Here is a 72,089-nt window from a genome sequence, read left to right on the forward strand (position 1 = left end):
CAATGTCCTCAGTACGTGGCCCACACAGAGCAACTGCGTACATATCAGTACGTGGCCCACACAAGCACCTACGTGCTTTTTATCTACACGTGGCCCACACAAGCACCACTACCCACACAAGGTACATAACATGGCCCACACAGGTGCCACCATCCACACAAGATATATAACATGGCCCACACAGGCACCATTATCCACACAGGATATAATGTGGCCCACACAGGCACCACTCCAGCTTCCGCGACACGTGGCCCACACAGGCACACTATTCACTAGTATCCAATCCCCATGACCTACCCGTTGTACATTAGTAGAACAAGCTCCTCGACCTACTAATGTCCTACCCTATATAAATGACAATATGACGAGCTCCTCGACTTGCCAACGTCATATCATAATTTATATCTAGGCAATATAACAACCTCCTCATGCCAACGTTATATTGAGATGCATACGAATAACCACACCAGTTAGTTCACACAGACGCATCAATGCTTTACCACATAAGTATCCAACAGATCAACCCATTCCCACACAGTAATCCAACAGATCAATACATTTCCACACATGAGTCAAACATTACATTCATTCATCATGCCATAATCATTCAAAACATCTCCACATGCAAACCCAAATACCACAGTAATTCATATTCAATTTATTAGGAAAAATTATCCCCATGTCACACTAATTTAATATCATATACAATTGTTCTAAATATAAACCTTAAACAAAATCATCATTTTCTAGTACTCACGCGGTTCTAAAAATCATATAGATAAATAATAAATTTCATATGCTCGTAAATGACCGGTTCACCTTTATTAAATACTGATATAATTTTATTCCCCCTTACCTAATTTCCTGAACCTCGCCTACAGGGTTCCCAAAATTATACCCGCAACGCTCACCCGAACCTTGATTCAATCAAATCATCCCCAATAAAATATTATTTTAACCTTTCCTAATTTACAATAATTAAATAATAGTTAATTTCTAAATAACCCATTTATCCTAGTTTTCGGGCTATTTTTACAACGACCCCACAAGAAATTTGCTCCGCTAGACTTGTAAAGAATCATCCCTAGATTCTCGTGGTGGTGTCTGATCTCCCATTTGGCTTAAAATTTAAGAAAAAATTGAGGTAAGAATGAGAATTTTCCTTACCCCAGGAGATATGCCTACGTTCCTTCTACGACAAATCTACTCTGGTAGAAATGTCGGTGGCGGAGAATGGAGTCTAGTGATATTTTCAAATTTTCAATTGGGAAAGAATCCGCCGCGAAATCGTAGAGAGAGGAGGAGTGGAGAGCGTAAGCTGAGAGAGTTTTTTTTTTTTCCTTCCCTTGCTATTCTGCGCGTGAAGCTTTTATTTTTTTCTTCTTTCCCCTTCTAGCTTGCTCCAGGAAACTTAAGCACCAAGTTTTCAATTTTTTTTTTTCTTTCCTTTATCCTTACTTTATACTTTTTATATAATAACTTTATATATATATATATATATATATATATATATATATCCTTATATGTATTTAAGTATATATATACCGACAATCCTCAAATTTCCTAATTTAATTAATTTTCTTACTAATAATTAATTAATTAATAATAATAACTTTTATAAATTTTTTAATTTTTTTGGTCGTTACAACTTTGAATTAAATTGTGTTTGAAGGGGGGGGGGGTGGTGGTGGAGGGGTATTAAGGATAAATATGCAATTAGATATTGCGAAATTCACATGAATTTAAGACTACAAAGCCAATTTAAAGATTGAAAATGTTTGTGGATCTTTTAGAATTTCATTTGGAATCCAATTAAAAATTCAGTTTATGATCCAAAATCGGACTTGTACCCTCGAAATCGAAAAGCATATTTCGAGTAGGTTAAGAAATAACTGATGACTTTGATGGTGAGTGTGAAATATGAGAAGCTGTATATTAACAAGCCTCAGGAAGAAAATGAAAGAAAACAAGAATCAAAATATTTCTTTTCTTAAAAGATTGAATTCCAATGCTATACATTTGGTTCACTTATATAAGAACAATGACCAATTACATATTTACATTTGGACCACTAATATAATGAACAAATAAACTAGTTTAACTACTCATAACAGCCATAACAGACTTCTTGTAAAACTCTAACACCCCCCCTCAAGATGAGAATGGATATTAATCATTCACATCTTGTGAATAAGACGATGAAAATTTAGTGAACCAAGAGGCTTGGTTAATATGTCAGCTAATTGATGTTTTGAAGGAATATGTATGATTTTAATTAAGTCTTCTTGTAACTTTTCTCGAACCAAATGACAATCCAGTTGAATATGCTTAGTCCTCTCATGATGCACAGGGTTAGAAGCAATTTCAGAGGCTGGTTTACTATCAGTGTATAACAAGGCAGCTTGAGAATGTTGAACATTTAAACTAGCTAGGAGATAGATAAGCCATTGAATTTCACAAGTGGTTGTAGCTAAAGCTCTATATTCAGATTCAGCAAATGATCTGCTGATAGTAGCCTATTTCTTTGATTTCCATGAAATAAGAGTCTCCAATAAAAACTGTGAAGCCAGTTACACTTCTTCTAGTGTCTAAGCAGCCACCCCAATCACTATCTCAATAAGAATTCAGATGAAGATACGATTTTGCAGATAATAAAATTCCCTGATGTAGTGTTGTCTTATTATATTTGAGTATCCTTTCGGCAACTCGAAGATGTATCATGCTTGGACTAGCCATAAACTGGCTTAGTGCTTGAACAGAGTATGCTATGTCTGGCCGAGTGATAGTCAAGTACAACAAGTGACCTATGAGTCGTCTATATAATGCATGATCATTTATAGATGGTGAAGAATCTGGTGCACTGAGTTTCAAATTTGATTCCATAGGAAAGGCTGCTGGTTTACAACTAGAAAACCCACTATCTTGTAAAATATCCAATGCATATTTTCATTGAGAAAAAGTAATACCTTTAGCTGATCTAGCAATTTCCAAACCCAAAATGTATTTTAGCTCACCAAGATCCTTGTTGGTAAAGGAATCATGGAGAAGTTGCTTGACTGAATTAATTTGATCAAGGTTGTCAAATGCAAGGATTACAACATCAACATAAATAAGTAAAACAATAAAAGCTGAGGGGGTTTGTTTGATGAATAGAAGAATATGATTTTCCTTGACTGAAACCAAGTAGCAGCAAAGAATGAGAAAGTTTGGAAAACCATTGTCTTGATGCTTGTTTCATTCCATAGAGACTATTTTGAGCTTGCAGACACGAGGGTCAGTAGCTAAAGAATAGCCTGGTGGCAATTGCATATATACTTCTTCATTAAGATCTCCATGCAAGAAAACATTGTTAACATCTAATTGATGTAAATGCCAATGTTTGATAGCAGCAACAACAAGTAAAACCCTCACAGTTGTCATCTTAGCAACAGGAGAATAAGTATCATAAAAAATCTAAACACTCTTGTTGAGTGTATCCCTTTGCGACTAGTCTTGCTTTATATCTTGCAATTGTGCCATCAACATTAAACTTGACATGATAAAACCATTTACAACCTATTGCAGTCTTGTTTGGAGGTAAAATAACAAGATCCCAAGTTTTGTTTGATTCAAGAGCCTTTATTTCTTCTGCCATGGCATTTTGCCATTGAGGATGAGAAAGGACTTGTTTGAAAGTTTTGGATTCAAAAATTGAAGTAACAATAGCAACAAAGGTTTTATATTTAGGGGATAATTGAGAAGTGGAAAGATAATGAAGAATGGAATGAGGCTTACCATAAGTAGAAATGGGAGATGATTGATAAAGTGAAGTTGTTTTGGTCATATTACCACAATAGAAATTCTGTTAGTATGCAGGAGGGTTTTTGATCCTTTGAGACCTTTTGAGATTGTCAGATAAAGTGGTTGTAATTGTAGTATTTTCTTGTTGAGGAGTTGATGTAAGAGGAAGTAAAGAATTACTGGGTTCTGAAGATTCAAAAAACTGAGGAAAATATGAATTTTATTTGGTATGGAAGGAAATATAGTTTCATGAAAAACTACATTTCTAGAAATAAATGTTTTGAGAGTAACAAGATCCAAAAGTTTATATCCTTTTATATTTGGTGGATATCCTAAAAAAATGCATTTTGAAGCTCTTGGTTGAAATTTATCACTATGAGCTGTAAGGGTGCTAGCAAAACATAAACACCCAAAAATTTTAAGATAATTGTAATCAGGATGTTTCTGGAATAAAAGGAAGTATGGTGTTTGATTATTGAGAATAGAAAAAGGGGTTCGATTTATAAGATGTGTTGCTGACGCACACAATCTGTCCAATAAGAGAGTGGCAGTTTTGACTGAAAAAGCAAGGATCTAGCAACATTAAGAAGGTGTTGATGTTTTCTTTTGACTCTACCATTCTGTTGGGGTGTTTCAACACAAGACAATTGATGTATTATTCCATGGTTATTATAGAAATCAGGCATGTTAAACTCTTGGCCATTATCAGTCCTTAGAATTTTAATAGTTGTTTGGAATTGAGTATGAACATCAGAAACAAATTTTGTGAGAATGGTACAAGTTTCTATTTTGGTTTTCATGAGGTAAAGCCAAGTAAATCTTGAATAGTTATCTATAGTTGTTAAGAAATAATGAAAACTAGAATATGAAACAGTTGAAAAAGGACCCCAAATATCACAATGTACTAATTGAAATGCTTTATCTGAATGACTATTTGATACAGGAAATGCAATCTTCTTTTGTTTTGCTAAAGGATAGATTTCACAGATATGATTCTGAGGTGCTGATACATTGGAATCTATTTCATAATAATTTTTAATCTAGTAGGAGGAATATGTCCTAGTCAATGATGCCAAATATCAGCATTGGTGTTACAATTATTTGCTAAAGGAACAGAAGATGCACAATTGAAATCAGTTTTGCTCCTTGCTGGAACAGAAGGTTGTTGTAGGTGATACAAGCCAGATTTCACTTCAGCAAGACCAATCATCTTCTAGCTGATTAAATTCTACAAAATACATTTGGATTGAAGGAAAAACAAACCAATGGAATTATCTTTTGTAAGTTTTGAAGCAAATATGAGATTAACATTGAATGAAGGAATGTAAAGGGCATTATGTAAGATAATATCAGTTGAAAGATTTACATTTCTAGTAAAGACAACGGGAGCAAAATGGCCATTGGGTAAATAGACCACAGATGATTTGTTTGGTAACTGAATGGAATTGAAAAATTGGGGAGAACAAATCATATGATCTGTTGCTCCTGTATCAATGATCCACGGGGAATTATTTTTGTCAGTAGAGACAATATGACATGATATAATACCTGATGTAGAAGCATCATTTGCTGTGGAATTGGAACTTATGGGTGTATGGGACAAACTATTTCCAAGTGACAGCAAGTTTTGAATTTGCTCGTGAGAAAATATGTTTGAGATGCTTGAATTTGACTCCAAAGAAGAAACAACATTTGCATTGGGTAAATTGGTGTTTTTATTTCCTTGTTAAATAGGAAAAATTTTCTTTCCTCGTGATCCTTTCCATCCAGGTGGGTATCCAATTAAGTGGAAGCACTTGTCTGCAATATGACCATTATATCCACAATGAGAACAAGTGACATTTCCTTTGGTTTTTGGTTTTGTGAAGCAAATACCACTCATGGCGACATGTCTCTGTGTTTGTGCAGCAACCATTGCATGAGAGTCTATGGAAATACCAACAGCATTAGATAGAGACCTTTGACTTTCTTCTTGCAGTAATAAAGAGAACACTTTGCTTATAGAAGGCAAAGGTGATTGAAGAAGTAACTGACTTTGCATCATAGAGTAGGAATCATACAGGCCAATGAGAAACTTCATCACAAAATCTGATTGCTATCTGTCTAAAAAATTCTTTAAAAGATTGCAAGAACACTGATTGAGAATTCTACATCCGCAGCTGGGAATTGGCCTGTAACTGATATATTCATCCTAGAGGGTCTTGAACTCATTAAAATAGTCAGTAACTGATCTTGATCCTTGAGAAATTGAACTAAGGGATTTTGCTAAAATAAAGACTCTTGGACCATCACTTCGAAGATATCTTGTCTTAAGTTCTTCCCAAATATCATATGTAGTTGTGAAGTATAGTAGACTCCCATGAATTTCTTTTGCTATAGAATTCATTAACCAAGATAGAACAAGATTATTGGCTCGCAACCAAGCAATTTGAGTTCGAGAATCACTAAGATTAGATTGAGGCGAAGTACCATCTATGAATGCAATTTTGTTTTTAACTGTAAGAGCAATAGAGGTTGATCTACTCCACTAGGAGAGCTCCAGGATTATCTGATGGATGCAAGTAATAAACACTTGAAGAATCATCTGATGAATTTCTTGAAAAATCATCAACATTTTCCATAGAAATAGAATGTGAAGAAGATTCAGTTTCCACCATAGAAAAAAAAAATGCAAAAAATTTGAAGAAGACAACAGAAATTGAATTAATTAGTCTCTGAGATTTGAAAACCCCGTTGGCTAATCACGTCTGCTCTGTTTGTAATTATTTTTCTCTTCCCTGGTTTTCGATAAGAGAATTGATAAGTTGTGATTACTTTTCTCTTCCCTAGTGTCCGACGAGAGAATTGATGAAGACGACATGCTATTTGATTTGTGTTTTTGTTCTATACAATGATGGAAAAAAATGAGAAACTCTTTCATTCTTTTATGCTCAATCAAAACAAATATGCTCAATCAAAACAAAGATGAGCAATTCGAATTCTATAGGGTTAAATAAAAATTCGATTGACCATTTGATCGAATTGCTATGCTTAGTGTGTGACTCGTTGGTTTTTTAGGATTAGGATTTACAAAAATGGACCAGTCCACGGTATGAACTAATAACTAAAGAAATCGAACTAATAACCAACCCATCGCTTCGTAAGGGCAGTAAGCTCTGATACCATATGAAATATGAGAAGCTGTATATTAACAAGCTTCAGGAGGAAAATGAAAGAAAACAAGAATCAAAATATTTCTTATCTTAAAAGATTTAATTCCCATGCTATACAATTGGTTCACTTATATAGGAACAATGACCAATTACATCTTTACATTTGGACCACTATGATAATGAACAAAAGAACTAATTTAATTACTCATAACAGTCATAACAGACTTTTTGTAAAACTCTAACAGTGAGCGTCTAAAACCAAAATGGAGGGGGTGACGAAGGGAAAGAGTAAAGAATGCGGTTGCTCTCAAATGAGTTATGCCGAGATTATTAGGGGTAACAATGTACTTAAATTTTATAAAATCCACATAAAATTGAAATTGTAGTCCAATCATGCTTTAATTCCTTGTGTGTGTGTGTGTGTGTGTGTGTGTGTGTGTGTGTGTGGGGGGGGGGGGGGGGGGGGGGGATATGAGCTCTTAAAATTTTATTTAAAATCTAAATTATTTTTATGGATCGACTTATATAATATTTTTTTAAAAAAAGAGGAAAATCTAAGAGAAACCTTTCATTAAAAGGGCAAAAAAGCGTAAAGGGCAGGAGGACTAACCCTTAAAAAAGCCACCCTAGGTCTAACCCCCCCCCCCCCCCCCGGGTTCGAGTCAACCCAAACTCCCAAAACGGACCGACTACAACCTACTTCTGCCTTTCAAATACAACGTGTCCTATTATTACTTTATTGGCATTTGACGTCAGGCTTAAAGGCGAAAACCCCAGCTACTGACGTCATTAAGACGACGGGTACAAGTGGTCAGGCGTAGAGGGAGACTGGCGGTTTTTCGTACTCGCGCGACTCTCCCATCCCGAGGCGCCCGGTTTTCTCCTCTAAAAAACGCGGGTGAAAAAAGCAGCAGATGACTGAGTGGGCGGTGTGTGCGAGTGTCTGGTCGATGGTTGGTTTTTATTCCCTCTTCCTCGTTTGTGGAGGGGAGAGAACGAACGCTTCCTCTCCCTCTCTTTCTCTCTCTCTCTAATTTCTCTCTCTAAACCTCTCTGAAGACTCTTTTTCTCTCTTTATTTATATCACACTCCTTCTCTCTCTAAGCCTCTCACTTTTGATAGCTTGGGGATGGGAACTAGGGGGAGGTTTACTGAGGGGACAGCAGAGTGATGGAGGAAGAATTCAGGATATGGAATTCGATTCGGGAATTCCGATGTCCCGCTCGGCCATGACCGAGGGTTCCTCGCTGCGGACGACGCTGAATGATGGTCGTACTTCCTCACGTCCTCACTGTTTTATGTTCATGTTTTTCTTGATTTTCTGTTTCTGTTTCTGTTCCTTTTTTTTTGTTTTGATGCTTTCAAATGTGGACAGGGCTCAGTGTCTGTGCATAAATGCAGTATACTTGTAGGGTCTAGTAGTTCTTTATGCTTTGAATTGCTCCTTTTTGCTGAATTTTGGGTTGATCAATGGTGAACTTTGGGGTTGTTTTCTGTTCAATGTCATGCAATTTAGAATTTTGCCCTTTAGTAGGTAAATTAGAGACAATTGAGACGGGTTTCGTGATTTTGCTGTGTAGGTTTCGTGGAATTAAGCTTTCGTTGGTATTTTGAGCTAAAGTTATTCCCTTTGCTGAATATTTTAAGATTTTAGAGTTTAGAAATGCCTTCTGTAGCAACTTCCCCCACTTTCCCCGTTAATCTTTCTTTCGTTTATTGACTTCTTCTAAATTCTGGGTTCTTAGTATTTTTATCGACTTATATTTTCTGGGTTGCACGGTTTCCACCTGATCACTATTTGTGACGTCAGTATCCTTTTGATTAATTAATTAGCTACTAAACAGATTTCTTTAGTTCACCTCCTTTGATCTCTCGGTTGTTTAAAATTTTTTTAAATTATGCTGTTATTTTAATTTTCTCTTGCACAGAATGTGTGCAGAACCTTCAAATTTTAGTTAGACTGTGCTCATTCGTTGCAAAAGATGAATGAAAATCTTAACCTAAACACGAGGCTTGATTTCTAATCGTTTTCTCACAATCATTCATAACATATTCTTAGTTCCCTTTTTTTAAGAGTTGAACAGTTAAGTAGAATTTTCTTCTTTCTATATGCAATAGGCATAGGTGAATGAGGGCATATTTGATATGCTGTCTATGCCATGTGATCCTTGAAATATTTTATTCTCAGAGGTTGTACTTCAAGATGGGAGCGTGTGCAACCATTTAAAAAAAAGGGGAAAAAAGAATGACATGAATTGCTTTAAAGTTGAAACAATATGTGGATGAACCCGGGGCTTTGGCCCAGTGGTTCGTCTCCTGGCCCCCTTTTGGGGAGGTCCAGGGTTTGAATCCCCTTGTGAGGATCCTTCCTGATTTTAGAAAGGGAGGGCGGGAGTTTGGGGTAGGGCTAGGCAGGAGGGTTGGGGTTTTGGGGGGTGTTGCTGCGGTTTGCCTCAGCCTTGCACCATATCCATACCTTAAAAAAAAAAAAAAAAAAAGGATGTGGATGGAATATATATGCATGTGTGTGTGCGTGAAAGAGAGACTGACGTACACTGCTTCTTGTTTAAGTTTTGACTAGTAATATTTCTAAACTTACCTAATGTTATCTCAGATGCAATGTGGTCAATGAACTTGAGATCTACCGAATCAATGGAATCGGGGCCATATCCTGAGCGTCCTGGAGAGCCAGACTGTTCTTATTATATCAGAACAGGCCTATGTAGGTTTGGAGCAACCTGCCGATTTAACCATCCCCCTAATAGGAAGCTGGTAAATTTTGCTTTTGATTTGGACAATACTATGAATAATTATTTATACATTTAATGGTGGTCTCTGCACATTGTCTTTGCTCGTGTACACCTTGAACTTGAAGCCAAGTTGTAATTCTTTAGCTGATGAGTATTGGATGTGCTTCTTTCTGTCTCATGTAATGAATGTTCTGGTTTCTTTGTTACTTTGTTATATAATAGATATATTTTATTTTATTTTTATATTTCATAGTTTCTGTTGGTGTTATATAAAATCAACATTTTGCTTATTTTTTCTGGTTGGTTATAATTGGTGATAGACTGGCTTGTATCCTTGGTGAACTGTTTTCAAGTTTCTCTTTGTATGTATCTCAGTAGACTTTACACATAAATTGTTGCCTTGTGTATAAGAGTACTCGATTTTCTGGTAACATACATGTGCACACCCATATGCTCACATTCAGATACACACACACACTTGCTTGCTGCTTTTTTATGTCGATATGTTGTTTGATGCCATTTTATTCTAATGGAACTGTGAGTCTCAAGTTTCTGTAAATTTTTACCTTCATGGATCATTATTATTTTTTGGAATGGATTAGTTCTGACAGATGTGATTGTTTTACAGGCTATTGCCGCAGCAAGGATGAAAGGAGAGTTCCCAGAAAGAATGGGACAACCTGAATGTCAGGCATGTATCTTTTTCTCTTTTTTTCTAGCACATATTAATATCAGTGTCACTGGTTTTACATGTGCTATTTGATGTTATGAATGTACCATTGGCATGAACTGTGCTATTTTCCTGTATGGCTGTTCATATGGATTTGAATCTTCTTTCAACATATGATGGAAACTGAAACATATAATTCTTTAGACAATATGTTGTTTTTAACATTGATGCATTGAAGTTGGAGGGTGCTTTTATTAATTAATTTATTGAATTGTTTTTTTTGGGGGGGGGGGGGGGGTGGGCTTATTTCATTTGTGGTTGTGCCTCAAGCTAAGTAACTTTGTTCTTGTGAGTTACTCTTAAGACAATCTTATGCTCAATTGTGATAGTGCTAGGTGTTTTATAATATGCAACACTTTTGTCAGACATGCTAAAAAAAATTATTTTATGGATGTCAGTTGATCTGTAAATGTGTCCATAAACTGCAGATAATATGAAGGCATATTGCTACTAGCATATATGTAACAGGGTTCACAAATGCACCTCTATGCATTTTGGGTAATTTTTATGAATTATTTTGTACAGCCAGAAACAAAGAATCCCATGGGATCATTCTGGGTTATAATGTTGAAGGCTAAATCTATATTGATTTGTTGATAACTTTTTAGATCATCATATTTTGCTAGGATAATAACTGTTATTACCATAGCAGTAATAGCTGCCATTGTCATTGCTTCTATGGTTGATTGGTCAATATTCCTATACAATGAAGGCCCTGAGTACAAAATGACTAAACAAATTTTGGCATTAAAAGTCATGAGTGCCATCACTTAACATATTCTTATGCAATCAAGACACCTAGTAGTCTAAGTTAACAAAAACGATTAAACTAACTTTGCCATTACGAATCATAATTGCCATCTATATTATTTCTGTCTTGTGATGAGTTGAGTTCTCACTGGTGGTACTAATGCACCAATGTTCTAATGGGCCAAAGAAATTCATGCAACATGATTAATCCAATTGTAACTGTTAAGAAGTAAATATCTTCCCTTATGAGCTCATTATCATATGGTTATTACTTAAAAATATTTAATTCATGTGTAAGAAAAATATAAGTTGCTCAAGATAAACTTTGTTAAGCTTGAGGGAAATGAGAAAAATAAAAATTAGATACCATTGATTACAGAGATTGTGAAAGCCGTTCTGTCAAAGCTGCGAAGTAAAAGAAGAAGTGAGTAGAATTAAAATTGTTAAGAAGGATGTAAGCATTAGTAACCCAAGTGGCCGACTCATGGATGGTTTCGTATGACCAATTGTAACACAGCATTTTCATGGGAAGTTGAAATGTATTTCCATTAGTTTTCTATATATATTTTCATGTGGATGACCTTTAACCAAATGCACCCAGCACACATGTTAGCTGCTTTTCTTCCCCACCTTTGGCTAGTGCTTTATATGAATTGGTTCTGGATTCAATACTCTCCCAATATTTTGGATTTGATAAAACATATGCTTGAATTGTTCTTAATTACTTCGTGTAGTGTCTGTACTAATGGCTGTGTCACTTCACTTTGTGTAGATGGTCTATGACAGACTCATAATTTAGAGGGAGAAAAAAAATAGTAATCTCCCTCAAGTTTCTCCAGAATGACACAAACCTCTCCCAACTTTTTACAAAATACAACCTCCTTTGGACAATTTGTTTTAGTGACTCTTAGTCCCCATTTGTGCCATTAACTGCTTGAACAGAAAGTGGTGACATTACCCTTTAGTGTTTAGTTATCCGTCACATCAGAACATATCCACTTCAAAATTAAGCAAGACCTAAAGTAAAAACCTGGAAGGGCAAGACTTGAAGGCTCTCACCCCAATTTGGAAAGTCCTTGACATTGTTCTCTCTCTCTCTCTCTCTCTCTCTCTCTCTCTCTCTCTCCTCTCCCTCTCTCTCTCTCTCTCTCTCTCTCTCTGGAGCTTTCAAACAACAGATTAAATTTTGAAAATGATCACACTACAAATTTCTAGAAAGTTATGAGATTCTGTAGAGTGTACTCAGTTTACAGAAAAGGAGTAAACTTTTACAAGTCTTTGTAGGGCATTTTTCAATGTCAATGGAAATCCTACGGCAAATGTTGTTGTAGAATTGAACTAGAAATCTTGATGATTTAATCCCTTGGCAGTATCAGTTTATCAAACAGTTTGTGTTCTTAGAAGGGGGGGTTTTGTAATGGGAGAAATGCAATCATTGTATTTTGGGTAAAGGTTTTTTGAATCAAACTGGTTCATTCTGTTGGCTGGAAAGCACAAAATGCAGGGGTAATTCAAGGAAGGATTTTAGGTTCAGAAGCTTGGGAAATGTTTTCTGTGTTTGTTTGAAAGAAAAGGAGAATAGGCAAGACTGCAAGTATACAGTGCAGTGCACAGGGAAACAAATACAGATTTCAGCTCTTCTATCCTTAAAAGTAGGTTCTTGTTGTGTTCATACCTTTGTATAGCACAGGGTATTTTAATGGTGGAGCAGCTGCTTTGATTGAAGAGTTGTTGGGTAATTTAGAAATCTAAGTCCGTAGACAAGGATGATAGGTGCTGTGGCTGGGAAGCAATGGAAAACAGAGGACAGCAGAAAAGGGAAATAAGAAAAGAAGGGTTCTGAGAGATAGAATAAGAAGACGAAGAATATGGTGGCTGGCTGAGATGGTGATGCCATGCTAGCTCTCTCTCTTTCTCTCTCACCTTGCCAGATGTGGGTGTACCTTACTTAAATGGCATCATTTTGCTCTCATGTGTGTTATCCTCAAAATGATGTGGCTGGAGTTTTTATTTTGTATAAAGAACGAAAATGTTTTGAAAGGAGGGTAACCCCATTTATTAAGGCCTATAATGGGGGAGGTCTATGGTGTTTTGTGTAAGGGAAATTCGTGTCTTTTGGGAAAAACTTGGGAGGTCACTGTATTTCTGCTTTAATTTGTCAAATTGCACTGGTCATTGCTTGCCCTTGTGTTTGTTGACACGGTGTTGTGATTCTTATGAGATAATGAATCGATACATGATCTTCTTGTTCTTTTTTTTTTTTTTCATTTTAATAGTCTTTTTTATTTTATTTTATGGAATTATGTTGAAGATAAGACATGCAAGTTGGCAACATGCACCCATTTTTGTCTAAATGATGTCATAATACCGTGCACATATTTTAAAATATAAACTCATTGTTTGGATATTTAATAAACTTTTGTCATTAAGAGGGAAGAAATTGTTGACACGACGTTGTACTGCACATGAAGGTATGATACATGACGTGGTCAGGTATTGTACAAAATTTGGTATAGGAACCTATTTGACCTAAGAAAGCAATGAACACCAGCATTAATTTCCATGACTGAGCTTAGTCTTGGAAACTCAATGTACTTGCTGCCATGGTTTTGCATTGTCCTCCTGAAAATTACAAAAGGGAGAAAATGAGAAAATAAATTATTGTTCCAAATTAATGAAGCAAAGACTTCAAATCTATTAAAAAAGCTAGCAAAAGTGCAGTGAAGCAAAATTAGGAAACTTTCCTACTTTACAAGATGTCAGAAGACATTACTTTCCTCTGAGATATTCCAGCATTTTGTTTTGACCAAATTCACCAGACTACACACAAAGAGCACGACACCAAAGAATACTGCTCCTTAGTATCTTCAAACCCTTGGTTTTTTTTGAAGAAATAACTCTACAAAAGGTGAAGGACATGTACGTTGTTTATGAAATCTTGCAGACAAATTATTCCGAATGTGCGAGGAAGCCTGACTGGGTGGCAAAAAAAAAAAAAAAGACTTCCTTTTCCACAAAAGCAAAGAACACGCACATCTGTGGGTAATGCCTTAAAAGACTTCCTTTTCCATAACATATAATAAGTGTTAATTCTGTTAACAACAACTCTTCTATGAAATGCCATCATTTTGGAGGGAACCTTGTTTTCCAAGTAAAGGCACTTAAAGGGTGAAGGTTCAGGTACTATTTTTAGGATGGAAATTGAAAATTTACTGAGAAAGAAGAAAAAAGTGAAGAAGTTGGAGAACGTGGTGTTTAGCTACAAAGAAAAAAGATTGCATAAGAGTTGCCCATAATCCTTTTATCTAGCATTCAAAAGATTCATCCCGAATACCCTAAAAACTAGAGCCCAAAGAGAAGCAAGAAAAACCTCTCTATCGCACAACAAGACGGAAGGTATAACTTAAACCTTAAAAATTCTGCTACCACTTTCCATAAAACCCAAATAATAGAAAATTAAGCACACTGCCTCAGCAGCTTCCCTTTTTGCTCTTTCCAAATCCCCAAAATTTCATTCATGAAATCAACCATATGGCGAAACCATGTCCTCCCAAAATGGATGCTTACACCGATGCTGATTACACGTGTCAACTCTTGACCGTTGACATGGATGTATTATCATTCACAACCTTCATGTCCCATAAATGTTTGATTACTTACCAATTTTGTCTAAATTTATGACCTTAAATTTCCACAAAATGATAGAATTTTTTTTTTTTCAAAATTTTTATTTTCCACCACCCTCAAAATTCAAATGGCTGTTAATTTCTGTTTGATAAAATATTTGTCAAAAGTTCCTTGAATCAACCAAAAATTTATCAAGATCTTGAGATTCAAAATCCAAAATTGAAATTTGTTTCTTTATCAATCTTCTATTTAGTGAAAATAAAACTATTGCAAGAAAGATACATCATATCAATGATAACTTTTAGATTTTTCTAAAATTTATGCAAAATCGAACTTAGCTATTATGTACAACATTTTAGTTGACCTTTTATCTCTAAAATAGTTGTTTTTGCATAATAAAGTTAATGACTAATATTTAACTGTTTACCAGTTTCATTAATATTAAGATATTGCATCTTATACACCAAATACTTGTTATTGATGTAGTTTATTTACAATATTTAATAGTTTGTGGAAGTTTCATAAAAAATTCCATGCTTACTACTAAACAGAAATTTAAAACGATGTGTGCATATGGCGGAAATTTCCATGTGTTGGGAAAATTTCTTGTAACGTGTTGTTTTTAAAAGGTTTGATTTGGCTTTGCAAGGATAATTTAGAGATATTGGAGCTCAAACATCTTTTAGCTTTCAAAGTGAGCCTCTCTAGTTCTTAATTGGTTTGGGTTGGGATGACATTAATCAATGTTTTATTATGGTATCTTAAAACTGGATAAAAGTAGAAGCCGCTGTTGGCCCATGATTTCGGGGTTCTGTTGACCATCCTAATTTTTCTATTAGGTTTATGAATATGACATATATCATCCGTTTACTTAATATGTTAAAACTTGATATACATTGTTGGCCCCACAACCAAACTGCTTAAGCTTTAAGTTGAAACAGTAATCTAACATGGTGTTAAAGCTATTGTTGCCAGGAGGTCCTGGGTTTCAGTCTTGTTGCCCGTGTTTTATCGTGTGGTGTGGTGGTTGTAAATTATCTTATTCCCTAAGTGTTATTTATCATTTTGATTATTTCCACATGTAACGAGATTGCACGTGTGGGGGAGTGCTAAATTTTGATATGCATCGTTGGCCTGCAACCTAACAAATTAAGCATTTAGGTAAAGTGATAATTTAACATAATCAACTTAAAAGGCTGAATTAAGAATAATCTATGTATTTTTATAAGGTTTAACAGATTTACCAGAGGATAGGCATTTTCAAGGGTATTGGTTACAGCTGTTGAGTTGGATTATTTTATATGTAGAATGATAATTTGTTTGAGTAGTTTGGAACCCTTTCCATTGTTAAATCCATATTCATATTCCTTTGGCTTTAGTGATATGCGGTCTCATTTTAATGAGTAACTTTGATGATTTAATGGTTTTCTTTGTTCTGTTCTCCAGTACTACTTGAAGACAGGAACTTGCAAGTTTGGAGCCACATGCAAGTTTCATCATCCCAAGGACAAGGCTGGGGTTGCTGGGAGAGTTTCCTTGAATGTTTTAGGCTATCCACTTCGTCTGGTTTGGGTTTATCGTCTCTTTTTAGTTGTTCCTTTTTGGAATTTATTTTTGTGTCTTCACACAAACAGTTCATCTCTATTTGCTTGGCATAATACATAGATGACTGCATGGAATAATTTTTTTTTTAAAGATAAAAAAAATGCATGGACATAACACTTATGTATGTTTTATTTATTTATTTTATGCATTGAAGTATTTGTGTTAAACATAAACTTTTGATTAAATTTACTGAAGATCTGTTTTGAACATATGGTTATAAGTAATCATACATAAAAGGGCATCCCTGGGTCATAAGGCTCCCCTCTTCACGAGGGAAAGGGGAGGGTTGTTACAGTGTACGCAGCCTTACTCCTACTTTTATGTAGAGAGGATGCTTCCTTGGACTCGAACCCACAATCAACCTGTGACAAAGGAGCAACCTTACCGTTGATCCAAGGCCTGCCTTCTTATCACACATGCAATTTATAATTTATACAAATTGAGACAGGAGGCATATCATGATAAAGCTAGTTAGAAAAAAAGAAAATACTCAATGATATTTTTTTGGTATTATTTAAGAATAACAAATACCTTAACAAATTACATTAGAGTGGTTATATGTGCAATTCATAAATTATACTTTGAAGATAAAAGCCATAGCAGCATAATGGCAAAAAAGGTAAGAATGGAATACAATGTTCATATTGTTCTAAAATGACAGATACCAAAGCATAGATGTTGCCTCCTCTTGTAGGATGGCTATTGGATGGATTAGTTTGGCCCTCTTTGGAGGCCAATTTCAAGTGCCACACTTAGGCCCAATGGTATTGTGTTTAATTAATTAATTTAACTTTATGTTTATTGGAAGTTTGTTTGTAAATATTTGTATTCTAAAGGTAGGTTTGTAATTTTCATCTTTCTAATTTTCCTATAAATTTGAATGTTGTTGTACTGTAAAACAGGTTGATGCCTTTAAATTGAATGGGGAGTCAACGTGTGTTCTGCCCCTCCCCTATCTTCTGTGACCGCCTTCTTTTTCCTTCCTGTCTTCTCTGTCGCCTTCCTCTCTTCTCAATTCTGCATAACCTTCCTATTCCTTTTTGATCCTTTGCTTATCAAAGAAAAACTTGTTCTAACATGAAAAGTAGTGTAAAACTTTTGTAGCATAACATGAAATATGGTAATCAACTCGAGAAGCAATCAGTAGGTACTACGACTTAATTTTGATGTGTCCATGCCATGTTGGACCCATATTGGGTGCAACACATATTTAACATTACTTTTCTTAAAAAATGAAATAAAAGGCTAGACAAGTTTGGGGTGTGTCCAATATGTCTTGGTGATCCGTAATCATGTCCTTGACACGTGTACATTGCAGATAGCATTTTAAAATTATTGGGTCCATAATTGTTTGGTTTGCTAAAATCTTATTTTCTAATTTTGATTTCCTTTTCTTTCTTTCCTGCAGAATGAGATTGAGTGTGCCTATTATTTAAGAACCGGACAGTGCAAGTTTGGAAGCACTTGTAAATTTCACCATCCTCAACCATCCAATATGATGGTTTCTCTACGTGGGTCTCCTGTTTATCCGTCCATCCAATCTCCAACAACTCCTGGTCAGCAGTCATATGCAGGAGGAATCACAAACTGGCCCTTATCTAGGGGATCTTTTATTCCCAGTCCACGGTGGCAAGGTCCTTCAAGCTATACGCCTTTGATAGTACCTCAGGGAGTGGTATCAGTTCCTAGCTGGAATGCATACAGTGTGAGCTTTTCTGTAATTGTTAAATCTGACAAAATGCTGTGATGTACATTGCACTTGCTTGTTTAGTGGTCAGAGTTGGCCTCTTTTAATAAATTTGTTGGGGGTTCTTTGGGGTTCTTTTTGCTTGGTTGCTGCTGTGTGTTTTAAGCAATAGATTCTTACATTCTAATTCATGGAACATTGGGGAATACAATTATCAAAGGACCCACAGACTTATAATCTACATTTAAAGGCAAATGAACTGTATATAAGAGAAATGGAGGAACCTAATTGCAATTGTTTCGTGTGTGTCTATGTGTGCATGCATGTTTGTACAGTAACTGGCAATATAGCACTTTTGAAGGTTTGTATGCCTCTTAGATGTGCTTTATGGAACTTATGAGCACTGCAGATGCCAAAGTTCTTATAGGAAGTTTTTATTTATATTTTTCCAGGGCCAGCTGGGGTCAATTTCATCTTCAGAAGGCCAGCAACAAACGGCGGGAAACAGTCAAATTTATGGGACTTCGCGTGAGACAAATGCAGGATCTGAAGGGACATATCCTCCATACCGTTCTGGCACAATTCCTGTAGGATTTTATGCATTACAGAGAGAGAATGTATTTCCTGAGAGACCTGGTCAACCTGAATGCCAGTTTTACATGAAGACTGGAGATTGTAAGTTTGGTGCAGTTTGTAGGTTCCACCATCCTAGGGAGAGATTGATTCCTCCTCCAGATTGTCTTTTGAGTTCCATTGGCCTTCCTTTACGTCCAGTGAGTTATATCTTTGTGTTCAGTTTTGTTTCTTGATATTTTAATCTTGTCATCCGTATTTTAAACTATGATATGCTGCTTTTATTATTTTACTTCTGAAGATTCTTTAGTCTAGAGCCATTCAGTCTTTTCTACTTTCATGTTCCCTCTCAATGAAAATAATTATTAGGTGATATGATATAAAATAAGTGATCTACCACAAGCTGTTTGTATGTTTTTATTTTTAGAAAAAATATGTCAATCAAAGCTATCCAAGAATGAGTTGACCTAACCTATCTGAGTCTTGGTTGCACCACACTTACATTGGATAGATTATTGCAGCTTATTCAATGGATCTGTAATTGAATTTGAAGTACGATATCATTCTTGCCCTTAATTTCTAGCACATTTAATTTAATAAGATTCTTCATTATTTTATCAGGTCACAAATATTTGTTGAAAATCTTCATATTCAAATAAATGCTTTGTGGTATCTTCTTATATCCTTCTGATAATAATGCGTTATATTCAAACGTTCAAATTTACTAAAACAAGGGAAAGAAGAATTAGAGACTTCAGTAATGTTAGATACATTAAGAGTGAAGATAAAAGAGTTTCTGTATAAGAAGATGAGATTGGAGAAGAGTGGACAAATTGCTTTTATTATTTGTTAATAATGTGAGACATTTCATGTAGAACATAATAATTTACTTTCATGTTAGACTCACAATTAATTGGTACTGATTTAAATCAGGCTGCTGTTGTGGAGGGCAAGTCCTAGCTGATTAGTAAGTTGTGTCCTAATCTGTTGGCCTCATGTTTAAATCATGGAAAAGGTCTTCCAGTAGAGCAATGTTTAGTTTGAACACATCATGCCTTTCTTAAACCCTTGATATGGTGTGAAAGTCTTGTAAAATTGATGACAGTTTTCAGAAGTTATAGTGGCTTTAAGAAAATTGAAAATGGAAAGGGTTTTGAATTGATGATGTCCCTATTAAAAGTTTAAAGCATGTGGGGAATGTTGAGATCTGGTCAACTAGGTTTAATAAAATTTGTAAGAAATAACAATAGTTTGGGTGAGTCTAGACTTTGAAAAAAAAAAACAAAACATATTTTCAGGTAAAAATAAATGTTTCTTTTTAGGCTTTCTTTGACCTATGAAATTTAAATATCAATTTTTTTTTTTTTTAAATTGAAATAAAAAAAAGAAGTTAACATGGACTAATTCGATATTTCCACCTTGTTTTAAAAAATTGTTCTTTGGATTTGAAGGGCTCACATTTCCGCAGAGCACTCACTATGATTTTAAATTGGTAAAATTCTCAGTGAGAAAGAAGGACATGTGTTTTATTATAATTTATTTCAATCTTTAATTTTTGGGAACAAATGAATAAATAGCATTCCTACATACATACATACATACATACATATATATATATATATATATATATATAAAATTCTGAAATCCAAATATCATTTAAAAAAAAATAAAATAAAATTTTGAACTGAAAAAAAAAAAAAAGAATTAAAATAGACTAATTAGATATTTCCACCTTGTTTTTAAAAATTGTTCTTTGGATTTAGAGGGCTTACATTTCCACAGAACACTCACTATGATTTCGAATTGGTATGATTATTTCAATGAGAAATGAGGACATATATTTTATTATTTTTTTATGTCAATCTTTATTTTTTAGGAACAAATGAATAAATATCATTCCTACATACATACATGTATGTATATATATCAACACTATATATCAAATCTTTATATATATATATATATATATATATATATATAATGTTTTGTAGTAAAGTTAGAGATGGAGGATATATATATATATATATAATGTTTTGTAGTAAAGTTAGAGATGGAGGAGATAGAAAAGAAGATGAGAAGAAGAGAAAAAGAGAGGGAAAACTGAGCGGCAGTTTCCTGGAGTCTTATGTACAGCTCTAACTCTGCTCTCTTATATATTTTTAATAATAATAAAGTCTTTAGGACAAAACTAATCCCATTAACACTACCTAATTATTAAAATAGCATATTCTCTTCTAACACTCCCCCTCAAGTTAAGGTATATAAATATCACCTAACCCTAGCTTGTACCTGTACCAAACATTAGACAAGGCAGGGCTTAAATTTAGGCTTTGTAAAAACATCACCTAACTGATTGACAGATTTTACAAAGGGAGTCCTCAAAACCTTCTTCAAAACAGCATCCCTCACAAAATGACAGTCAACTTCTATGTGCTTTGTCCTCTTAGGAAATACTGGATTGCTAGCAATAAAAATGGCAACTTGATTATAACAAAAACACATCTATTGGCTTCGTTACCAAGAATTCCATCTCTAACATAAGAGACTTGCTGCATAAGCTCACTCACAGTATGAGCCAACCCAATCTGCGTTAGAGTATCCCACAATCTCACAATTACTATTACATTTATATATCAAACCTTTGCCAGGAGAGCCTTTGTGATACTACAAAATCCTACAAACAGCATCATGATGTGGTTGTTTGGGATTGTCCATAAATTGGCTCACCACTGCCACTGCAAAAGATATGTCCAAGCCTAGTGACAGTCAAGTAGATCAACTTGCCAAACAACTGCCTATATTGATGTTTGTCTTCAAAATCCGCTCCAAGATCCCTAGACAACTTCACACAGGGATCCATAAGAATGTCAACTGGTTGAGTTCCCAACAAACCAGTCTCACTTTGTAATTCCAACATATATTTTCACTAAGATAGATTCAACTCTTTTTTACACTACAATCTCAATACCAAGAAAGTAACAAAAAATACCCAAGTCCTTGATTTCAAATTTTGCTTGAAGCCACTGCTTAACATCTGGAATCCCACTATGGTTGATGCTAGTGATGATGATTTCATCAACATAAACTACTAGAAGTACCACACCTATCTCCATTTTGCAAACAAAAACTGAATGATCAGAGTAGCACTAGATTAAGCCAGTAAAGACTATAGCACTAAATTTGTCAAACCAAGTTCAAGGAGATTGTTTAAGATCATAAATGGCCTTATCCGGCCTGCATACTTACCATCCTCCTCCTAAGCAACATTCCTAGGAGTTTGCTCCAAATATACCTCTTGCAAAACTACGTACAAGAAGACATCCTTCACATCCAATTGATATATGAGCCAATCAAAATTAACTTCATGAGATCAATGCACGAACAAAATTAATTTGAGCAGTAAGAATGAAGTTCTCAAAATAATCAATACCATATGTTTTGGTGTATCTCTTGGTAACCAGCTGAGCCTTAAGCCATTTGAAAGAGCTGTCAGGAAGATATTTGATGATGTAGATCCAATGACACCTAGCCAACTCTTTACTAGGAGGAAGATCCACCATGTCCCATGTCCCATGTCCCTTGAGTGGTCAAGGTATCCATTTCCACATCTATTTCATGCTTCCACCTAGGGTTAGCAAGTGGTTCAACATGCGAGGAATGGATAGAAACTGAGGAAATAGACAAGGAAAAAGAAATGTATAGAACTAGGAAGGTGAAGAGTTGAAAAATAATGAGCAATAGGATAAGTGGCGAATGATTGCTGAGCTCATGTTTGAGTACTTTTTCGGTGAGCAATGGGCAAATCCGAGTCACATTGGGATGGATCTCCAGAGTCAGAAGTCGAAATAGTAATGGGTAGAGGAGGCACTAGCATAGTGGTAGGGATGTTTGTGCTTTCTTTCTGTCGTTCATAAACCTTCAATTGTTTTTTTGGATAGTAACTAATGGATTTCGAAGAGTAGAGCATTTCTTGAAAGGGATAAGGGTAGGAATAGTATGATCAATGCAAGAGAAGGGGGGGGGGGGGGGGGGGGGGACGATAAATCATTGATGGAATCAAAATAGATTCATCCAAGGACGACCCTACACTGGAAAAATAGGGTGTCCCCTAAAAAAAAGATAACATCAGCACTAACATATTTCCTACAAGTGTGGGGATCATAATCTGAGTTCTTGAGTACCTAACAAAGACATAGTTAACAGCATGAGGAGAGAACTTGTCCTAACCATCATGTGGAATGCATGAATGAAACATGTGCACCCAAGGACTTGAGGCACAACAGAGACCATGGATGTTTGTGGGTACATGATGGGGAAGGGAATTTACTCCACTAGAACACTTGAGGGCATCCTATTGAGCTTAAAACAGGCTGTAAGAAGAGCATCGGTCCAAAAGGTTTCAGGAAAGAGCATCGGTCCAAAAGGTTTCAGGAACATCTATATGAAGGAAAGATTGTGCCATGTCAAGTAAATGTCTATTTTTTGATTCATCTACTCCATTTTGTTGAGGGGTATGTATACATGATGTTTGATGAATAATCCCTTTGGCCAAGCAAAAAGATTGAAGCTCATTTTGAACAAATTCAAGTGCATTATCAGATTGAAAAATTTGAATGAGGATGCCAAATTGAGTTTTTACTTCCTGGTGAAATTGAGTAAATACATTCAAAAATTCAAACCTATCTTTTGACAAATAGATCCAAGTCATACATGAAAAATTATCCACCAAGGACACAAAATATTGATGATTGGTCAAATTCTTGACTCTACATAGACCTCAAATATCTGAATGAATTAGAGAAAACAATGATTTGCTATAAGACTTGACCCTAGACAAAAAAGATGTCATAATATGCTTTCTTAACGGACACGTAGAACACTTAACTGAGAAAAAAACTTGAACATAGGAAAAAACTTCTCGTAGTTTTTGCAGGGATGGATGACTCAAACAAGCATGCCATTGATCAAGAGAAACACCATGAGTAGAAATTGAGGAAGTCTTATGACAAGAATTGGACCCACCATGACCACAATTGAAATAGTATAGGCCAATCTTTTCAAGCCCTACAGTCACACCAATTTTTTTCCTCGACCAAAAATTCGGAACAACACAATTAGAAGGAAATAAGGTCACAAAATAGTTATGAGACATAGTTAATTGACTAATTGATAGCAGGTTCTAGGGAAATTTAGGCACATTTAACACAAATGAAAGAGGAATAGAAGGAATTGAGGGAATATTGCCAAAATCTGAAACCGGGGTAACTAAACCTTCAACAAGAGAAGCCTTAGTGTGTAAAGCAGTGGGGTTCAAAGGCTCAAACAAATTAAGACTATCTGTCACATAAGAGAAGGCAGTAGAATCTATAACCCAAGGTGAGGAGGATGAAGAGGCAAGTAGCTAATGGGCCAAAGTAGCATTAGATGTATAAGGCTGAGTTTGGATTTGTTGAACCATGCAAAAAAGATTGTTAAACTCCTCTTGGGACAGAATGGATGATGTATCCAACTCCCCAATGGATTGTTTAGGTGCGTTTGAATTGTCAATAGTAGACCTTTGCAAGAGACTTATCGGCCAAGTTGGTTTCCCCAGGAGGTCCCAACAGCGATCAATGGTATGATTTTTCTTGCCAAAATGTGTGCAAATGCGAGAATTTCCATGAAGAACTCCTTATATTACTCAACTTCTGCCATGAACAGAGTCTAAACCTCATCCTCATCTTCCAAAACTTCCCTCACTACAATTAGAGGTAGTATCCATGGCTGACTTATCATGGGAAGGAGACTGAGAAGTCATGGCAGCACACGCTAATACAAACAGCACTTTCAGAACTTCAGAAAACCAGAACTTACAATACTTCAAACTCTCCAGAATCCAGAGCTTCAGCATCCAAGTATGACTGCAGAACTGAGCTTACAATATCCTGGGAGGAATTACTTTACCACCAAGAACAGAGCAGACTAGAGCAAAGTACTGCATGCATTTAATAAACAAGCTGGCAGCAGCTTCAGCCGTTACTATTGGAAGCAACTGGAAACAAATGCAGAGAAGAACAGAAAATAAATATTTGAACAACCATTGAAACCAACCAAAAAATGGTACAATATTGCAAGCAATCGATCACGAATACACGTCATCAAAACAGCATCATTAGCCAACCACAAACACAGTGACAGAGGAACAGCAGCAGCAGCAGTGTACTAGAAATAGAGTATATCTAACATAACATCAGCAAATCACCATGAAAACACACAGCTTCTTGCCAAGGATGCTGCACAGCTTAACCCAGAGGAAGGGTGTCCTTAAACAACTCTCAAACCAACCAAAAAATCAGATTTGAGAACTGATTAGGGGAGGAGAAGTAAAAACAGAGTGTCAAAACCAATTCAGATATATCAGATTTGAAGGAGATCAATGCTCTGATACCATGTTGTAAAGTTGGAGATGGATAAGAGAAGAAGAGATGGAGAGAAGAGAAGAGGAGAAGAGAAAAAGAGAAGAAAAAACTGAGCAGCGATTTCCTGGAGTTGACATACAGCTCTTGATCTGCTCTCTTCTATATTATTAATAATAATGAAGTCCTAAGGACAAAAATACCCCCATTACACAACCTAATTATTAAAATAACATATTCTCTTCTAACATGTTTCTTATACAAAGGCAAATATTTTTTAGTTATGTAGCAAGAAAAATGTTTGTTTTTGGATAATGATTTATCAGTGATAAATTGCTCTGTCTTACAATATTTGTGCATAAAGTGCGTGCATACACATGGATGGTTAAAAATTATGCAGTTGTTTGGTGTTGGTGTTTGAGATATCTGAAATAGAATGCTACTATTTGTAGGCCAATATTAGTCATGAATTGTAAAATTGAAATTTGAATATTTTTAAGTTCGAAGCATGCATGAAATGTCCAAACAATTAAGGATGTGTTTGCGGTTTAACATTCATAGTTGACCCTTTTTTTAAAGAAAATTTTGTGAAACAATCGTGTAATTAATAAACATCTTTTTTACTTAAGTTTGATAAAAAAACTCGTGTATAGCATGGGATGTTAATAGTACATAAAAACGAGAAAGCAAAATCTTTCATAACTCAAGCAAAACACCATAAAGAAGCCAACAGACCTTGTGACAAAATGCAATTGGCAAGACTTGGATTTGAGAAGAATTTGATAATTTGATCCTAGCAAACTAGATGTTCACAGACATTGTGCCTCTACCCATTAAATTATCCTCCTTTTTCTTCTCACTGCCCTTATAACTAGTCAAAAAAAAAATTTCTCGAGGATTTCAGCCTTTGTTTCTTTTGACAGAAAAGGAAGAGATATTTTGTATTGAGAAAGAATGTATAAAGAAGAGAACAAGACATCCTCCTAAGAAAAAAGAAAACAAAAATGACTAGCAAACAGTTAAGAGAAAACTGCCTTCCAATCTTGCTGAAGATCCAAAAAGGAATCCCTTTAAAATAGCCTGCCTGCTATAGAAGGCCATAAAGATGCGAAGTACTGAATCCTTTCCCATAGCAAAGAACCAGAATTATTCTTCCCTGAGAAAACACGACCATTCCTTTCCATCCAAATTCCCTATAAATACTACAAAGAACCAACAAGTCCCTGGAACCAAACCATCTCCATTCTTCCAACTCTTATAAAAGAGATACTTAATTCCACATCTAAAAACAAAACCAAATTATCCCCTACAACATCAAACAACTTATTCCAAATCCCTTAAGAGAAAGAGCTGTGCAAAAATAGATGTGATGCAGATTCTGAGCTTTGAAAGTATGAGAAAAAAACATTTGGAGATGATGCCTTTAAAGGCCTTATACTCTGCAACAGATTATTGGTATTCACTCTATTATGAACAACCAACCAAATAAAAACCCTTGCTTGAGAGGGGTCTTTAGCTTTCCAAATAAAACCATGGAGGGGAAAAGACATAAGGTTCTGGTCAAATGCTCAAAGAAAGATTTAGAATAATAGACTCTTGAAGAATCCAAATCCCAAACCCGGCTTTCTCTTTTGCTTGAGAGCTGACAACCCTCCAAGCCTCCAATAATACCAACAAAGAAGAGTCATCCACCTTCCTATTGTTTAGCGTCCTATGAATGTGAAAATCACACCTATTTGAAGAAAAGAAGGATGCAACAATTTGAAGAAAGGAAGGATGCAATCCTTATTTTGCACTAAGGAGAGGCAACATAAGCTAGGAAAAGAAATGAAAAGCATATAATTCTTCAACCAAGAGTCTTCCCAAAGACGGATGAGATCCATTGCCCGCAACATATTTGATATAGGGAATAGACAAAAATAGGTCTCAAATACACTTCCAGGACTCTCTGATCTTAAACCCAAATTGGTATGCCATTCATTTGAAAGCAATCCATGTTTACTATTTATAACTTTATCCAAAGGGAGTTCTTCTCAGATGGAAACTGCCAAAACCATTTTCTCATTGTTTCAAGCTAATAATGTTCTGCAAATATGTCCAGTGAATGGCTCTATATACTCCCTATCCCATTCTGGGCAGAGGGCTGCAATGGTTGAAGATATGTGTGCGTTACAAGATAAATAACACTTGGGAGCTAGTACCTCTTCCTAGTTATAAGTCTATGGTTGGCTGTTGCTGGTTGTATATTGTGAAGGTTAACAATGATGGTTCTGTGGCTTATTTGGAGGCTCATCTTGTTGCTAAAAGATTTGAAAGCCTGTCCTTTAATGTGTTCTTGTTAAAGGGTATACGTGGGTATACAATTTGGATTATTCTAACACATTCTCCGTGGTCACCAAATTCATTTGTTGATCTCCACGCCCATCATTGGTCTTTATGCCACTTATATGTGAAGAATGCCTTTGATCTTTAAGACGTCTATATGGTGCAACCACCTATGCTTGTTGCTTAGGCAGAGTCAAGATTAGTGTGTTGCCTCAAGAAATCCTTGTATGGCTAGAAGTAGTCCCTCAGAGCCCGGTTTGGTCATTTAAGTGTCATATTACCTGAGTTTGATCTTCAACAGTGCATGGTAGGTCACTCTATATTCTACTGCTATATCACTTCTGCTAGGATTCTTACTGTCGTATATGTGCTTATTATTGTGATTTCCAGTGGTGATGATCAAGATATCCAGAGCCTAAAGCATTTTCTACAGACTAAATTTCAGACCAAACATTTAGGGCCATTAAAATACTTCTTGGGTAAATTATCTTGATCTAATATGGGGACTGTTTTGTTATAGATGAAGTATGTTGTAGACCTCTTAGATGAGTCTAGGTTATTGGGATCCAAACATGTCAAACCCATGGATCCTAATAGCAAATTAGTGCTGGATGCATAGTTACCTGGGTCGCAGTCTCTTAGAACCACAATTCAAATTGCAGGTACCGGTTTTTGGGTTAATAGCACCTTGAATTGGTGGGGGTCAGGATCTAAATATCCAAAAATGGTGGCCCAGATTTGTTAACCATTTTCAAATAAAAAATCATATGATGGTATTCACAATTTTAAAAATCATATTTAAGTATTCCCTGCAGCTGCGAAGCCTATCATGGAAAGAAAGAAGATAGCTTCTTGTAAGTGGCTGTGAAGCTTGTCACACGAGATAGAAAGCTTCCTGCTGCTGCAAAGTTTGCAACAAGAGAGTAAAGAAGGCTTCTTGCAGCTGCGAAGCCTGCAACAAGAGAGAGAGAGAAAGAGAGAGAAGAGGGCTTCCATCTGCTGTGTAGCCTCAAAAGGAGAGAGAAAAAGGGCTTCCTACTGTTGCAATGTTGGATGAATTCGAATATGTGGAGAGAGAGAGAGAGAGAGAGAGAGAGAGAGAGAGATGTTTGAGTGACCGAGGCGAAAGGAAGAGTTGTCGGAGTGAGCAAGAGTTTTATTCAGAACTTTGATCCAACATAGCCTATTGACTAATATATCAACCCAAATAGGTGGTTTGTGTGCACCACAATCTAGAATAGTGTACCACTATGCCTACCCCCAAAGAACTGCATACCTCTTGAGTAGCGTACCCCATTCCTGTACCACACACCACGACCCAAACGCACTGCACTATAGGTAACTGTGGCCACATGTGAATCATTTGTTTTGGCTGACCTTGGATGATATGAGAGGCTTGTGGAAAGTTGAACTATCTAACAGTCAACCATACATGTGTTTTCACAACAAGTGTTATGACATGAGCCAATTTCTTGATTCTCCAAGAACAAGTCATGGGATGCAATCATTATGACTCAAGGGTACGCTTGGGAGGGAGTTCTTATAATAGGATTGGGGTCACACTTATGTTCCAGTATATACAAATGTAGATTGGACTAGGTCAACTTACAATTGGGTATTATGTTTTTGTTGGTGGTTACTTGATAATTTAGAAATATAAGAAACAAAACAAAATGTGTTTGCTTGGTTGAGTGCTGAGTGAGAATATAGAGCCCACACTACATGTGAGCTTGTTTGGCTAAAGAGCATGATGAAAGAACTTGGTTTTCCACATTCTCAGATTATGGAGTTGATGTTTGATAATGACTATTCATATTCCTAATCCTAGATATAAAATGAAAATATGGGGAATTTTGAAGGTAAAAGAAAAAAAAGAGAATAGTTAAATCGATGTTGAAGAAATAAGAAATAAATGAAAAATAAATGCAATAAATAAGGGCCATAGAAATAATGAATCGTACATAAATAAAATTCCTCTAAACAAGTCTCCCATAGCAGATGAAGCACATTTAAGTTAACTATCACTTTGTTCGGGAGAAACTCCTGTATAAGCTCATTACAACCACTCATGTGAAGTTAGAATTTGAACTTGCTGCTTTATCACTAAGGCTCAGAGGATGCTTGTGTTAAATACATTTGTAACAAGCTAGGAGCATATGATATCTATGCTTTGGTTTAAGGGGGAGTGTTCTTGTTGCTTAGTTATTTAGCATTATTTCTGTGTTAGTAAAAGGAAATTAGTGCTTGTGTTAGTAAGGGTATTATTTTATGGTTAATATCATTTACTTGACATATATCACAAACAAACGAAAAGACCTATGATTGCGATTAGGTTTCCCAATTTACACGATATTCTTAACATTGACATCCAAGCTTCACTGAAGTTATCGAGGTTGCCTGTGATGCTTTTAGTATAGACATTGAAGGAATGCCGAGTCAAGAGGGTCACCTTGTAGTCTACTTCAGCTAGAAGTTCATTGATCAACGTTGAAGTATATCACTGTATATCATGTATGAAAAGTTCTATCTTAAAAGAATCTTAGTGCCAGGCATGCTAAGTGGGCTAAATTCTTCTAGAAATACTCATTTGTTCCTAGACACCATGCAAGTATTGAGATCAAGCTTGGTAAAGCTCATAGTAGTGTCTGGATGGATGAGCTGCAATCTAAGGTGTAAAAGGAGAAATGGTTGCATACAAAAGAGGTTAAAGGTAGCACATGTTGAAGACAAGAAAAAATATGCTAAAATTGTTTAGACATGCAAAAAGTGCCAATATGTGCATTAGAAAGGAATTGTATAGGGAAAGTAGGAGGCATTATATTCATTTTAGATGCAATTGTTTGGAAATGAAAGGGGACAAACATTTTTTTTGCTCAATAGAGTTTTTCAATACTGGTAGTTGTGAACCCTAATGACTGTGGCTAGAAAATGCTCTAAAACTCTGCACAAGTGGACCTCCCTTGTGAAAGAATGCATGTTCATAGTATCAAACACGTAGTGTGCATATTTAAAAAAAAAAAAATTAGTAGCCAAAAGAACTTCATGCAGTCGTGCAGCTAAAAACATGGCCCCCCCTTTTTTTTTCACCTATTAAGGTATTGTCTCCTGGTTTACAGTATTGTATACTGGACTGTTTTGCTATGAAGCAAGCAAGTCCCTTGTCTGATGGTGCTGGATTTGTGCTCCTCACCAGGTACCTCAACGAAGAAGTTGGCAAGGAGGAAGGTGATCAGGAACAAAGAGGGGCTATGGTCGGGTAGAAGTGTTAAATTGCTAATGCAGTGTTTAGAATTATAGCAATAATTGTTGAGCACATTAGGGAAAATTTATGGCCAAGAGCATAGTGCTAAATGGCAGGCACAGGGCATTAGGAATCTGCTACGCTGCTATAGTAGGATTTCTAGTTTTGGTATATATATAGATGCTTGTTTGCAATATCTCGAGTGTTTTTGGTTTTAATTTCTTCTTGTTTGTTAACAGAAATGATGTACCTAACAAAGAAAACAACAACAAAAACCAATCTGCAGTTCAGAGATATTTTTTTTTTTTGGAAAAAAAAGTAAGAGAGAATTAGGAGACTGTGTCAATACTTCAAATTTTGATAAATTAAAACTAAGGAGTGTTCTCTAGCTATGCCATTATGCATACTTCTGCTGGAGGATTGCTTGCCAATTATTCTAGGAAAATCATGTTTTGTTTGAAATTTAGAAATCAAGGATTTCTTTTTTAATAAAAAATACTAATTTTATTTTTAATATTTTGTAAGTTTAGTTAATTTGGGTTTATTTATGTATTTTAAGTACTTTTGGGTTATTTTGTAATTACATGTTTTAGTTGGGGTTATTTTTTAATTATTTGTTTGTTGTAATTTTGGGTGTATAATAGTGTGTATGTTTAGTGTATGATACAGTTATGTATTGAATCAGATTGCAGATCCAGTTTCCCCATCTTTCTCTCTCTTGCGCCCCCCACCTTCCCCAACCTTCACCCCCTTCTTCCTTCGTCCTTCGTCTTCTTCTTCCATTCTTCTTCTTCCCTTCTTCTCTGTTCTGTCTCTAATTCTCTTTCTGTTTCTCTGTTCTTCATTGCTTGCTGTTCTCTGTTCTGTCCTTGGCTTCAGCCTGCAGCACCATATTTCCCTCTCCTTCCTTATTCCTTCTCTCCCTGCTCTTTATCTCCGATAGTTCTATCAAATTTCCTTCTATTCTGATATTCTGTCTCTGTGCTACATCAAATTGGTGTCACAGCAAAATTTGATTCAGCCCCAGGCTTTTGCAGTTCTTCCATCGAATTTCTAACTCCTACAACAATCTCTATTGAAGGATCAACAAATTTGATGGAGGATTGTTTGTGAATGATTCTAGGCGACCATATTTTGTTAGAAGATTAAGATATTAAGGATTTTGTTTTAAATTAGTAAATTTAAATATTGTATATGTTTAGTTGATTTTGGTCTTTGAGAAATTCAAGTCCTTTTGGGGTATCTTGTAGTCATTTGTTGTGTTGGGTTAATAACAGTGTGTTTATGTTATGTATGAATCAGTAAGATATTGAACCAGATTGCAGTCCCTCTCTCCCTCCTCTCCCTCTCTTTCTTATGAAGCTCTCCACTCTCTTCTACCTTCTTCCTTCTTCCTTCTTCTTCCCTTCTCTGTTCTGTCTCAAATTCTCTCTCTCTCTCTCTCTCTCTTCTTCTTCAGTCTCTTCCTGTTCTCTGTTCTGTTCCTGCCTTCTGCCTGCTGCATCTTATTTGCCTCTTTTCTTATTTCTTCTTCTCTCTTCTCTCTGTTCCTCTCCTATAATTCTCTTAATTCGCTCTCTATTCTTATACTCTATTGCTGTTCTACATCAAATAAGTATCAGAGCAAAATTCAGCTCAGTCCTAGGCTTCCTTATTGCTGTTCTTCCATCAAACTTCTAACCCCTACGATAATCTCCATTGAAGAATCATCCAAAAATTCACACAACTGCAATTTCTTTCTACAACAACTCATTATGAAACCGCAGCATAATCCCAGAAAACTGTCTGCAATTTTTCTGAAAATTTTATTGAAACCTTAATTTCCAGGCATCTATTCACAACACCTCTTTCACCATCACAGACAGTCACCATGGAAAACAGCTCCCCTGAAATTTCACAATTCACATTCATACGACATGGGATGTGGTCCCACACACCACCTGAAGGTATCACAGCAAGCCACTTTCAAATTCCCACACTTCCGAAGGTTCTCTTGACTAACCACCACTACTCGACTCACCAGACCTGATCTGCCGTTAGTCATAGTATCATAGCCAGAGGATCCTTGTGGGCAGCACATGTGCCCCACATGCTGGTGATGTGCGAGTAATAAACTTCCAGTCTTCTCCTGCTTCCTGATTCACAAGAAATTGTTTCCAACTGTCATATTTTTGTTTTCCCCCTGAGATTGTTAAGCTCAATTGAGGAAAATTCAAGTACTAGTGCAAGTTACAAATTTGGAGGATAATTTCAGCACCAACACCGGATTCAGACTTCATTTGCTTCATTTTGTAGGCTTTTATTTTGTGGAGGCTTAAGAAATTGGGAAGTTAGCTTTTGATATTGGATTGCCAATGCAAATTTCAGAGGCTAGCATTCAGATTGAGGCCTAGCTGCAGTATTTTGAGATTTATCGTGGCAAGTTTCCTATCCTTCATGAGATGTTAATGTTGGTTTGAATAAATCTAACTTGAATTGTTTGATACATATATTTAAAGAATAAATTCATCCCTGTCAACATTGAAATTAGGAATAGCTTCTCAAGAGAGGGGGGGGGGGGGTGAATTGGTTTTAAAAAAAAATTTAGAATTAGTTCTTTTAAGAAACAATCACAACAAGATCAAACTCTCAATTTTAAGTAACAATATATGTGAAAATTTGCTATTCTCTATATAAGCCCTGTAGTACTAGTATTCTTCTTCCTAATGTTTAGTTTTTAAATAAACTTTCAGATTAATAGGTCAAGGATAATCAACCAACGTAGTCTCTTTCGGTTTCCGCAATCAATGCTGATTTATCCAAAATGAATTACCTTCCGGTCTATTTAATTACCAAACATTCAGGATTGAAATTTAAAACGACCACGCAAATTATATCCTTGAAAAAATAAAGAGTAGAGTAGAGAAAGAAGAACACAAGGATTTTTACGAGGTTCGGCTTCAACAAAGCCTATGCCTTGCCCTTGGCCAAACCGCCAAAGGATTCACTATTACCGTTCCTTTATCAGCCGGAAGAAAAATGATTACAAGCACTCCTTGGGTAAGGCTAGAGCCCGCCTTCTTCAAACAATCTCCCCTTGTTTGGTCCAACTATTCAATACTTAAATCATAAACAAGCCCTGTTACAATGATAGAGAAACAACACGTACACAAACTTGCTCCTCAAAGAGCTGATTAGTACAAGTTTAAAACACTAATGCACTTCAGTAAATTCAGAATTTGAATTTTTAAAATGAAGCTCTTAGCAATTTATCACCGTGGATATCTCTTAATGAAAGAATCAGCAACTCAATGATCAAACACAGTGAGAGTCAACAGGAACTTCTTATTTTCGAGCAAGGATGAGAGCAATATGAGGTACTTTCAGAATTTCAGAGTGAGAGAGAGTATGACAGCAGATTGTGAGCTCTTAATAATCTTGGTGTATAATTCAATGAGTCTTGGGGGTATTTATAGATGTATAAAACCTCTTTGCTTGTTCCCCAAAGGATACTCAGACTTGTTTCCATAAAATAAACTTATTTGAGTTTGCAAATTTTTTAATTTCAAAAATTATATCCGTTGGAAAATAGAAAATTGCCGTGAGGCAGACGACTATGAAGTCTTGACAGTCGTTTGTCCATTTAATATAATGGTAAGATTCATAGGCAGAAAGGTGGCAGTTGTCTGTCCCTTGAGTGGCAGTCGTCTATCATCAGAATATAAGGTGACAGTCATCTGTCCATATGATGACAGTTGTCTGTCCATGTGAAATTTTGAGCCTTTTAGTAACATATAAGGTAGATAGTTGTCTGGTGAAACTTTCGCAGATTTCTCACCTTTCACTGACAGTCGTCTGTGGGAGCCTTGACAGTCGTCTATCAGGCTTCTGTGTTTCAACTTTAAGTTTTTAATTTAGTCAGTCGTCTGCCTATAACCACATAGTCGTCTGTCAACTGAACAAATTTCTTTCTTAGTCACTTTTTGATTTCTCTTTCATTTTTACTTGGAATATAAATTTGTTTTAACTTTGAAAACATGTTCCAAGTTATTTTCTTATGGTCTCTAAGTCTCTGTGTTTAATGAGCTTCAAAATGAAAACTTCATACTTGAATAAACTTAAAGTACTTATAGAGACTTGTCCTAATTTCTCAAAAATTCTCCTTTGTTATGAACTTTCTTTGTTGCTAATCTCTGATCTCGCAGAATATTCTGAACTTTGAGCTCTCATGTTGTTCTTCTTTAATCATCATGCTCTTATGGTCTTCAAACTTTGATCCATGCTATCAGTTATTGATTCATGCTACATGAGTACCTTCAATATGAATTCCTGAGAAAACACAACACTCAACTAAAGCATGTTAAATCCTACTTGTTTGTTAGCATCAAAATGGAGTATCAAACCTAGTAAGGCCAACAAACATGTAAAGTCACATCTAATTATGAATCTTTTGGAATTTATGCAAGACATCTATTATTGTTGATAAACTAGAGAACCTACAGCTAAGAAGCCAACATTTTTAATATTTCTGAAGATATGAGTTTGAGAAATGTTACATGGGCTTCTATGCTTTGTCTGGAGGATATTCCTTGTTTTAGTGGTAACGCCTCTAAAAATGAATTCATAGGGTGGCTGTTTGTCTTGATATTTATTTTGAATACAATGATGCACCAGAAACAAGAAGGGCAAGATTTGCATCTAATGAGCTTGTTGGTTATGTGACTGCGTGGGGGGATAGGATACAATACTATTGAAGACATCAAGGTAAAACTTGAACCTTCTTTTGGCTTAAAATGAAAAAGTTTGTCAGTATCTGAATTCTTCACTGATCTACAGTGAAAGCAATATCATCTTCCAACCTCAAAATGCCTATGAAGGATGAAACAGGATTGTTGTTGTCATGAACTACACACATAATCACAAAAAAGAGGAAATTGCTTGTAAACTTGGATTCTCAAACAGCCTTTCAAAGATGAAGTGGAAATTGTTGTTATGGACTACACCTATGATCACAAAAACGAGGAAATTTCAAGTGACCCTGAGTTCATGGTTATCCTGGATTATAATGTGAAAATAAAAGCTCCATTTACTGTGTAGACAGCAGATCACATGATGCGATCCTTGAAGGGCAAGAAAAATCAATGGAACGACACATTCAAGTTGTAGAAGAGTCCCAGGAACAGGCAGCAGGCAAAAAAAATTCAATGTTAAGCTGGGTCAGCACAAGTGCTCTTTAAAAGATGAAATCTTGTGAGAAGCTTGTAACACAGACCCCAAGCCTTGAGTGATCGTCCAAGTGCAATACTCCTCATCCTATTGATTTCAACAGGATTGGGAACCTTGAAGAGAATTACAATAATTTGTTGTTGATGTTTGCATGTCAGTTGAAAATGGACAATGTGAAATTACAATTTGAGTGGTTCAGCCATTGTAAAACTCTAGGTTGAGTTTTCTCTAACAAGAGGAGTTTGATAAACGATCACTTGCAAATAATTCTAGGCAACCCTATTTTGTTTTAAGATTTAGAAATCAAGAATTTTTCTTAAATTAATAAATTTAGATATTTTAGAAGTTAGTTAATTTGGATTTATTTATGTGTTTTAAGTACTTTCGATCTATTCTATAATTACATGTTTTAGTTGGGTTTATTTTGTAAATATTTGTTGGTTGTAATGTTGGATTTGTAGTAGTGTTTATGTAATGTATGGATCAGTTAAGTATTGAATCAGATTGCCATTCCTGTTTCTCTCTCTCTCACTCTCTCTCTCTTGTGCAGCTTCCCTCCCTTTTTTTCCTTCTTCCTTCTCCCTTCTTCTTCCTTCTTCTTCCCTTCTCTGTTCCTTCTGTCTCCATTCTTCATTCTCTTCGTAGTTTATAAAGCAGTTGCAACTTGTAGGGTCTGAAAAGCATCATTTGAGCAATAATTAATGGTGCAATATGTAGACTATATTTGGTCAATTTTTATTTTTTATTTTCCAAAGTATAAGAAATAGTGCTGGAAGAAAGAGATCAATTGTTCATTGGCTTTGTTTCTTTATGGAATTTTGCTTTATTTGCAGTGCTACGATGCTTGTGGAAGGAATGTAATCTATGTAGTTTTTCAGGGAGAAGATTCCATATTGGTTGGTGTGGGAGAAAGTGCTTTTTATGTCTTCTTTGTGATGTGTGGGCAATGGAAATTTTAAGGGGATGTGTTTGACAGATGTTCAGCAGGATTGGAAGTCCCTTCTAAGGGTGTGCTGATTTGATTTGCTGTATTTTTTGACTTTTCCTTTTTTGTTTTGTTTTTCTTGGGATTCTCAGATTTCATTTAGGAGATGTCTTCTCTTTTGATTGTACGTTCTTTTTATCTAATGAATTTCTTTTTCTATCAAAAAAAAAAAAAGAAAAAAGAAAAAAGAATCACCTGCTGCCCTCAATCTTCCTGGATATTTCACAAGTTGGCAGGAGTGCTCTCCTCCTTGGGAAATAATCTTCACATACTACTAGCAATTTAGTTTGGGCACCTACAAGCTATCATGTTTGGAGGATTAGAATTGCTAGTTTGTTTAGAATGCTCCTGTCAAACCTGATGAATTCACTGTATTTTCTTTGATGTAGGTAGATATTCTGGTATTAGAAAGTTTACGCCCCTTATGGGCTAGAAAATATTGTTATCTTCTCCTTGTAATTGTTTTCCCCCTTCATGCTAATATATCTCTCTTTCCTTTGTCGAAGAAAGAAATAGCACTGGTAGAAATTGCATCATTGTGGAAAAAAGTGACCAAACACTGTCATTTCTAATGTGATTCTGTTGGAAAAACTAGCTGATCATAGATGTAGAGTGATATTATTTTCTCCTTGGATAGGTGTTTGAGGCGTGTAGAGAACTTCTCTTAAAGGGTAGATTTCACCCCTCTTTGGTGCATAAAGGTTCACGACAACCGCCTTCAAGATTGCAGACCTTCGCACATGCGTGCTCTTCAACATGAGGAAACAGGAACAGTATATGACTTTTGGTGATGACTGAGAGCATGAGAGGATGTTGTGCTTCTGATGATTGAGGAAGGAGAGGGAAAATAATAAATGATTTTCCTCCTTGTGCATAAACAGATTCAATAATGGTGGAAGGCGAGCTCACAAAGAAATTAATATTAAGGAATTAATTAATTGCTAACAAAGAAAGGAAACTATGCCAGGATTTGTTTGGGTAGAAACAAAGTCATTTGGAAGAATCCAAAAATCAATAATAGTAAAATTGGGCGGGTCTTGGGCCCACCCATGAGGTTTGCAATCCCCTTTAGTGCTTGAGGGTGATCCCATGAGGTGGTCTCATACTCCTTTCAGAAAATATGGTTGAAGGAAGGTTAAATGGTTTCATGAAGAGCTTAAAGTATGAGAAAGGAACGCTTAGAGGCATGGAATGTTGAGGTGTTTGGTGACGTGCAAGTTAGGAAGAGAGATTTTATAGAAGATAGATGCTTTAGATAGGACTGACTGAAGCAGATAAGGGAAATTTTAAGAGTGTTTTCATAGGGTGGCTAGTGGCAGGAAGAGGAAAAAAATTATTAAAGAATTGAAAAAAGAAGCTGATGGAGATGAACAGAAATGCTGTCTACTGCAGAGGCCATGACTGACTTTTACTGGGTTTCATATTTGGGGAGGATGAGTCTATGGCTATGATTTCAGGGCTAGGTTGGTGTCAATTTCTGAAGCTGCCTGGCTTGACAAACCTTTTGAGGCAGAGGAGGTGAGACGAGCTGTGTTTGAAACAGAGAAGGAAAAAACCTCTGAATCAGATGGTTTCATGATGGCTTCCTCTTAGGGTTTCTGGTACCTTTGAAGGGTGATATTTAAATGGTGTTTAATGAAATTTTTTGTAGTGATCCCCTAGGTAAAAGTATTAACTGCACTTTTATTGTCCGTTGTGCTTATCACAGTGATTTTTGGCCCATTAGTTTGATGATGGTGGCAAGTGTTCATTCAACCGTGACAAAAGTCCAACCGAACAGATTGGCTGGAGTGTTGGGGGACGCTATTTTCACAAACTCAAGTGCTTTATTGGGGGTCGTTAAAGTATAGGTGCAGCTCTGGGGCAAATAAGGTTATGGAGGATGATAATAGAAGAAGGAGGAGAGGCCTTGGTTTGAAGTTAGATTTTGAGAAGGCATATGATTGTGTTTCTTTGTTTTTGGATTAAATTTTAGAGAGTTAGGTTTTTGGTGGAGTAAGTGGATTAGAGGTTGTCAATCTTTTTCAGTCTCTTATGGGGAATGGACAACTTTTCTTGGCTTGAAGCATCTATAGGTGTGAGAAAATGGGATGCTTATCTCGATTTTTTTGTGCTCGTCTTTGATACTTTGAGTAGGAGATTTATAGTGGTTTGGGTATAGGCTTACTGTAGTGAATTAGGGTGGGGTTTGAGGACCTTTCTATATCTTTGCAGGTTGCAGATGATAACATCCTTTATGCAGGTATTATGGTTAGTTTCACTAATTTGTCTTACCATTTTTCTGATTTTTGAGTGAGTGTTGAGTAGTCATTTTCAGAGAGTGGTAGCGAGCATGGGTGTAGAGAAGTGTTCTTTCTCATTCTTGTAAGGGTGGCAGGTGTAATATCTTCTTCTTGTCCTATTTCTTACCTTGGTCTTCCCTTCTGTGGTAATCCCACAACCATGGTTTTAAAGTTCCACAAAATTGTCAAAATTTCTGCCTTCCACCATCCTTGGAATCAAAATGGTTGTTGATTTCTGTTCAAAATTTGTTGAGTCTTGAAATTTCAGAGAACATTTTTTAAATTTTGAACATGGAACAAAATTTTTCTTGAAACTGAAATTTGAGTTTCAAAACTAAAATTGAAATTTGTCTCGTAATTAATCTTCTATTTTATTGCAATAAATACTAGTAGTGTATTACAAGGAGGATATCAACTATCACTTTCAGATTTTTGAGTTTCTTTTGCAAAACTGAACTTTAGATATTCTGTTCAAATGCCACGACACAAAAAGAACCATTCCAGACCACTGTAGCAATACAGTAGTACTGTAGTGCGAGCTCTGTCAGTGGGGTACTGTAGCAGTATTGTTTGCAATGGTATTTTGGGATCATTTTTTTTTTTTCACCATAGGTCCTATGTGAAGAAGGATGTTTTGAATCTTTATTTTTTTTTTGTAGTTCCAGTAGTCAAGATCAATTGTTGTTATGGTTAAGCTTCAAAGAGACATGCATAATGTCCATATTGATTTTCTTTGGAGATTAATGAAGAATTGTCTATGTTTGTTGCAATACTTTAAAGCCTATTAAGTGAGACTTTCTTCTTTGGGACTCTGGGAGTGGTTCCTAGAACTTAATTGTGTGGTGCTAGTAGTTTTATGCTATCTAATCTTTGCTCCTTCCATCAATTGCCTCTAAACCATATTTCAACCCCGAATTTTCTGGCCTTATTTCACCTATTCCTTATTTTCTTGACAAAACCTACCCTAAATCAGCTTCCTCATTTTCCCCTACTTGTTTTGCTTCACATTGATATGCCATCTTTTCTTCCCATACATTATTTGCAAGGTTGGTAATGGGTAGTACATTACTTTTGGGAGAATCATTGGGTTGGAAAGGCTTCATTGACTTGTGCTTTTCCCTGTCTTTTACATTTGCATAGCTTTCATGATACATTGATTGCTGATTTCTTCATTAAGTAGGGAAGTGTGGAATTGTGGAATTATCACTCATAAGAAGTTTGATTGAGACAGAATCTTCAGCTTGTGTCAAATGTCGAATAATTATTTGGTATTTTTGGTGAGAGTTGAGTCTTGTCTTCCTTCTTTGGATTGCTTTTGTCTTCTTCATTTTAAGGGTTCTAGGAAGGACAAGGAGAGGAAAGCCCATTGGGTGGTGTACGGTTTTTGTCATCTTCATTCAAATTCGTAATCTGATTCTCTTCTAATAAAATGAACCAATTAGGGCCCTAATACAGACTAATTTTGCATGGAAAAAAAACAAAGAAAGCACATACTAATACTTTAATATGTCTTGAAACAGTTTCGATCATTCCATGGTAAAATCCTAAGAAAAAGTTCTAGAAATATTATTCTAATAATATGGCCCTAGAATACCTACGCAAATCTGGGAAAAATAAAAAAAACAAATAAAATTAAAACAATGCATACAAGATCTTAAATTTCCATTTGTCCCCATGATTCATGAACATAGCCTTGCAACTGGGACTTGCTTTCTCCATTCTTCCCCCTTGGATTAGGGGAAAAATGAAGCTTTGAACTTTAAAGTGTGCAAGGATGAGAAGCCTTGACATTGGAACTAGAGGCAATACAAACTCCATGTTCTTGTCAATGAACAAGAAAAGTACCAAACTAGTCCCCTCCATTGGATGACTAATGTAGGAATAATGATTTTTTTAATTAGAAAAAAGATGAAATACTGCTAATAGAGACTAGGGATCAAGGAGATGTTGGTCAAGTACTGCGAAAACAACAAAGAACAATACAATTATCACTGTAGTACATCAAAGAAATCAAGGATTACACAAATGTCCCTCCTAGACATCCCACTATGCCAATTAGTGATCATAAATACCCATTTTTCTATGATAGCCTGCAATGAAGAAATTTCTCCATCCAAAGCCCCTCTATTCCTCTCCTTCCACACCACCCAAAAAATAGCAAAGGGAATTGGGGAAAGAGCCCTCCTTTTGACCTTGTTGGAGCAGATCTCTTTCTAAGCTCAAATCTCTTCCTCAACCGAAGCTACAACGTTCCATTCCTGTTTGACCATGGAAATGGCCAAGCTCCAGTGGTTTCCTGGTCCAGGGGTAGCGAAAAAGGATGTGTTCCACCAATTCTGCTTCCTCAATGCAGAGAAAACACCTATTCACTAAAGACAAGCCTTTTTCTTAAAGATAATCAAAACTGAGGATCCTCCCTCACAGGTGAAAAAAGATAAATTCTATGGTTGCTCAGGGACCACATGTGCCCAGGTGGCCTAGCATTGAATATGTTAAAGGCTACTTTAAAAATTTATTGGAGTATCATTTTCCCAATCAAAAACATTCTTGATCAAGAGAACATTATCCTATGATTAGTGAGTTCCTGTTGTTGGCAAATGAGGGCATCTTAGATAGATGGTATGAAGAGCTGACCTAGGATTCATCACACCAAATGTCATGCCAAAATCACACATCCTGCCCATTTCCGATGCATAAATGAATGTGAGAAGAAATTCTCCCATCCTGTCTTGATGAATATCCAAACACTTAACCATAGCTTTCGGTCACCTCTTAAGAGGCCCAACCGTTATGATGAAGGCCATTTTAGTAGCAATAACTTCCCTTCAAATATAGTTTTTGTCAAACATGAACCTCCAAAGCCACTTCCCCAAGAGTGCCTTAATAAAAGTAAGAAGGGATCTAAGGCCAAGGCCTTTCTTTTGCATAGGTTGTTTGAAAAAACCCCATCTTACAAGGTGGTATTTGAAATCCTCTCCCATGTTCCCTCAAAGTAATATTCTTTGTATGCCTTCCAATCTTTTAGCAACTGCGCTAGAGATGGGAAACAGGGACATCAAATAAATAGGGAGGTTAGCAAAGGTGCTTTTAATGAGCGTGAGTTTGCCACCCTTGGAGTGAGAATTCCTTTCCAACCAGCTAGTTTCTTCTCAAATGTGCTAATTATAGGATCCCAAACTCACTTATCTTTTGCAACCTAAAATGCCTACGAGAAAGGATCCACAATGACTAGGCCCTGTAGGACTGATTTCTTTCTTACCCAAATTCACTATTCAACATGCGACTGCTTTGAACCCAAGTAGGATGCATCTACGGCTAAGAATTTTCTGGGGTTCTTCCTTGCAAAAAATAATAGTATTATTTGCAAAAAGGAGATAGGAGACTACCAAATTTTCATTGTCCTTCCAATGCTAAGCCCATTGAGCAGGCCGCCTTCCTCGGTGTCAATTATCATATGGCTCAAAACTTCCGTAATGGAGATAATAAAAGGGGGGACAGAGGGTCTCCTTGTCTCAAACTGCATGAATATCTAAAGAACTCCATGGGGCAGCCATTAATCAGCACAGAGAACGAGAGTGTAGAAACACATCCAACTGCTCCAGATTTCCCCAAAACCCATCCTTCCATAATTGTAAAGCAGACAATTCCAATTCACATGGTCAAAGGCCTTTTTCATATCCATTTTATGAACCACTCCTCTTTTTTCTGCCCTTTAAGTAGGTGTATGCAACCTCATTTGAAATAAGGGCAGCATCTACGATCTGTCTGCCTACAAAAGACGCATGTTGGTGTTTCCATGTGACTTTTGAAATTGACAATTTGAGCCTGGTTCTTAGAAATTTAGAGAGAAGTTTATACAAGCTAACAAGAAGGCTAACTGGATGGAAATCTCTGATATTTAAAGCCCCCACTCTTTCAGGGATCAAGGAGACAAAGGTTGAATTAATGCTAGACACAAATCTGCCTGAACTGTGGAAGTTTTTGAAGCCTCCAATGATTTGTAGCTTGAGAATGTCCTTGTTCCTTTGGAAGAACACTGTTAAAGCCGTTAAGGCCTGGGGCTTTGTCCCCATTGCAGCTCATGAGAGCTATTACAATTTCCTCTTCCTCAAAAGGCCTCTTGAGCAACTGAGCCATGGAGAAGTTCAGCTTTTTGAAGAAGTACCATTCGTAGTTGGTCTGTGAGATTCCCGCTCAGTATACATATTTAAGTATGAATTGCAAATTCTCCTTTTTATATATCCTTCCTCCACAAGGAGCTCACCCTCCAACTCAACTTTTTTCTACAAGTTGTATCTACGATTGCGCATTACCAGCGTGGTGAAAAAAAAATTGGTGTTTTTGTTTGCTGCCTTCAACTAAGGGCATTTTTAAGAGCAACTCTTTTGGATATGTTCTCCGCATTCATGGCCCCTTTAAGCTCGTCTTCATCCAAGTCCTTTATGTCATTCAGGATCCCATTCTTCCTTATAGTGACATTGCCAAATATTTTTTTCACCTCCACTTCAGTTTCTCTTCCAGAATTTTTTACTCTGAAGTAACCACATAGCTGGCCTTCCCTTCAACCTGCATGTCATACCAAGATTATTAACCATATCACCTTACCGTTCTTGATTAAGTCACATGTTCTCAAAATGGAAAGGGTTGGCCCACCTGATTCCTCCCACATCAAGTAAGACGAAAAAGTGATCTGAAATGGACCAAGCAAGAATGATGAACTTAAATCATTTTTATGTTATAAGAGTCTTGGTTGGCCACTTGCTCATTCTTATGTAGTAGGTCTTTGTTTTTTATGAGTTCGAGTTAGATGCCAATGTTTTCTTCTTTTTTATCCTATTCTCGTATAAATGCTCCCTAAGATTTTTTTTAGATAGTGTGCTTCTTAAGTTCTTTGTGCATGGTTATTAGAACTTCATCATCATTTTATTCCACTTCATTGCTCTTTGAGCAGGGTAGTACTAATAGTGTTGCATGCCTGACTAGAGAGGTTTAGCAGGCTTCTTGTTCAAATCTAGAAATTCAATTCTTAATTTGATGTAGATACCCTTGATATCATCCATTTCTTGTTTTTTGTATCCTTTTAGATAATAATGTAACAGTAGAACGCGACTTTGTTTTGTTGGTTTTAGGCACCATTATTTATTTATTTATTTATTATTTTTTGAAGGGGTGGAACATAGGTTAGATATTGGATTTGGCAAGTTCATTGGGTTATGAGCTTGGACCAAATGAAAATGGTAATGGAATAGGTGTTGTGAAACTTGAGATTGTTCCACCTAACTTTACCACAGTTTACTATTGTACAGGTAAATAGAGAATGAATAATTGTGCAAAATTACACGAGGTAAATTCCCAGGAAAGTGGGGGGTCACAACGGACCGCTTAAATTCCTCTTTCCTAGACAGAATTTTCCTTAGACATGTAATTAACACAATATATTACTACAACTATACCTGACAAAAGTTAACTACTGAATAGATGAAAGGAAGAACACCAGAATTTAACGAGGTTCGGCTAATTGTGCCTACGTCCTCGGACACTATCAATCAATATTTCTCTATTGTAGAAATATTACAAAATGAGAGAGAGAAGAGAGAATATGCCTAAGAGAGAAGTAGGCAAATTTGGGGATGAGATTACAAATGGAGGTGATGGGTTTATATAGGTTAGGAAATACCACTATTACAACCACTAATCACCTACCTTAGAAAAAATAGCCCACCATTGAAGACTTCAATGGCAATAGTAGGCTTCTAGAATAAGCCATAATTCAACAAATCTCCACCTTGGCGAAATTCCATCTCTTAACATCTCTCATAGATTCCATAATGTCTTCAAACGCGCTTGTAGCGCAAATCTTTCTATTTTTAACAATGTTGATCAAGTTCAAGCAATGTTGAAACTTGACCACAGTTACCACTTTTGTCATCATATTAGCAGGATTCTCAGTGGTTCGAATCTTCTGGATTACTACTCCACCTTCTTCCAGAATTTCTCGAACAAAGTGATATCGAACGTCGATGTGCTTTGTCCTTGAATGGTAGACTTGGTTCTTTGCTAGATGGATAGCACTTTGGCTATCACAATGCACCTTGATGTGCTTCTGTTCAATTCCCAAATATTTCATCAATCCTTGAAGCCAAATTGCCTCCTTCGCAGCCTCTGTGACTGCCATATACTCTGCCTCTGTAGTGGACAAAGCAACTGTTGACTGTAAGGTAGACCTCCAACTAACTGGCGCTTTTGCAAGAGTAAAAATATAGCCAGTAGTTGACCGACGCTTATCCAAATCACCAGCGTAGTCGGAATCACAGTATCCAACAATACTATGATCATCTTGCTTATCCTGCTCAAATATTAGTCCAACATCTACCGTATACAAAATGTATCGTAGAATCCATTTCACAGCTTGCTAATGTTCCTTTCCAGGATCATGCATATACTTGCTCACAACTCCAATGGCTTATGAAATATCGGGCCTTGTACACACCATGGCATACATCAAGCTACCAACAACACTTGAATACGGTACTTTTGACATGTATTCTCGTTCTGCTTCAGTTTTTGGAGACATAGATGCATTTAGCTTGAAATGAGGAGCAAGCGGAGTACTAACAGGTTTTGACTTCTCATCCATACCAAAACGCTTCAGTACTTTCCTCAAATATTGTTTTTGAGTCAAACAAAGTCTCCCCAATTTCTTGTCTCTACTTATCTCCATACCGAGAATTTTCTTTGCTTCGCCTAGATCCTTCATCTCAAACTCCCTATTCAATTGAGCCTTCAGTTTGTCAATTTCTATCTGACTTTTGGAGGCTATCAATATATCATCAACATAAAGAAGAAGATATATGAAAGATCTATCTTGTAGCTTGCAAAAATACACACAGTGATCATATTTGCTTCTTCTATACTTTTGCCCCATCATAAACTTGTCAAATCGTTTGTACCACTGCCTTGGGGATTGTTTTAATCCATACAACAATTTTTCAAGTTTGCACACCATATTTTCTTTTCCAGCAACTTTGAAACCTCTTGGCTGAGTCATGTAGATTTCCTCTTCCAAGTCTCCATGTAAAAATGCAGTTTTTACATCTAATTGAACTAGTTCCATATCCAATTTTGCTACCAAAGCCAATAAGATTCTAATGGAGGAATGTTTTACTACTGGAGAAAATACCTCATTGTAATCAATTCCCTCCGTTTGTGCATAGCCTTTAGCCACCAACCTTGCTTTGTAGCGAACACTATTCTTGTCAGGAAATCCATCTTTCTTTGTATATACCCATTTACACCCAATTGCCTTCTTTTCCTTCGGAAGACTAACAAGCTTCCATGTTTGATTCTTATGAAGGGACTGCATTTCTTCATTCATGGCTTCCCTCCACTTTTCTTCTTTCGAACTTTGGATTGCTTCATTGTAAGTAACAGGAGTATCATCGTTTGCAATTGGAGATGCGTAAGCCACCATGTCAACAAAGCGAGTAGGCTTTCTAATTTTTCTCTTTGGCTTACTCAATGCAATAGATTCATGTTGCTGTGGAGGTTCTTGGGTTGAAACCTCTTCTACAGGCAACTCTTCTTCTACCATAGGAGAGTCTTCATTTTCTGGGTAAACAATTCTTCTATCAAACTCCACTTGTTTTGGAGCACCATCTTTTTGCTCAACACTTTCTGTTGTCAACTTTCTTAAAAAAGTAGATTCATTAAAGGTAACATCCCTGCTGAAGATTATTTTCTTTGTCTCTAGACACCAAAGACGATATCCCTTTACTCCAGAGGTGATTCCCATAAAGATTGCTTTTTTAGCCCTCGGATCCAGCTTTGATTCCTTGACATGATAGTAGGCAGTGGAACCGAATACATGTAAGGAATCATAATCTGTAGCAGGCTTTCCAAACCATTTCTCCAATGGTGTTTTACCACAAATAGCAGTAGATGGTAGGCGGTTGATGAGGTGGCAGGCATATGTTACAGCCTCGGCCCAAAATTCTCTACCCAACCCAGCATTGGACAACATACGCTGAACCTTCTCCAACATTGTTCAATTCATACGTTCTGCCACTCCATTCTGTTGTGGTGTACTTCTCACTGTGAAGTGTCGAATAATACCTTTATCTTCGCAGACTTTAAGAAATGGATCACTTCTATATTCTCCACCATTATCTGTACAGAGGCACTTGATCCTTTTGCTTGTTTGAGTTTCCACCATATTTTTCCATCTGAGGAAGACTCCTAACACTTCATCCTTAGTTTTCATAGTATACACCCATACTCTTCGAGAAAAATCGTCAACAAAGGTCACATAGTAGTGTTTTCCTCCCAGTGAAGTTGTCTTGGAGGGTCCCCACACATCAGAGTGAACATAATCCAAAATACCCTTGGTATTATGGATTGCAATACCAAATTTCACTCTTGTTTGCTTCCCTTTGATGCAATGTTCACATAAATCTAGCTTGCAGGTCTTTGCTCCCTTTAATAATCATTGATTTGTAAGAAGTCCCAAGGATTTTTCACCTGCATGCCCCAAGCGTATATGCCATAACCTAGTTGCTTCTATTTCTTTATCATCAGAAGAAACTGTTGCTGTCGTCCCAATAAATGTTCGACCTTGATAGTGATACAAGTTATTGTTCTTACGAATTTCCTTGATTACCACAAGTGCACTAGAGATGATCTTCATGGCTCCGTTTTTTGCTATTACTTTGAATCCCTTTGATTCTAGGGTTCCTACAGAAATAAGATTCTTCATCAAATTTGGTACATATCTAACGTTCGTCAATATTTTGATTGATCCATCTTGATTCCTCAAACAGATTGAACCAATCCCATGTGTGGTAAGAGGGACATCATTTGCTGTGTAGACGACTCCACCTTCTAGTTCTTTAAAATCAAAGAACCAATCCCGATTGGGACACATTTGATGGCTACACCCAGAATCTAGTAGCCATATACTCGAAGAACTAGTTGATGGCGTAGCAGCAAGCGAAATATCTGAGCTTCCATCTTCGTACTCAACCACATTTGAGATGGCCTTTCCTTTATCAAGTTTGCCTTTATTCTTTAGCTTCGGACAGTCTTTCTTCCAGTGCCCCTTTTCCTGACAAAAGGCACATTCATCTTTGTTTGGTCTGGACCTTGACTTGGATCTCTCTTTCTTTCTACTATTCTGGCTTTGTGAACGGCCTCGAACTACTAGAGCCTCGTTGGCTCCACTTGTGCTTTCAAGCTTGCCCTTCTTCCTCAATTCATAGCTGTACAAAGCAGCACAAACCTCGCCAAGAGACACTTTATCCTTTCCATGGAGTAGAGTAGTTTCAAGAAACTCAAACTCCTCAGGAAGGGATCCCAACAACATCAAAGCTAGGTCTTCATCTTTAAAAGTCTCATCTAGATTAACTAGATCAGTAACCAACCTATTAAAGTTGGTGATATGATCATTCATAGTGGTACCCCAGACATAAGTGAAGCGAAATAGTCTCTTCTTCATATGGAGTTTCTTCTGAGAGCTTTTCTTCAAAAACTTTTCCTCCAGTGCCTTCCATAACTTGTTTGTAGAAGTTTCCTTACAGAATGCATACTTCTGCTTTCTTGAAAGACACGATCGAATTGTACCACATGCTAACCGATAAATGGTCCCCCATTCTTTCTTCTTAATATCTTCTGGTTTCTCTTCTTCAATGGCAATGTCTAGACCTTGCTGAAAGAGAGCGTCTAGAACCTCACTTTGCCACATACCAAAATGACCGGTGCCGTCAAAAATCTCCACTGCAAATCTGGCATTTGTCACAGTAGTTCTTGCCAAAATAGACGAGTTTGATGTGGATGCTTTTGCACTATCTGCCATCTCTGCCATAAATGCTATTCAATAGTCGCTGATGCGAAATGCCAATAGCCCAAGGAAAACTTTTCTGATGTGGAAGATTAGACTAAGCTGCAACCACAGAGCATACTAAGAATAACCTTGGCTCTGATACCAATTGTTGTGAAACTTGAGATTGTTCCACCTAATTTTACCATAGTTTACTATTGTACAGGTAAATAGAGAGTGAATAATTGTGCAAAATTACATTAGGTAAATTCCCAGGGAAGTGGGGGGTCACAACGGATCGCTTAAATCCCTCTTTCCTAGACAGAATTTTCCTTAAACATGTAATTAACACAATATATTACTACAACTATACCCGACAAAAGTTAACTACTGAATAGATGAAAGGAAGAACACCAGAATTTAACGAGGTTCGGCTAATTGTGCCTACGTCCTCGGATACTATCAATCAATATTTCTCTATTATAGAAATATTACAAAATGAGAGAGAGAAGAGAGAATGTGCCTAAGAGAGAAGTAGGCAAATTTGGGGATGAGATTACAAATGGAAGTGATGGGTTTATATAAGTTAGGAAATACCACTATTACAACCACTAATCACCTACCTTAGAAAAAATGGCCCACCATTGAAGACTTCAATGGCAATGGTAGGCTTCTAGAATAAGCCATAATTCAACAATAGGTGCATTGGGTTGTGTCCTAAAGTTTCTAGCAATGTTGTCGGAGTTTCTCCACTTATGCTTTAAAAAGTGGATTGGATACTGGGCTGGCTGTGTAGGCCTTTGATTGTTGGACTTGGTGTTGTGGGAATTTCTCCCCTTATGTTTTAAAAAGTGGATTGGAAAGTGGGTTGGCAGTCTAGGCCTTTGATTGTTGGACTTGGTTTAACACTTGGGTTGAGCTAAATGCATATGAGATAATTTGAAAAGGGTTGGATTTGGGGTTTATTGAATGCACTTGGGCTAAAGTTTCGGGTTGAAAGAATTTGAACAGAGGGCTTCCACTCATGTATGCACCTGGGCACATGTGGTCCCTCTCTACTCCATGTATGCACCATCATAGGCCCTTTTCCCCTCCCACTCATTTGCACATAAAACCTCTAATCTCTCTCTCTTGTTAGATGATTTAATAACCCAACCAGGTTCTACGCACAACCCAACCAATTCCATGTCCTACCCTTTCTCTATTTAACCCAAGGATAGGATTCAATGTTACAAAACAAAAATCCATGTCTTTGCTTCATTCAATTCAATCCTATCCTTGTATATTCATATTTTATTATGTATCCCTAAAAGGAAATGGTTTTGACATGTTCGCTACTCAAGTGGTTGACACTCTCAAGAAGTGTTAGGTCCTATGTATCCTTTTGACTTCAATGGATGTTTTCAAATTGGATGGTTGACATGTAGTAGTATGTTAATTGGTATAGGTTAATGGATCACGGGTGTAGGTACTTTTCTAGGTCCGAGCTTTGTAATAGAATTGCAATGCATGGAATAAGACATAAAATACTATAATAAACAACCTCTTACCAGATGGCATCAAATAAAAACAACTTCAGAGAGAAGCCCATTCCACCATCTTCTAGGGGGGAATTCAAGACCAAAAGGTCAAGTTCTTATCAAAAGCCATAACGGGTCACACATTAGTCACTTTTTAGGGTTCCAAAGTGTTGTAGAGTGTTGATGAAAAGACATACAACATTCAAGATTTTGAAGCCAATATTTGGAGTCCTAAATGTTAGTCTAGGTAGGCACCCAAGAGAAGGGGGGGGGGGGGGGTTGTATTGGGTGATAAAAATGTTTCGTTTTCTAACAAAATAAGCTCGGTACTCAATCTTGTTCACTTGATAATTGGATTGCATGCAATATTTAATAAACAATATATCCTTTAAAGGAACAATAGAATAAATGCAATAATAATTAGAGTTGCCAGATTATCAAGTTGATTAAATAAGTTAGTACGAAAGACACAGTTACTACGGATAATACTTAGTGAATAATATGATAGGTGGATGTGTTCAATATGAAGACTCCAACCTTGATTCGATCATTATGTTGATTGATTAGTGATGTGTGCAATATTAATCCACAATTAGGGCTGCTGACAAACCAAACCGCTCATGAGCGACTAAGGAGCTTGGCTCGTTAAGAGCTCGTTCGGGCTTGTTTATTTCCTTATTGAGTGATTCCCAAGCCTATTTTTCAAGCTTGTTTACTAAACGAGTTGATCTTGAACATAGACGAGTTCAGCTCATTTCAGCTCGTGAGCAGCTGGATTACAAGCTCGACAATGGGCTCGAGTTTAGTTTGGTACTCAACAAATATTTATTTATTTAACTTATTATTTTAGCTTGGCTTTATTTATAAATAAATTAATAAAATAATATGAATTTGTTAACACATGGAAACTTATATAAAAAGAGGGAAGACTTAGGAAGACTTCCATCTTCCGATGTTGGAACGAAAGGAGCTCAAATGTGATATTCCACATTTCCACCTAAGACAACGAGTAGAGCAGTTGGTGTTGGCTGACAATGGAGTCACTGTCATGGCACTGGCAGAGCAGCATTTGGAGCAAGGTTGTCGCTGTTCTTCTGCCGGAGAGGTAGCAACGAAGTGGGGTTCTTGCCGCTGTTGAAGTCCAGTGAGGACGAGAGAAGAGCCAATCAGTTTTAGCAATGAAACGAACTCGTGGCTGGAGGCTGGAGCTGTCCGCAAAGATTTATGATCAACGGCGGCAGCAGTGTGGCATTGCTTCCCATCCTCGTGAATATTTCTTCAAAATCGGCACCTGCCAGCTGCCGCACCTCCACTCACCATTTCTGGCGCATCTTACCTATCAAAATTAGCAAACAGCACAACATCCCGATATGCATGCAATACTTATCATGCATTTTTGTATCTCACTGTACATGGCAGCAACTTAATTTCTGCGTAATTGAAATATAATGGGGATTAATTGAATGTGGAATTGGGATTTGGGAATGAGGGGATGAAATTGGCAGTCATGACTCATGAACAAGAGAAGCGAAAGTGGAATTGGGTGTTTCACTTGTCCCACGCCAACTAACAGAAGAAGGGATAATTTCTCCTCCCTTGATAAATACTTGTTCCCCTTCCAGTAGAAAAGCGCCCAGTGTGAGGTTGGGCCTTGGCTTCCTTTTCTGTTGCTGGCCCTTTAAGGCCTATAAAATGAAATATGATGATGGGCCTTAAAAATTTCTTATTCTTGTGGGCTTTCAAAAAGAAATTTGATTAGCTTGCAGAAAGTACAATTGAGCCTGATCTTGTAGATTTATTTTTGAGTCGAGCTCGAGCTTAGGATTTTAAGCTCGTTTTTATTTGAGCCTGAGCCCGAACTGAGTCTTTAGTTTATCGAGCCAAGCCTGAACATGCCAAAGCTCGGCTCGGTTTGGCTTGTTTGCAGCCCTATCCACCATCCAACCATTTAGTTGATTGATTAGGGATAGTTAAAATGAAGTGCACAATTAAATTGTAAAGTAGAGAGAGATAAGAGAGACGTAGATTTTATAGTGGTTCGGTCTTTGGCCAACATCCATTTCCCAAACAGCATGTTTGAGCTTTTCCACCAATACTTGTAGTATTACAAAACTAGAACAACACTCCTACATTGTTGAAAACCTATCAAAAACTGTGCCCAGCATCAGGGATAATGGCCTGTGGGGTCGACAAAACCTTAACATGGCCCGTGACGAAAACATAGTGTTTTGCACTCTAGGAGCACAGTCGCAACGAGGAATACACCTAATACTCAGTGCCCAAGACACATGTCCTAACATGAGATCACACCCATAGAAAAATAGCAACATGACGGTAAACCTTTGAGGTCTTTTTCTAGTTCACAACCAAATTATGAAAATCAGAACCATGAATCTAAAGAACCTTAATGAAGGTCTCGACCTATTAGGTAAGATATACAATAAGAAACACGAAGTTACAACTGCAGCAAAACAACAAATAGCAGAGTGTAAAAGCAGTATTGTGAGTTTGAAGCTTGTGCGCACCATGTCTGCATTTGGTTAGTCTTAAACTAGTACTTATAGGCAAGTGATCGGAATCCAGCAAGCTTCATTTATGTTTTGTAGTTGATGCTTGATTGAGCTGGAAGATATTTTGCACATGTGGTTGACCATTAATGCTAGCGAAAGAAGGAAATTTCTAGTCATTGGATAATCCTTTATTCTCCAATTTTGAATTTCGAACGGTAGAACCTGACAAGGAGGATTTAGAATCTGTCTGAGATATTAATCAGCAATATATGAGATAATGTAATCATATTAATACAGCAAGATGGTCGAACAACATACTAACTCGCATAGCAAGAATTACAGTGCGTCTATTAACAAGTCTGTGACAGAGTCGGTGTATGAGTCTCTGAGTGTGTTTGTTATAGAGTCTGTTTGTGAGTGTGTTCATCAGTCTGCGTGTGTCTATTTATGACTCTATGTGTTCTGTGAGTCTAAAAGTTGAGCACCACTTTTTGTCAATCATCAAAACTAACATCAACATTCCCTCCCTTTTTGATTGATGACAAAACCATGTGTGTGTAATGTGTGCTTCCCTTTACTTAGTGCATAGCTCCCCCTTAATAAAAGCTCCAAGCAATATTTCTCAAGATTCAAAGGGAGGTATATAGCAGCAATATATAAATATATTCATTCATCAACATGCATCAATAGTATATATGGGAGGTAGCAGTTGCCACAGTATCAAAAAGACATAAGTCATACACATGGTAATACACACAGTATCTTCTCCCCCTTTTTTGTCATAATAAAAAAGTATACAGGGAGTACTAGCAGTAACAGAAACAAAAGAAAATATTGTAGCAGCACATATCAAGCAAAGAGTAAAGAAAGATCAAATATCAGGGTGGTGAGACTAGGGGTGTGGTTGAACAAAGCTCAGAATCTTGTAATTCTAGTCATAACAAGCTCTTCCAGGTGCTGCACACAATCAGAGTGTGTGTTAAGAGTGTTTTCTTCTGGTGCAGGGCCAGAATTTTCATGCAAGTGAGTGTTCACTGTAAGGTTTGGTTTGGATCTAGTTGGAAAGCACATCTCCAAAGGGTACATGGAGAGCCTGAAAAGATTTTGTAGAGGTAGTGAGCATAGGGCAGAGAACCAGAGCTTCTTTCCTTAGCAGCCAACATATGGTGTAGGATGAAAATGAGCAAGTTAAGAGGTTTCTTTCCCACATGAAAAGGAGGTCAAGATCAGTCACCAAGGTCATAGAACCAGCTCGGGGCAATGGTAGGTTTGCAATAATGTGGTGAATGATTCTCTTGTCAATCGAAAGAATGTTGGCATCATTTGGAGATTTAGATGAACCAAATACAATTTTTAAAGCTTTCTTTTTCTTGAGGGCATTTAGGGAGTCAATGCCAGCTAAAGGAAGGTCAAACACAAGAGCCAAATGACGTGGTTTAATATCCATGTGCATGGAGTGCACATAGGATCTCAGAATGGGTGTATCAACTGTCCTTTCTGTTCTAGATTAGAATAGAATACACAGACAAAATTTCTCAAGATAGGGCCATTAAAATGACATAGTTTCATCCACCCTTGGGCCTAAAAAAGTTTAGGAAAGCTAAAACTGTAATTGGAAAAATATTCAAAAGGGACGGCATGAGGTGGCAAAAATTTCTTATTGATGAAGGAAGAAAAGAACATGTTTTTGTCGCTCAGGGTGAGATACCAGTCTACGTCATAACCTTTGAGGATTGGAATAGGGAATTGTTCACTTGTCTAGAGGCAATTTGCCAACAAACTAAGAATCTGAACATTCATCCTGCTCCAGTCACTATTTTTTTCTTATTGCTCGTGTGCGTGAGTAAGATGATTCTGTTTACCCTGACTAGTTGAGAATATCTTCACAACCATAGACCATTATTAGTAATTGTGACTCTTTGATTGGCATAGTAATTTGTTTGGCAGTGTTGAAGAAATAAGGAACTTAGTCTCCACGACAAGCCAAAAGGATTTCCAAAAGCGCGCACACAGCCCCAACTAGGATGAAACAAACACCAACATAGCATTTCTACAAACGCTTCAAAGACAGCCCAGAAAACAGATCAGAATAGCCCATAAACACCTCAAACAGTCCACTAAACATAAGAATAGGCAAAAAAAAAAAAAAAAAAACATTTCAAAAACAATCCAAAACAGTCCATAAAGTAACTTGAAACCACAGGAATGCAACAAATACTTGCAGCCAGCCACTTAATACCAGGCAGAACAATAAAGGTATTTTCATTGCACCATACTGACATGAAATATACCAACCAGCGGCACTAGCAGGTGCCAACAGTTGCTTGAACACAGGAAGTTCTAATGCTTTTTCAGAAATACCATGAAAGATACGGTTATGGCACACTGTCCCAGCCTTGGGCTTCAAACCCCAGAAAACCATTTTACAGTACTACTTAAGTGGGAGAGGGCAACCAAGATTTGAGAAGAAATCATCCTGCCTGACAGTACTAATGTCAGCACAGTCCCTGCTAACATCAGCATGTCTTCCCTTGGTTCAACTCAGGACTTTGTTTCAGAAGTTCTTGTGGGGATTTTTAAAAAAATATTTAATTTTTTATAGAAGAGAAATTAGAAAGAACTGAGGAAAGTTCAAGAAAGGGAAGCAAGGAGAAACTCCATTATTGCCAAGATGCCATGTTAATGCCCGAGAGTGAGAGAAACAACTTGTGCTTTTTGTTTTTTGTTTTTTTTAGAAAATAATATGAAGGATATTAAAATTTCCACGAAAGGAAATGTAAATTTATGGATCAAATTACTAAAAAGACTCAAAAGAGGTAAAAAGACTACTGATGGAATTTGCATTTATGACATGCATGGGAGCTCAGGTTGTCATTTGTGTGTGTTGTGTGTGTGTTTGTTGAGTGAGTGAGTTTTCATTCTGCATATAGACTAATTTGATTGAACTGGTTGTAGCCCCAACTTACTGCATAATGCTGTTGAACATTGGTGAACTTAAGAATGATACCTCTCTTTAGTCAATCAATAATGTGTTGGTATTTTTGAACAGGGAGAACCTTTGTGCGTTTTTTATTCCCGTTATGGTATCTGTAAGTTTGGTCCAAGTTGCAAGTTTGACCACCCTATGGGAATCTTCACATACAACCTTTCAGCATCTTCATCTGATGCCCCAGTTGTTCGGCGTTTGTTGGGGTCATCATCAGGCACTTCTCCTTTGAATCTATCAGAAGGACTTGTTGAATCAGGCTCAACAAAGCCCAGGCGACTTTCACTGGCAGAAACAAGACAAATGCCTTCTGGTGACAATAATATTGATGCAGAGTGATAAATGTTTGTTCAAGAAATTTTCCAGTTATTTCCTTGCAGTCTTTTGAAGGATAAAGAAGAGTTATCTGTAAATTCATTTTTCATTGCTGAAGATGGATTCATGTTAAGTCAATCCTGTTCTGAAAATGCATTAAACTCAACAAACTACTCATCGGACTTCATGCTCTGTATAAAACTGCAGTATTTTCCCAATTTGTTGAAATCCAATGTGAACATTCATCTCCCAAAAACCCCATTTTTCTGGTTTATGTGAAGCACTTTTTTCCCCTGAAATCCATGTGAAGCAATTCTTTTTGCAAGTGTTGATGTCATCAGTCTGGCATTCTGCTCAAGGTTTATTGTGTCACTCTGATCCAAAGTTTGTCCCTGACTGCTTGCTTGCCTTTTGGTAATGCTTCATCTTTTTCTGCCTGTCTTGCTTGTTCATGTTCTTGTTTTCTTTTTGTTTTCCTCCTTTTTCCTCTTCTACCACTTCATTATGTACTTTGCATGCACAAATTGATTTTTTGTTGCCATTATTATTATTCTTAAAACTAAACACACTTATTTTGTGTCTCTGTTAATCCTGATTGTAACTTTTTTTGTAGGAAGGTTTTCTTTTTTCCTGTTTGTCTTTTCCTCTGCGTTAGTCTATTGTAATTTCTGTGATGGCCCCTTTTTCCAATCATGATTCCTATTTTATATAGTTTTTATTTGTTTTGGTAGAAAAATTTTACATTGCAGAACTCTATGTGGGCCAAATTTTGTTTCGGATGTGGATGGTGAAGGCAGCAGGACGAAGCACAAGGATTCTGCTCATGTTCTCCCATGATGAATTCTTCAGACAATAAGAATATCAAAGTAGATCTTTATATATTCTCAGATATTTTTTCAGTGCAACCCGGAAGTCACTTGCCATAGTCATGTGCTGATATGTTTGTGTTGCCTCGAGTTTGGTTGTTTCAAAAGCTTTCAGCTCTGAATTTCTCAGGAAGTTTTTAATTTTTTTATTTTTTTTGGAAGTCATAGCAGGCATCTTAGAAACATGAAAAATAAATTGTTTTTCTTTTCTTTTTGATAAATATTAAAACTGTATATGTTTGATATTTCAATACAGCTGTCCTCTGTGGCTGGAAGGTTTGTGGTCTCTTGAAACCCACTTGAAAATGTGGTTTTGAAAATGCCTGTAATTATGTAACAACAGTTTTCCGTGGTTTGTATATGCCTCTGTGCGAGTGTTGGGGAGGGGGAGAATATGAGTTGAACTGTGCAGTATTGCCAACTGGGACACAAGCTTGAAGCATAACAGCGGCAGCTTCAAACTACGGAATTTGAACTTCTCATTAAGGGGTGTGGCTACTTTTCTTCTAAACCTTTACCCTGGCATCATGGATTTTTCAGTTTTCCTGCACAATTGTGGCAAGTGTGGAACTGGGGCCTCTCTTTATCTTTTCATCCTAATTCTGCATATGCCATCATGTCTTAAAAATCTGGATGATATCTACTATCCTCCGGTATTAAATTGTGATGGTATTATTTTTCTTGAATTCTATTCGCTCGGGCCTCGGTGCCTACGATGTACTGATTTATAATGGCCATTTAGATTTTTTATGACTGAATGGTCTCTAATTTTTTTTAAATGCTGTCATGAAACCACAAACGCTAGAACTATAATTTTGTTTCTTTTTTCTTTGGTGATTTGGAATTGCTTCAGGAATTATAGAGCTTTGCTATTTTTTAATTGGTCCAGTTAGTTCTTAGTATCAGTTATTGTTGTCATAAACATATTAAAACGGATCTACCTTGTCAATTTTATAACTTTCTATTGCAGTGGAAGAGACGCAAAACTGATCAAAATTAATGAAAGATACAATCCTTAAAATTTCTAATACAAATAATATGCGTAGACATGGAAGCTTCTACAAAGCCCTACGTGCAGAGGTTTTTTTTTAAAAAAAAATAAAAATAAATAAATAAATACAAGGAATCGCAATTATCACATGTCATGAAATATATTAACATATTTGAGTAGCTGTTGCTCGCTGGATGCCAAGAGTATTTGATCTTTGTCTAAACAAGTCTTAATTTAATGAAAAAATTCTCAGAGAGTGTGCTCTTTTGGGCACATTAGCATCCCACTTGGTAGGCTGTCCTTTCCTACAGTTGGCATTAATGGGCAAGCGGTATAATCAATAGCATAAATTGGAGGGTTTTTTTTTTTATTTTTTTTTATTTTCAGATTTAGTTTTAATTTATTAAAAAATATTTAAGAAAAGTTTGGGAAACTTTATTTGTCTATTTAATCCGTCCTAAAAGACGTCAGACCATCTAGTGTTTTTTAAACAAAAAATGTTAGATGGTCCAGCGTCTTATAATATGAGAAAACTCACAATATGATGACATGTGGTGGCCAAAAAATGCTAGATGGTTCAATGTTTTTTGCTCCGTTATTTTACGTCTTCCTCCTTTCTCTTTCTCTGCGAATCGCAGAGCAGACCGAGAACGGAAGGAGCTACGCACATGGAAGGACGATCTGACGAACTTAGACCTTGCAGACGATCGTTGGTTTGGATTGTACAATCCAAACGTTGTGAGAGGAGGTAGAATTCGAACGTTGTGGGAGGCATTACATAAAGAAGAGAGATGAGGTATGATTTCCTATATTTAAGCATTATTCTTATTTTGTTACGATTTGAAATTTTGAGTGCAAATTTGTGTTAATTCATAGTAGAAATAAGTGTTTTGTACGTTGAATTTGGTTTTATTGAACTAAATTTAGTGATTTGAACTATCCTTTGAGAACCCCCAATTTGAGGTTAGGGTTTTTTTTCATGTTTTGAAATTGTTCATATGAATTTTATTTGAATAAATGATGAATGCATATGTTATCATTTGTTTGATAGCATTTTATATCATACTATGACAACCCATGGCAGTGTAGCATCTTCTAGGTCTTCATTTAAAAATTTGCAACCATGTTCAAACTTGGATCAAATATATTGAAAGATGAAATTGTTCATATTAATTTTATTTGAATAAATGATGAATGCATATGATATTGTGTGTTTGTAGTAGTTTGCATCATACTATGACAACCCATGGCAATGTAGCATCTTCTAGGTCTTCATTTAAAAATGCAACCATGTTCAAACTTGGATCAAATATATTCAAAGATGAAATTGTTCGTATTAATTTTATTTGAATAAATGATGAATGCATATGATATTGTGTGTTTGATAGCATAAAATTATATTACATGATTTGTATTTTTTTTTTTATCTTTTATTTATGTTAGAACACTAGAAGTTTGTCATGTATGCATTTGCTAAATTTATTTTGTTTCCAAATTTTTCATAAGCATGCATTTTAATGTTTCCTAAAGTTCCATTGTAAAATTTCATCATTTACTATTAATTTCCACCGTTCCTGAAAATCAAAATCAATATTTCATCAAAATTTTCTTAAATTGAGACCATCACAATATCCATCAAAATCAAATTTTAAGTCCTTGACCATACCTGGCCCCCGTTCCCCTCTAGCAGACACTTTAGACCTTCACATCCTCGACCTTATTACATCCCTTAACATCCTTGCTACCCACAAATGAATAAACCACCTCCGTACACAATCCACTCCAATAAAAAGCTGTTGCTCCACTTGGGTTCTTCCAACCTTAGCTTATTCCACATAAATCTCTCACATCAACTTGAGAGAGTTAGTGTCAAACCCAGCTAACCTGCTGCTCTTACCCTATTTTAATGCTCATGGCGAGCTGAGGTCCTTGACCAATTACCAAGTAGCTATTTTTCCCCTTATACCCCCCATCCTTGGACCTAAGTGATTTTTAATTATCACGTCGGAAGTGACTTGTGGGTAGCTCGAGTGTCACTCATATATTTTCATATCGTGGAGTGGTATCTCCTTGACCTATTTTTTGCATCAGTTTGGCTATTGGCAGGGCATTCCTGACCCCTTCTTCACATTAGGGCTACATCTTCATGGTACGACCTCCATACAGTTGATGGACGCGATCGAGGGGTGACCGATTGGATGACTTTCCACAGGATGTATGTGGATATATGACAATATTGGAGAGAGCACATCATCCCAGCAGAGTTATAGGACAGTCCTTTGCGTCTAGATGACCCATACTTCAGGTGGTATAGGTCCATCACATGACGCTTCATGAACAGGATCGTAGCTGTATATATGAGCCTCATAAGTAGACATTAACCCACACATTGTACTTCTGTTATGTGGGTTTTATGATATGAATGTACTAACTAAATTTTGTTCTATACTGTAGGCTGACAAACTGAAGGAGGTAGATCTGATCTCTCCAGATCCTGCAGTAAAGGGATTGGTCAGGCCTGGATTAAGGATTGTCCACAAGGATGGACGATGGTACATGTACCTCGACCTCACCCGCCTATACGAGGAGATTGAGCTACTCCAGTACGAGGAGGATATGCTCTGTATGCGGATAATGGTTCACGGAGCCACATTGGTGAATCATTAGTAGAGCCGCCTATTGTTTAGAGTGAGGATGTGTTTTGCCCATCAGAACCATATGCATGTTCGACGGGAGTTGATATTGCCGAGTCGTCCAGTAGCAGACCGTTTGCTAGAGATGTTCCTTCATCCTCCCAACCTTCAGGTTTGAGTACCTTGTACGACTCTCCTACCACCCCATCCATGTCATTCTTGTTGTACAATAGTCTAGATATTGAGGACGTGGATTCATTAGTCATGCCACCTCATTCCCGTTCGACATAATTGTATGAGTCATCTCCCTATTCGCTTCGTATGTATCATGATGCAGTACCTTAGGGCGGAGATGGTAGACCTACAGGACGACGACGTGGTAGGAGATCGGATGGAGATAACCAGCAAGGAGAGGACAGACGCAGACAGCAGCCACCTTGTTAGTAGAGTCCACCTGTGTGTGGCACTTGAGTAGTAATTTTTGTATATATACTTTACGGCCTATATTGTGTTGTACATTAGTATGATTCTTATGTTTTCATGTGTATGGCCTCATTGCATTATTTTTGTATAATTGGGGATGTTTATTTGTTGTTCCCTAATATGTATATGTATTGGAAAATACTGCTTGCATAGTCTCAATGTATGTTGTTGTGTATGGAAGTTATGAAAATACTATTACTGATTGCCGATGAAAATTGCTTTCTTTGAACAGGTGCAAGCATGGATGGTTATACTCGATTTTTAGAGGAGATTTTGTCAAAATTTTTGCTGTGATGTAGTGTGAATGGAGACAGTTGTGTATGAAAATTGAGAAAATACTATTATTGATTGCCAATGAAAATTGTTTTCTTTGAACAATCGAAGTATGGATGGGTATACTTGATTTTAAGAGGATACTCTGTTGAAAGTTTTACAGTAATTCGATGTAGGGTGAATGTAGACAGTTGTGTATGAAAGTTGTGGAAATATTGTTATCGATTGTCAATAAAAATTATTTTCTTTGAACATGTACAAGTATAGATGGGTATACTCAAATTTAAAAAGAGATTGTTGAAATTTTTACAGTAATTCGATGCAGTATGAATGTAGACAGATGTGTATGAAAGTTATGAAAATACTATTACCGATTGCTGATGAAAATTATTTTCTTTGAACAAGTGCAAGCATGGATGGCTATACTCAATTTTAAGAGGAGACCCTACCTAAATTTTTGTAGTAATTCAATGTAGTGTGATGTGCACAGTTCTGTATGAAAGTTGTGAAAAAATTGTTATTGATTGCTGATGACAGTTATATATAATATTTTTTTTTGTTTCCTTCTAAGCCTTGATGAAGTGATATGATATTCTTAGACTAAATTTAATGTCATGAATGTGTTGGATTTCATGAAAATAAAATATTCTTTCAAAGTAGGTACATGATGCTTGGTTTTGATTTTCATGATGATGTATGTGTGAAATATGATGTAAATGAAATGATATATGGAAACACTAATCTTAAACTAAACTAGATGCAAGTGACAATTCTATGCAAATGCAAATGTCACACTTGATGTAAGTGATTTACTTCATGCAGATGAGGTTAAACTTAAACGTTATTCTTGAACTAGACCTCATGTAATGGATGAACTAAGTGTAAAGTGGAAATGCAATTTCAATTTTTTTTTTAAAAAGGAGGTTGGGGGGGGGGGGTTTCAAGGACTTCATAATAAAACCATGCTCATTGAAGTCTGCTATCCCAAGTTGAGCTGTAAAGGCACATGATTTCTTTTATTTATTTATTTTTTGACATTTGGGGCTCTGATTTGCAAAATGAATGCCTACTTGATGCAATGCATCTATGCTAATGTTTGAGGATTGAACGAAAATTCCAAGTAGCATGAGTTTCCTACATCAAAAGACAAAAGGAGGTAACCTAGTAGCATAATCTAAACATGAGGTGCTTTGATTTTCTACCCTAGTGTAAGGGTTGAGCTACAACCGTTTAATCTATCATCTCATGATGACTTGATGTTGGGAACTAACTCTTTTTGCCCCAATGTATATCTTCTTAGGTTATTGTTATAAAAGGATCTTTGTAGCTAGACCCTTGCATCAAAACCTTCATTCCCTTGTCTTGGCAAGACTAGTGCTCTCATGCAGTTAGGGCATCTTCTTACTTCTTCGATGAACTGAACGAAGCAAAGAGCATTCAATCTTTCAAATGAATACTTCCTATCAGAGCTAATTGAACACTTTGAAATAGCTAATTCTTGTTGACTCTTGGCCACCTAACTCTTTGTTGAAATGACAAAAAAACTGTAACCAGTATTAAATATTCATTTTTGAAGATTATTTAAAAGTAAATTGTTTGGAAACTCACCTTTTTTTTGTCTAAGACACCACCAACAACAACAATAATAAAAAACAACCATGCCTTAAATCCTAGTAGGTGGTGTCTGGGGTCAGTTATGTGAATCCTTTTCCACCACTACAACAACTATTTTTTTTTGTTGATTTAAGATTGTTATGTTGTTACATTTTTCCTTTTATGTATGCAATTTAGATTTTTTTTTTAAATAAATGTTTGTGGGCTTTTCTCTATCATCATTTTCTTCCATATTTTTGTGGTTTGAAATGGCAAAATTATTTGTGTAAAGTTTGTTCACTAGATTATCCTACATTAGTTCATGACAATATTTATTGAATGCTATCCGCTATAAACTAAAACTGCACCTTCGGTATGTAAAAAGATATTGGAATTAACAAGTCATTATTCCTTTATCAAATTTTAGAACACACTCATTGTGTTTGAAAGTGAAAAAGATTTAGAAGTTAAAAATTTAAAGTTGTTTAAATACTCCTAATATTTCTATGTCTTAAAAAAAACGTTGAAAATTGTTCAAATCTCCAAATAATTCCTAATACAAATATATATATATATCAATTATCAAATGTTGCATGGGGCATGTAAAAAACGTTGGATCATCCAACATTTATTACATAAAAATAATAACAATTGCCCCAAGTAGTATCTTTTATTTAAAAAACGTTGGATGACCTAGCGTTTTTTAGGATGCATTAAATGGGGAAATAAAGTTCCCTCCGAACTTTTCTAAAATATTTGTTAATAAATTAAAACCAAATCTAGAAAAAACTCACATAAATTGTTGGTGCGAGTTAATCAATTTATAAAAGTTTGGTTCCATGTGCATAAGAACTTTGAGGAGGATTGAATGCCACCCAAGACCATACCAAAATGATAGCACATGACCGTGTGTATAATGGTTATAGTTATGTTGTTTTTTTCAGCTTAATTGTTTAGAGAGCAATTCTATATTATATACAACAATTATATGTTATACTGTCCTTTAATGTGAACATACTGACCTTGCATGACTTTCTTGAAACTATCCTTTGTAGTCTCTAGGCTGAACTTGAAAATATTTACCTTATATGTGGAGAAACCTTAGATTTGAAGTTGTATTTGATTTGGATAAGATGTAATACAAAGTTGTATTGAAATTTGTCCAAATTCACACAAATCCATATTCAAGGTCTGAAATCCATACTCCTAAACGCATCATTACTGACACTTGCACGTTCAGGTGTAAAAATTTGAATATTGTGTTCTAGAGTATTGTTTATCCATGTGGAAATTCTTATAGTAAAAGCTATTTTCCTTCCAAAACTTCGGTAGAGATTTATGCATAGGTGTTTCAATCTTTCTCCTGATCTTGTTTTCCACGTCAGCTTTCCACAATTCGAACTTGGTGAACGTCTCTGACTTGTGTTGCATGAAGTACACCCAGACCTTTCGTGAGTAATCATAGATAAAACTCACGACGTACATATGTCCTCCTCGTGATGCTACTCTTATTGGCCCCCAAACATCTGAATGAATATAGTTAAGGATTCCCTTTGTATTGTATGTGAGTGTCATGAACTGCACCTTATTTTGTTTCCTAAGCACACAATACCTGTGAAAATTCAGCTTGCATGTTTTGATACCCTTCAAAAGATTTCTCTTATAAAGCTCCATCATCCCACACTTACCTATATGCCCTAACCGCATATGCCATAAGATAGTACTATCCGACTCAAACTCTGTAGCTACAACTCCACCTACAATTTTGGTGCCTAGTAGTGTATAAATATTCGCTAGTACCTTCTGCCGGTTCATCATGGTCAGAACACCCTTACTCACCTTCATTACCCCACTTGTAGACTTGTAACTAAACCTGTTACAGTCTAAAGTACCCAATGAAATCAAATTATTCCTTAACTTCGATATATGCCTAACATCACATAACGTTCTCACAACACCATCAAATATCTTGATTCTAATATTCCCTATTCCAACAATTTTGCATGAAACATCATTCCCATAAGAATAGAACCAAAATTTACTAACTTTTAATTCGCGAACCATTCTTTGTTTGGTGTCATGTGATAGGAGCACGTCGAATCTAAGACCCAAGAATCTGTGAGATGATTTGAACTCAATGAAAACGAAAGCATATCACCATCACTGCTCTCTGAGTCTCCTTCTCCCACTATATTTGCCGATTTTGATGAACCTTCCTAATTTTCTACATTCCAATTCTTCCTTTCTAGACAATTTGGTTTTATGTGCCTCTTTTTCCTGCACTTAAAACGCCGTATGTCCTTCTTCTTCCTAGACTAGGACCAAGATTTATTGTTTCTCGATCCACTTTAGAACTTGCTTCTCCCATGTTCCTAATTACCCTTCACCATAAGCCTTTCACCTTGTGAAATCTCATCCTTCTCCTCTGTTCCTGGTTACCCTTCAGCACAAGTCCTTCACCTTGTGAAATCTCATCGCTGGCTTTCTTCCTCTGATGAAAACCTAATAGAGCGCTTGTGACCTCCTCCAAATTCAAGGTTTCTTTTCCCCACGTTAGAGTTGTAACTAAATTTTCGTACGTATGAGACGCAGGTAGGGAATTCAGTAGCATCAGCGTCTTATCTTCTTCCTTAAAATTCACATCAACCCGCATCAAATCACTGCTAATTTGATTGAATACATTGATGTGTTGGTTCAAATTTGAACCCTAAGCCATCTTAAGCCAATACAATTTATGCTTAAGATACAAATTGTTCTTCAACGATTTGGACATATACCGACTTTCCAATTTCTGCCAAACTGCCAACAGAGATTCCTCATCCATGACGTGATACAATACGTCATCAGCCAGACAAAGTTTGATAGTTGTCACAGCCTTCACATCCAATTCCTTCCAACTTGTTTTATCCATGCCTTCCGACTACCTTTCGTTTAATGCCTTCACCATACCCTGCCGCACCAACAAGTCCTTAACCCTCCTTTGCCATAGTCTGAAATTTCTCGATCCGTCGAACTTGACAATATCAAATTTTTCAGAAGAAATCCCAACCATTGTAACTAAGAGCTCTAATACTAATTTGTTGGCAAATTAATGCGTAGCGAAAGAACCATTTGGATCGTGCAATGTAGCAACCAACGATGAATAATATGAAAACACAATCACACATAGATTATAAGGAAAACAAATAAACAAAGGCACAATAATTAATGTGGTTCGAAAATGTGCCTACACCCACAAAAGCAAGCACCTGAATTTCACTATCATTATCAAACTAAGGTTACAACTTTATTCATATGCTAACCCTACAAGTACAAAGGGATTAGGAAGTTCCCAAAACACCCCTATATCAATCCTCAAAGGTTATGCCTTTGAACCCCTAATCTACTGATCTTCCCAATTTAAAATTCGAAAATAGTGCCAAACAAAACCGTCGATGATTTCAGCAAACCGTCAACAGTTTCCTACTGAAATTGAAATCGTTAACGATTTCAAACAAAACGTTGACGGGTTCTTCCCGATGTCAAACCGTCAATGTAATCTTTGACCAAATTGTTAACTATTTCTTCGTACAGTCAAGCTTCCTTATTTTTCCGCACCATGCTTTCCCTGTGTATGTGTTCCACTCAATATGAGTTACATACTCCAATAGAAGTGTTACCTTCCCTATGAACAATTGTACTCCTGAACAAAATTTCTTTATAATATTTTGCTTTATTTTTCCTTTTCAAAAAAATAAAATAAAAATAAAGTGGCGATTCCATTTCAAAGATAAAAAAGAAAAAATTGGATATATTAATTATTAGCTTTGGTGTATTCTCAAGAGGGGGGTGAATTGAGTATTTAAAATTTCTCTCCTAAGTTCAACTAATCTAGCAACAATATTACTCAACTTAGGGTCTGTCTATGCAATTATAAACCCAATCATTCACAATAGTAAAATATAAAGATTCATGTGCTGGAATTTAAAATGTGGAAATTAAAAGTATGCACAAGAAATGTTATCGGGGTTCGACCAAAGTGCCTACGTCTTCGCCTCGGCTCACAGGCACAAACATTCCACTATGGCTCACTTAATGGGTGGTGTGGCACTGGTTACAATTAGGTCAATTCACGAGACTGACCTCAAGCTATAACCGCACCTTACTAGGATGATGCACCTAACTTTTCTAACCGAATCTAAGCTAATCTGAGACTATTCAATAGGGTTAATCTCCCTCTTCAAACCCACGTCTAGAATAAAACAAATATAATTTTTGCATACACGGAAATATGCTTCTTACACAAGCATGTATGTACTACAAATACAGCACAGTATAATTAATGCACACCAATGATGTAAGAACTATAAGCTCAGTGATGTATGTGTGCAATCAATATTCAAGATAATGCCTATATTCAATCTAACACCAGAGTGTATCAATAAGCTAATCTTTGAAACTTTGTATCAAAATATATCTCAATAACAATCTAGGGTTTCAAAGACTTCAACCAATAACAATCAAAATATCTCAAGAATATTTTTTCCATGATCAAGCATAAGAGATATTTGAAAATAGCTTGTGAAAAATATTTTGCACACACAAAATAAAAGCCTTAGGTGTCTTGCAAAATGAATGCAAGGACCCACCTAAGTTTTCCCCACGCAAGATTTATTAGATTAAATAAGTGAGAAAACTTAATCTTAACTCTCAATATGAAAATCAAATAACAAATAATGCAATGAGAGTTTTTGAGCAAGATTGAATGAAGTATAATCACTCTAGGTACTCTCACAAGGCTTGGATTATCAAGAAGGTAGTAGTATGTGAGAGTATAGACTTAGTATAGGAAAAATTTGCTCTAAACAATATTGAGGATTTTTGGCTTATCCAAATCCCTAATCCTTGCTTAAACATGCAAATGAACTCATATATATATAAGGGAAGGATTATGACCGTTGGGGACATAAGGGTAATTAGTAAATTTGTTTTAAAATTGTTTAAGGAAATTAACCCCGTTTAAGTGTCTTAACCGTGGTAAAAATATAAAACAACTCGAGAGTTTCGGATGACTAAACCACGGTTCGGTCGCCTGAACAAAGACAATGAAAAAAGTTAGTTTTTGAAGTTCGGTCGCCTGAGCATGGGTTCGGTTTGCTGAACCAAGGTGATTCCCACATTATCCGAGATTCGGGTGCCTGGTCCTGAGTTCGGTCTGTCAAATCCATGTGTTCGGTAGCTCGAGGCAATTATAAACGTGAAGTTCGGGCTGCCGAGTTGGTGGGAAAAGTTAAAAACAAGGTTCGGTCGCCCGTGGACGGTACCTTCAAAATGGTTTAGTTGCTCGAAACCCAAGTCAACAAGTTGACTTGTCAAGGGTTCGGTCGCCCGAGGTGTTTTGAGCGCCTGGGATTCGGTCGGCTGAAGCCTAACAATTTTTACCTATATGTCCATTTTCACTTCAATTAATTCCCCTAATATTATAAGTGATTTTGGGGACTATCTTACGTGTAAGTGCAAGGACGTCAGGTTTTTCTAAGGTATTTGAGTTAGTCTCAAAAACCTGGCATCGGTCGACCGAGCTTATAGTCTTTTATGCATGATATGCAGATTATTACAAACCTTAGATAATTATTATTACAGACCCGGCAGAATGAAATATAGATTACAACAATTAAAAAAACATTCTGGGTCTTCATTTTTCTTTGGGTCTCCGAGTGCCATCATATGATATTGTCAAGATTAACCTGCAAATCAACTCGGTAGACATTAAATACTTGAGTATTTATCATAATCAAAACAGGGTATGATCCATAGGGTCAACATTAATGTTTTGGTACTTTAACTTGTTTGATTTTAAAATGGTCACCAAATATCGACAACTCAAATGGCTCCTCAAAACTTGATGGCGACATATATCTATCTAATTTTCCTTGAATTGTATTTTTTAGGAATGTCTTGTCTTATTTTAAAAAATAATATCTTTTATTACAAAATGATATACATTCTTTGTATATATATATATTACTACCTTTGTTTAATTGTTGTTTAGTTGAAATAAACTTTTTGCTTGTTTAAAAATTTAATCTAAAATATATTTTCTAAATATAAGCTTATCTAATTTTGACTAAATTTAATTTTTTTATAAATATTAATGTATTTTTTTTAATATATATATATATATCTATAAAAATATTGATGTTCTATTTGGTAACATGCAATTACACTTGTGCATTTGAATTTGAAAGTTCGAATTTGAACTTCCAAATTCAAAAACACCGTTTTAAATTCACAATGAATTTCATTCACCAAAATTCATACATTGCAAAAAGTTTATCCTATTTCCCCATGCATTTCTCAAATCCACTCTCTCCCCTCTCTCTCCCTTCATACCTCAGAAGCCCTGCATGCCCTCGAATACGTCAAGTACCGCTCTCTCTCTCTCTCTCTCTCTCTCTCTCTCTCTCTCTCTCTCTCTCTCTCTCTCTCTCTCTCTCTCTCTCACACACACACACACATACACACACACACAGCCTTTCATGTGCTCTCATTTACTGACGCTTGAGCAGTAGAGAGCGATGGTTTTGGTTTTTTTTATTTTTTGGATTTTTCATCCTTCTACTTTATGATGTTAATTATTTTATAAAATATTATACTAATATAAATTATATTAAAATTTGTAAAAATCCATCCAAATTTAAATCTTGTGCTCCAATCACAACATAAGAATACGTTTGGATCGATAATTTTACTTGAAAAAAAAAAAAAATTCATTTTCCATTATATTTATCGTTCTATACTAAATTCAACTAAAAATAATAATTTATTTAACATGATTAAAAATAAAAATATATTAATGATGTTTAAAAGAAAAAAAGGCAGCCCGATGCATTAAGTTTCAACATATATGGGATTCGGGGAAGGAGCAGATCACGATGAGTCTATAGTACGCAACTTTACCTTACATTTTCGCAAAAGGTTGTTTCCACATCTCGAATCCATAAATATTAATGATGTGTAAAATTAAATTTTTGTTCATAAACTTAGTATGTTTTTCAATTTCTTTCTTACCTTCCTCAATAACCAAACATGAAAACATGGCTTCCTTAATATATTCCTTTTCCTAAATATTAAGCATGATGCTATATGTGATTGCATGTGATGAATATTATGCAAAATATTTTGATTTTAAATAAACTTCAAATGCTTTTTAAAAAAAAATTATTAATATATTCTCATGATTTAATTTATATGTATTAAAGCATAAATATTCAAGTTTATTTATTCAAATTTATTTTTTATTTAAAACAATAAAATACAAACATATGCATGAGATACTATTATGATACTATGTACACATAGAAACAAAAAAATTTTAATAAAATATAAGACATGACATGATAGGAATATTCTAATTAATATTATATGAAATATTAAGTTTAATATTTAGATATCATTATTAAATAATTTTATTATTATTATTATTATTATTTGTTTTATTAAAAATCTTAATAAAAGGATTCTTTCAATAAAAATCATTGAAGGATCCTATTTTGTTATAGGAAATAGATAAAGTCTTCTTAAAAGATATAGTTTGTTCATCTAGGAGCCGTCCAAGTTCACGTAAACTTCTACATTGAAGAGGCCTAGATGGACCAATCTATTTGTGCCTAAGCGATGTTAGAACCCAGGAAGACTTTAATCCTCTTTAATTGTTAAGTTAGAGTAATTGGGGTCTAGGAAAAATACTGAATGATAAATAATTATGAGATTTAGTCAATTGAGTTGGAGAAATGTGAATTTTAGGGTTTTGAACTTTGAACGTCGTAGGGCATGGACTTAGGGTTGTTAGCAAGCTTTTCAGTAAATCAAGTAAGGGGATAAGTTATGTTAGGAAATTCTGAATATATATATATATATATATATATATATATATATATATTGATTTTCTGAGTATCTAAGCATGAATGATTTTTAGCAAAATTTATATATTTTCTGGGTGGATATAATATTATATTTATCAGACAAAATTGTGCGGCATTAGTATGATGTTTTGTAGGTTTGATCACTATGTTATGTGTTTATGTTATGACTGGGTATGAGAATTTTATACTAAGATAAGTTTTATCTGGATATTGAAATATATTGAAAAACTGAGAATGGAAATTTTATACCAAAGCGTGGTTTAACTGGATGATGCTTTATGCTGAAACTGAGAATAATGATTTTATGCTGAGATGTGATTTTTACTAGCTAATTACTAATTTATGGAAAAATGGGAGTTTGATACTATTGATATGAAAATGACAATATAACACTGGTAGGATAAGAAGGAGTTTGTTATAATGCTTGTGTGAATTCCGATGTTATCCCAAGAGGGGGGCGAATTGGGTATTTTAAAAACTTAAATCCTTCAAGTTCAAATTTTGAAAACTAACAATTACAAACTTGCAAGCTACTTACAACTACCTCAATGTTTTTCAATTTATCAACCTAATGAGTGATTTTATTAATCAACCTAATTTACCCAATTACTTTGAAGACCTACTATCTATTTAAAATATTTACAATATTCACACAAATTAGATTATGCGGAAATTAAATAGAGGTAAGGATAAGAGATATGCAAACTCGATTTTTACGAGGTTCGGCCTACCCCGGCCTACGTCCTCGCCTTAAGCAACCCACTCAAGGATTCTACTAAAAATCCGCTCCTTTAATTAGGATAAAACTTCTCTTACAATCCGCTACTTACAAGAGGCGTAGCTTCCTCCTCAACCTCGATTCACAGCTTGAACTGTGATTACAAAATAATGAATACGATTTCTGCAAAACTCAAAAGGCTTCTAACCAAACTAGTGAGTACAAGATAAATCCTAGTACATAATCATATGATAAAACATGAAACTCAATATATATGTAATGATAAGATCGTTATATGAGTAATGTGATGCTTCCCAAATTTATTTTTAATTAATATATCCCAAAAATAATTTTTTAAAAATAAAAACCTTGGAGATCTTAGAGTTTGACTTCAACTCA

The 72,089-nt window shown here is 36.1% G+C and overlaps 1 protein-coding gene across 1 annotated transcript; it reads left to right on the forward strand.

Annotated features, from left to right (window-relative positions):
- The first annotated feature begins 7,692 nt into the window (after positions 1–7,692).
- On the forward strand, positions 7,693–56,485 carry LOC131152989 (zinc finger CCCH domain-containing protein ZFN-like). The gene is made up of 7 exons (XM_058104992.1): positions 7,693–8,201; positions 9,547–9,704; positions 10,311–10,373; positions 16,236–16,355; positions 17,803–18,099; positions 18,534–18,854; positions 55,978–56,485. Exons 1-7 carry the CDS (start codon positions 8,123–8,125, stop codon positions 56,251–56,253), a joined length of 1,314 nt encoding a protein of 437 aa, XP_057960975.1. The 5' UTR covers positions 7,693–8,122; the 3' UTR covers positions 56,254–56,485.
- The last annotated feature ends 15,604 nt before the right edge of the window (positions 56,486–72,089 follow it).

This window comes from Malania oleifera, chromosome 4 (genome assembly GCF_029873635.1).
Source record: "Malania oleifera isolate guangnan ecotype guangnan chromosome 4, ASM2987363v1, whole genome shotgun sequence".
In the NCBI taxonomy this organism is placed as follows: domain Eukaryota; kingdom Viridiplantae; phylum Streptophyta; class Magnoliopsida; order Santalales; family Ximeniaceae; genus Malania; species Malania oleifera.

What these genes read in the sequence shown, in the direction of transcription:
- LOC131152989 (XM_058104992.1), top strand. Translation starts at nt 8,123, where the DNA reads ATGGAATTCGATTCGGGAATTCCGATGTCCCGCTCGGCCATGACCGAG. An exon ending in CTAGCTGGAATGCATACAGT is followed by an intron (nt 18,100 to 18,533) that starts GTGAGCTTTTCT and finishes ATATTTTTCCAG; the next exon opens with GGCCAGCTGGGGTCAATTTC. An exon ending in TTGGCCTTCCTTTACGTCCA is followed by an intron (nt 18,855 to 55,977) that starts GTGAGTTATATC and finishes ATTTTTGAACAG; the next exon opens with GGAGAACCTTTGTGCGTTTT.